The sequence below is a fragment of the Podarcis vaucheri genome (assembly GCF_965113315.1).
Source record: "Podarcis vaucheri genome assembly, chromosome: 3".
Taxonomy (NCBI): Eukaryota; Metazoa; Chordata; class Lepidosauria; order Squamata; family Lacertidae; genus Podarcis; species Podarcis vaucheri.
The window spans coordinates 30785320-30857408 of record NC_138761.1 but is presented as its reverse complement, the minus strand read 5'-3'; the positions used below and the strand labels follow the sequence as shown (position 1 = coordinate 30857408).

Genomic DNA, 72089 nt, shown 5'->3' with positions numbered 1-72089 from the left:
GCAATAGCACTTGAGGAGGGTACAGAACATGGCCAAGTGAGGGCCAAGGCCTGAGAGAGTGACTGTTGCCTTGGAAGAGATAGAGAGGGCTGGAGTGCCACATTTGGCTCATGGGCTGGAGGTTGCCCAAAGCTGACCCAGTGGGAAAGTCCTATCGTTCACATATGGTTCGTGTTGTGGTCTGATTTAGCACCAAGTGAAAAGACTTCTGGACCCTTCTGGACCATGCTCTGGTGAGCTGTCTACTCTAATGCACTGTATGTGGGGCTGCCTTGGAAGATGACCCAGAGGCTGCAGCTAGTGTCGAATGCAGACCTTGCAGAAAAGTTCTGCTTGCTCAGGTGGATCGTAAACAGAAAAGGAAAGGTTAGATCATTTATGCATTAGACTTAATCTAAAAAATAATAGGTAATAAAGTGCTTCATGTTTTCTTTGGTGGCAAAGCAATGAAAGAAAACCTGGCGTGTCTTTTCCTTCTTATCCTCCATCTCTCCTAAATCACCCATGAAATTACCCTTCATTCCGCAATCTTTTCTCTCTCTCTTTTTCTAAATCACAGCACAAAGATCTTTTCTAAGAACAGAAAAGGACAAAGAGGTCTTTCACTGAAGAACAATGTTGGGAGAGATTAAGGAGCTGCTGTTTGCTTGCTACAGAGCCATTGTTTCTTATAGGTGCATTAAAACAACAACAGCAACAACACACCAGCCAATAGGTTGCCATTGTGCAAACCAGAAATTAGGACCAAAGAATAGTAGAAAATGCACCAAGAATGCACCAGAGCTCAGGAAGACCATGCTGCTCAAGCAATGCTTGACTAGAACAGAAAGCCCTATTATATTATTTCCTGTTCAGGAAGATCCATTTGCCAGACTGGTTAGATGGAGTCAGTTCAAGGCCTGAAGGCACTTCTCCAAGAACTGCACACAGACCCAACAGTCCCTAACACTTTTAAATCTTGCATTGATTCGGGAGATAAGAAAGCCATGGGTTGCCTTCCTCTCCCATTTCTGGCACCCCCCCCTTCCCTGATGCGTGGCACAGGTAAGCATGTCTGTTCTTTAGACACTGTAACACTGTTGAACCTTTCCGGTCTCCAGGTGAGATGCATAGGCAAGCATTATATAGGTATCATAACTGCTGCTATAATTCATATTAACTAAGCATGAGGAAGTGAGCTTTGAAGCACAGCCAATAAAATATTTGCTCAACCATTCCTGACTATGTGGTTGAAGTAAATCACCAGAAAGTGCCAAAAAAAGGTTAATAATGGGGGTGGGGGTTTGCTAACATAATGGAAACTGGACTGTTCATCTAATGTTGTATAACAGTTCTGCTAAGTACAAAATCCTCTATGCAACAGACTCACAATTGATTCAGGGTTCCAATACCTCTAAGACCACTTTTCCCCATACCCAGATGCTCAGATCCATCTCTGTGTGGCACAATATGTGACAACAAGAGAACCCGCCATTTCTCTTGTTCCACACTTATGGAACACTCCTTCAGGAATACAGTGGTACCTTGGGTTACATACACTTCAGGTTACATATGCTTCAGGTTACAGACTCCGCTAACCCAGAATTATTACCTCGGGTTAAGAACTTTGCTTCAGGATGAGAACAGAATTCGTGCTCCGGTGGTGCGGCAGCAGCAGGAGGCCCCATTAGCTAAAGTGGTGCTTCAGGTTAAGAACAGTTTCAGGTTAAGAACGGACCTCTGGAACGAATCAAGTACTTAACCCGAGATACCACTGTGTAGGAACCTGCTTTATACTGAGTCTGGCACGTTGGTCAACCTAGCTCAGTATTGTCCACACTGGCTGGCAGTGTCTCTTCAGGCATATTTCTTTACCTGGAGATGCCAGGATTGAACCTGGGATCTCCTGCATGCAAGTCACACGCTATACCATGCGCTAGGCCTTTCCCTTTGGAGACTCACCAGATACCGACATTGCCATCTTTCCTGCACCAGTTGAAAATGTACTCATTTCCCCATCTGAACAGCAATAATAGTCCAGCTTTTAGTGACAATTTTTAGTGTTCATTCTTGTGTTGAGTCAGAGGAGGATATATTTGTTTTAAAGTGGTTGTTGTGGACCTTTTGCACATTGCATTGTTTTAAATGGGTATGTCTGTTATATGTTGTGTTTTGCATTTTATCTTTTGTAAGTCTTCCTTGGTGGGAAATAAACTATAACTAAATAAACTATAACTCAATAAACTACATGAACTATATCTAAATAAACTAGTATTTTGTATTAAAAAAACTTACAGATAAAAGCAGCAACCACAAAATCACACCAGCATGCAGCATACACATAGAAATAAAGCACAGACTCTCCTTTCCTTTTATTTTTTGGCTCTAGATGAGGCAAAGATGACCCAGGCTATGTTAGCTTTTATAGTACCTGTCTCTGGTGTTTCAGCACAGTTTTCCTTTGAAAAGCAAGCTTTTCTTTAAGGGCAGTGAATGATCTCATGCTTTTAGCCTTGTCTCAACTTCATTGAGTACGTATAATGATCAAAGAAACTCAAGAAGACATTTTGCTTGCATTATGGAACTGTGACACCATTACCAGAAAAAGAGAGTGTCCATTTCACAATTCAAAAGAGAAACATGGACCGAAATAAATAAATGTTCTTTTGATTTTCTAATCCAGTAGCGCGGGTTCATCCATTAGGATACCAGTGAGTACACTTAAGTTCCTTCAACAACAGTGATTGTTCAGGCATACAAGCCTACAGTGCAGAAGACCATAGGAAGAACCTGATGGATTGGGATTGGTTGAGATTTTTCTAGGAAAGAGAATATTGGCACAATTGCAGTTCTTTGGGGGAAATTAAGTCAAAATATCTAGGTCCCAGATCATTGGAGGTCTGGGGCTTGGACTTGGCGACCATCAGTAATTCCCAGCAGTTTGAAGTGCTAAGTCTGACTCATAATTGTAGTCCTCTGGCAAATACGATCTACTCTGTATTCCTGGATGTTACAGATGGCTCAGTGTTCCAAGTCTCCCCAAAAGGCTACTTACCATGTTCTAGTTTTGGAAAACAACTTGTAGATCTGCTCTGAGACTTCTCCTGGTGGCTTCCCAATCTGTGGTTAATATCTGGTGGCTGAACCTTTTTGGATGTATTATTATTATTTGTTGAATGTGTATACCACCCTTCATATCAAGATCACAGGGCGGTTCACAAAAATTATAATAATACAAAATGAGAACAGAAAATACATAATAAAAACAAGGACAATGGGATTCAGGGATGTAGACCCTGAATCAGTTATCCTTGTCTTTGTAAATGCCCAGGTAGGGCTACTGTGTTACATTCTATTTACTGAATTCAGGTGATGCTCACTCAACTACTGAAAACGATCTTTTGTACGGAACTCATTTAAAGTCTATATTGACTTCTGAATTGTGTGTCTAATCAACAAATGCCCATAATTGGAAACTAATGCAAAGTCTTCATTACCTTCAAGCTTTGAACTATACATGTACACATGGAACACTTTGGGAGGGAGAATGGAATTTGCATTGCACATTGTATATACTTGTTCTTCTGTAATATTTTTGAAAATACAAAAATAAAGATTAGAAAAAGAACCAACTTTGGTTTCTAGGAATAATTCCCAGAGCTCCAGAGACTTTCTTGATTTGAAGCTGCCATATGTGCCTACATAGGAATTCAGATCAAACCTAGTGCTTTTGGTAATAGCTTTGGAATTTCAATTTGGAAGTCATTGTCTATAGATAGCCTGCTTCTCTGGAATCTTTTATCAGTCACCAAACCCTAGGAATTAATACTGGACACCATCCAGGCACAGCTAAGCGTTTTTAACTCAATAGTTTCAGTGGGAAACACTCACAGTGCAATCCTACTCAAAAGTAAGTCCCATTAAGTTCAGTGGAGCTTACTCATATGGACATGACTGCAACCCCAAGCACATAAATTGAACTAATCTTCTGCACTAATAATTATTTTCAGATTTGTAGGTGCAATGGCAAAAAAATGTCACAGATCAGTAAAGCAATTAATCCCTGCTGCCGCTAGGGGACAGGCAATATTACTTGAACTCCAAGTGTGATTTCCAGGAAAATGTTTTTGTTAGTTACTCTGATAAGATTGCACTACCAACAAGAAATCCAAAAACATTTGAGGTGAGGTGGGAAAATAGACTTTAATTCGCCCAGATGATTTTGGAAACTTTTGCATCATAACATTAAATACAAATTGGATAGAATTGGCAATTGCAGTTATATATCAGGTGGTGACCAGATGCCTAAGAAATATAAAACATATGTGGATCTGAGAGCAGATATTCTGAGGCAGGAAAGAGATATTATATTTCTTTAAGGGCACTCCATTTAATGTGCTGCTTAGTCCTGACAGATCCATGGTCCATTGTTAGTCAAAAGTAATATATTTAATGCATAATCCTCTGAATTACTTAAGATTTTAAATATGTGTCTTTCAAAAATTTCTGGGACAGGTGAGCACAGGTTAATCAGAGGTGCTGTTCTTGGTAGAATCTGGAAAGGGGGCAAAAAGGGGGGGCAAAAAGCCCCCCCCCCCCGTGTTTTTGCCAGAAAAGAATGATTCACAAACCCGTGTTTTATTAGGAACTAATTCACAGGATACATTAAGTTATTGTTCCTGCTGGTTCACTTGGTCACCAGATTATTATTTTTTTACACGTCGCTAAAACACACACCAAACCTCTTGGAAAAGCCAAACCATATTTTATAGGAATGGGAAATTACAGTCCAATGTGGCAAGTTCAGGAAAAGTCCCACCAAATGCAATTTAGATGGAGATCCCCCCCCCTTTAAACAGAAACAAGTTGTTTGAGTGACACATAAACATCTCTGCCGCTGTTTTGTGCCCATGGAATTAGCTTCCCTCTGAGGTGTGTTATACCGCCACACTGTTCTCTTTTCCTCAGCAATGGAAGGTGAGGGAGGGAAACATACAGTGGAGGTGGAGAAGCTTTTGCCTTGTTGCCACTGCCTTTTGGTTCAGCAGTTGTGGTGATTTTTAGAAAACATTGTGTGTGTGTGTGTGTGTGTGTGTGTGTGTGTGTGTGTGTCTTCTGTTTAGTTTTCTATTGTTAATTTGTGGTTTTAGCACAGAGGTGGGGAACCTTTGACCCTCCAGATGTTGTTAAACTACAGCTTCCTTCAGCCTTGACCATTGGCCATGGTGGCTGGGACTGATGGGAGTTGTAGTTCAGCAACACCAGGAGGGCCACAGGTTCTTCACCCCTCATTGTGTATGTGTGTGTATTCTCCATCCTGGGGAACTTGAGCTAAAGGGGGGGGGGTTAAAAAGACACATAAATGATGCTCTCCTCTGCTCAAAAAGGATATGTTTCTTCGCTACTGCTTCTTTTAATCTTAGAAAGAAAGATTATAGGTAGCAGAGATGAAGACTGCATGCACACTTGAAAGCACATCCGAAGCACATTCTTTCCCTCAAAGAATTATGGGTGATGTAATTTGCCCTCCACAGAATTACACTTCCCAGCAACTCATAACAAACTACAGTGCCCAGCATTCTTTGAGGGGGGGATATGTGCTTCAAATGTTATTTAAAGGTGTAGTGTATACGTGGCCCAGCACTTGAGCTGTCCCAGAATCACCACAGTATATTGCACACTGTGGTAAAAGATATATTGTACACAGCAGCATAAGATATATTGTACACAACAGCCTATAGCAAAGGGAACATAGTAGAGTTAGGTTTCTGTCTTCTCTGACTCAAGTGTGGAATGTGCAGAATTCAGCATCCTGAGAATCTCACCTTGGATGAGATTCTCATCCAAATCAGCAGTTTGTTTGGGGAAATGGTTGGCTTGATGGGTTGGGAGGCTGGGCGGGAAGGGTGTCCACATGGTCTCACCCTGAGGATAATGTCTGGTGCCTTCATTCTCAGGCAAGCACCAGCCTGAAAACAGAGAGGGAAGATGGTTCCATTGTTGCTAATTCACAGCCTTCATAAAGCTGTATCTGTGTGAGGTTGGATTGGACTCAGTTGTTCCTAGTCATTATGGAAGTGAGGAGAGGCTAGAAGTGGGGGTTGCAAAGGAGAAAAGAGAGATCATCCCTGGCAAAAGGGATGAATCAGGGTGATTTGTGGAGGATTCTCATGTTTGTAAGCTGCTGAGTGGGTCTGTGGCCTCAGCTGTCTAAAAAAATGAATAGCCTTTGCCCACTCTCCAAAGAAACAAAAACGAACTGACTGGGGATACACCCAGAATTTGAGAGCAGAAGGCATAGAGAGGAGGGAGGGACTTTTGTTCTGACAAACAGGTCTGGATCCCATCCCACCAGTTGAAGGCGAATGTTTTAGATGGAGCTCTTGTTCCCCAGGCTGAAGCCCTCCACTTCTAGGCTACAGTGGTTCCTGCCTTTCCCTAGTTTGTGTGCGAATGGTGTATAAGGTTTGCTTCCTTTAAATATTACACACAACTCCTTCAGTTCAAATATGATACGGCCAGATCAATCTGCTTGCCATGTGGGTTGCAAACATCTGCAGAACATCAGCGTAATTAAATGATTGCCAAAGGCTCAATCAGAATTGTACCTCTAACATTTTTCCGAGTTGAGAACACTCATTCTATATGGTTACAGTGATATAAATTACAAGGGGACATTCTGAAAAGGAAGCAAATGATTAGCTGAAACAGATTTATCCAAAGTCAAGCAAGATTTGCCACTCACCACTGAATCATTTCATCCTTGGGAACTTAAAGGAGCTTGGGTTTATTTATTCATCAAATTTGATTCTAGGGCAATTTACCATCTTTCTCCCTACCCCCACCCCCCAGTGGTGTGAAAGGGAGGCAAATAGGAAAAATTCATGAAAAGGCAGAGAAAAATTTGCCCCACCATCTCCTGCCAGCAGGGCACAGACAGGAAGGCTACCATGGAATTGATTTGTGTCAAGGGTGCTCCCCAGCCAAAGGAATGCACATGACAGATAGTTAACTCTTTACAAAATAAAAAAATTCCTTCCAGTAGCACCTTAAAGACCAACTAAGTTAGTTCTTGGTATGAGCTTTCGTGTGCATGCACACTTCTTCAGATATCTGAAGAAGTGTGCATGCACACGAAAGCTCATACCAAGAACTAACTTAGTTGGTCTTTAAGGTGCTACTGGAAGGATTTTTTTTATTTTGACTATGGCAGACCAACACGGCTACCTATCTGTAACTTAACTCTTTACAGTCATTTCCACAGCTCTGGAGACCTGCACACGCCAATCTAGCATCTAGGCAGCTACTCCCAGGTCTGTGATCTATAGAGCAGTTGCAGCAACAGGGGATCACACCCCATCCACAAGTCTGTGTACCTTCCCCCAACAGGCTGTGCACATGCAGCCAAAGACCACGCCTGTGTGGAAATCTGCTTAGTTCAGCTCTTTTCAAAGAGATGTAGGATGGAGCACATGGTGGGTTGCAAGCCTTCCCTGCCTCTGACTCTCGCCTCCTGGCTGGTACAGTTCCCCACAAATTACTGGGCCACTCTCCTGAGTCAGACTCTAACCACTCAGGCTCAGCGTCCTGCAAGTCCTTCACACTGGCTTTTGAGTACACACCTGTTTATCCTAGCATTCCTGTGATCTCTTGACAGGGGTGTCCTGTTCTAACTACTGTGTTGTTTTAATGGGATTGTTTCATCATGTATCTTACAAACATAAAAACTGATTACACAAGCATTAATATATAAGCATCCACGATTAAGTCACATTATTAAATACTGAAGCCAGTTTTGACATTAGGTGGTCAATAAGTAATTAAATCAGATTGTTATAGGTTTGTAGGTGCTAGAATTTCATTATGGCTTCAGTATTAAAGCTGTGTATCAGACCCCCCACGTGTTAGAATGCAGTCAAGACCCATGTTTGCTGAGATGCATGTTAGATGCTTTTAATCCTCTAGAAGTGGCATGAGTGAAAGGCTGGTTAAGCTACGTAAGCTTCCTAAATTGTGTACTAGGCACCTCGCTAATCCCTTGGAATCAACATGTGTTTGAAACTAATTAATTTCCTTTTGAGGTGTCAGCCTGGGGACGAGTTATTTAGGCAATGAAAGAGGAGAGCGCAAAATATGGTCTGAAGCTCAACAACAAAAAAACGAAGATCATGGCCACTGGGCCCATCACCTCCAGGCAAATAGAAGGGGAAGAAATGGAGGCAGTGAGAGATTTTACTTTCTTGGGCTCCATGATCACTGCAGATGGTGACAGCAGCCAAGACGCCTGCTCCTTGGGAGAAAAGCAATGATAAACCTAGACAGCATCTTAAAAAGCAGAGACATCACCTTGCCAACAAAGGTCCATATAGTTAAAGCTATGGTTTTCCCAGTAGTGATGTATGGAAGTGAGAGCTGGACCATAAAGAAGGCTGATAGCCAAAGAATTGATGCTTTTGAATTATGGTGTTGGAGGAGACTCTTGAGAGTCCCATGGACAGCAAGAAGATCAAACCTATCCATTCTTAAGAAAATCAGCCCTGAGTGCTCACTGGAAGGACAGATCTTGAAGCTGAGGCTCCAATACTCTGGCCATCTCATGAGAAGAGAAGACTCCCTGGAAAAGACCCTGATGTTGGGAAAGATTGAGGGCACAAGGAGAAGGGGACGACAGAGGACGAGATGGTTGGACAGGGTTCTCGAAGCTACCAGCATCAGTTTGACTAAACTGTGGGAGGCAGTGGAAGATAGGAGAGCCTGGCGTGCTCTGGTCCATGGGGTCACGAAGAGTCGGACATGACTAAACGACTAAACAACAACAACAAGGGAACAAAAGTTAATCTCATTTGAAATGAGCGGGTTTCCTACCTCCTTCAACTGAGAGTTTAGTTTAAAAGACAACTTTAGGAGGGAGTTGTAAGGGATTATGGGAGTAATGTAACGGAGTTAGGAAACAGTGGGCTAGAGAGAGACACAGCAATGATGTTGCTGCACCTATGGGAGAAGCCACAACCTCTTGGGATGTGAATGCTGTGTACTTCTCCATTGTAGGCTTAGGTTGTATACATGTGCAAATAAACCATATGTCATAAAGACACCACAGTCTCTGCTGTGCCTCATTTTTCCAAAAGGAAACACAGAACCTGGGTAAGTGCCTTGAATTCTCTGGACTCTTGCACTGCTGTGGAGACTGGGGTTGGCATGTAACCATATACAGACTTACTTGAGAGATGAGTTCCACTGACCTCAGGGAGCCTTATTTGCAAATGGGCATGTATAGAGATTGAACTAAAGAATATTTATTTCTTGTTCCCTTTTATTCTCAAGTATTTCCGTACTGCCTTTTACATGCCATGACTGAGATGATCTAGGCAGTGAAATCACAACAATTAAAAACAATTGTGCAATTTAAAAACAGCAAATGGACTAATAAAATGAAACGTATTTTAACAGGCAGGGTGTGTTTCTCTGGACAGATCTTCATTCTCGTACTTAAATTTTTATTTTATTTTAACCATAACAGGAACAAACAACTATAAACATAAAAACTGAGGATTTGTTTCTCAGCACGATCAAGACATAAAGGTGATGCCTACAGGTGAGGTCAGGTAAGTGCAACAGCATTATTTCAACCAACGATTACTAAGAAAATAAATGACATTTGACTGGATCAAAGAGTCTTTCCAAATGGAAGCATGTGAGCTGGGTGGTCTAATACCCTCTAAATTCAAGTTTGCAGATGAGATAAAGGGGAACCATACTATCTCAAAGGCTCCGCTTTTGAATAAACCCTTTGTTGAGTTAATGCTATGCCTTGACTTTTCAGATGAAGCTGTTGTCCATAAACAGAGATACCAGCAAGAATTCTGAGGGTGTTTTCCAGTCCTTGGAAAGGACTATCCTGGCAACCAGCAAGAATATTATCAGGGCCTTATGTAACAGCGCAGGGCCTATAAACATAGATAAAAGGACTAATACAAGGCTGCATTTTTAAGCAGTCAAACAAACAGAAAGATGAACAATACCAAAGGTCCCAAGTAATTGGGACACTGTGCTGTTGATTCCATATTTCCATGTGAGAAAGGTGTCACCTTCAAAGATCTAGCCTAGTGGCACAAAGTTAGTGAAGGCTAAGCAGCTTTTTATGTACTATTTATTATCGTTCACATTTGTATGTGTATGTGGAAGTATCACAAATGTGAAGGTAGCCAGCTGGAGCCCAATCTGGCATGGCAGGTCCTTTATACGTTTTCCGATTTCCAACAGCATATTGGAAGGGACATTGCTGGCAGCAGCATCCAGAGTCAAATGGGTCTGATTTTGAGTGGATGGGGGAGAAAGAAAGGAAGGAAGGGGGGGAAAGAAGAAGTGTGTGAAAATATCTCAGTAAGAAAAGTCAACATTCAAACCATTTGTCAGTCTCCCAATATTTTCATTTTAACACGTTAAAGAGCAGCGGTATATGTGAAGAGATAAGGTGTAATAGCACCATGCTGAGTCTTTTTATGTGTGTGGTTTCAGTAAGGGCTGAGTCAGTAACTTCTGTATGATGGGAGCACCGAGTATAATTTATGTGTATTGAACTTCAACGGGGTGGTGCAGTTTTGACTATGAATATACCAATGCATATTTAATTTATTCAACCCCCTCTTTTTAGCCACATTTCCCCCCTATTGGATTACAGTGATACCTCGGGTTAAGTACTTAATTCGTTCTGGAGGTCCATTCTTAACCTGAAACTGTTCTTAACCTGAAGCACCACTTTAGCTAATGGGGTCTCCTGCTGCTGCTGCGCCACCGAAGCACGATTTCTGTTCTCATCCTGAAGCAATGTTCTTAACCCGAGATACTATTTCTGGGTTAGTGGAGTCTGTAACCTGAAGCGTCTGTAACCCGAGGTACCACTGGATTTGGTTACAGGCACAGTATATTAAATTGTTTTTAATATTATTTTAATGCTGTAATACATCCTGAGCCCTTAGGGTGAAGGGCGGGTAATAAATCAACAACAACAACAACAACAACAACAACAACAACAACAACAACAACAAATAATGACTGGGATTTAGTATGACTTTGTTTTTTGAAAGCTTTTGTTCTGTTTTCACCTGATTAAGGAATATAAGAGACATCCCAGCCAATGCTCTCAATTTCACTTTGGATGGGTTGTGTGGTGTTTCCTATTTTCTTGTCTTTTAATGCACTTAATGACATAAGAACATGACAGCAACCTGCTGGACCAGCTTAGTCCAACACCCTGTTCTCACAGTGGCCAGCCAGATGTCTTGTGGGAAACCAGCAAGCAGGGCCTCTATCCCACCATACCGGCAGCCCCGGCTTCTAACCCTCTCAATATCTATCACCAAGCACCTCTGCCTGTATCGATTTGGATAGGTTTTAAAAATAAAATTGGTTGGCTTATGGGTTACATATATTTAGCAGAGTAAAAAAAAAAAACTTGGAAACTGCAGCTAACCTACCACTCATAGTCTTAGTCTTATCTCATTCACACTTCACTATCAGGGCTTAAAAATGTAAGATAAAATACCCTTGGTAAAGAAAGAAGGTTCTATATTTGCAGTTATGGGACGTGAGTGGTGCTGTTGTGTAAACCACTGAGCCTAGGGCTTGCTGATTGGAAGGTCGGCAGTTCGAATCCCTGTGATGAGGTGAGCTCCCGTTGTTCGGTCCCAGCTCCTGCCAACCTAGCAGTTTGAAAGCACATCAAAGTGTGAGTAGATCAATAGGTACCGCTCCGGTGGGAAGGTAAATGGTGTTTCCGTGCGCTGCTCTGGTTTTGCCAGAAGCCAGTGGCATAGCGTGGGGGTGCGGGGGGTGCCGGCCGCACCGGGCGCAACATCTGGGGGGGCACTCGCACTCTCAGCTCTCTGCCCCTACCTGGCTCACTCACTCTCTCTCACTGCAGTGCTGGCTGTGCGAATCCGATCCGAGCCGCTGGGTCGCCGCCCACTGTGGAGGGGGTGGGTGCCAGGCGTGCGGTGTGGAGAGAGAGCGAGGGACTATCTGGGGGAGGGACAGTGCAGCGGCCGCCCAGCGCAGCGCTGAGCGTGGGAGAGAACCACACCAGACCAGACCAGGCAGCAGCAAGAAGAAGCTGGCAGTGGCGGCAGGTTAGGGGTCGCAAATTACTTGCCTTGCCCCGGGTGCTGACAACCCACGCTACGCCACTGCCAGAAGTGACTTAGTCGTGCTGGCCACATGACCCAGAAAAACTGTCTGTGGACAAACGTCGTCTCCCTCGGCCCAGAGTCATTCGTGACTGGACTTAACTGTCAGGGGTCCTTTGCCTTTACCTTTACTTGCAGTTACTTCACATTTACAAGTATGGCTTTGGGTTCTAAGTCTATATGGTGAGAGGAGGTTTCATGGGGCAGCGAGAGAGAGAACAGGACAAAGGAGAGAAGCTTAGATGTTTAGTGGAAAACCACAAGGTGTATTTTCCTAGACTATCTATTCATCCCAACCCTGTCCTCTACTGCCTGGGGACATGCAAGGATGCTTCCCCTCAACAGACTTAACCACACGGATGCCAGTCCAGTCCACTGGCTGCCATAAAATCAGAGTTTCTCTGCTTTGCCGCCTTGCCCTCCTCATGTAGAGAAGGATAATTGTGCTTTGCAATGAAGGCTTTATTTTATAGGCCTTTTACATTACTCTACATTTTGAATCCTTTCTTTTTATCCTCCATTCTGAAAGCCCTTTAATTTTTTAAAAATGTGCCCATGGCTGGTTTTTACATCTCACAAGAGCACACTATACAATTGCTTACCGACACTTATATTTATTTAAAAGGAGACAGCCGTTAACACTACGTCATGAATTATTCTGCTCATGACCTTCAAATGTTTAAAACCTGGCAAACGTTTTTAAAGAACACAGCCACCTTTTCTGAAAAAACACAAAACAAGGCACCTGGTACATGTTTCATGCAAGTAATGTAATTTTGCTTCCATGTCCCTTGCTTCCATTATAGGCAGTTTGTGTTGCTTTATGAAGCCGTTCAGTTTCTTATGGGAAGTTCCCAAAATGTTTATTAGTGATGAAAATCTGTTTTATCTTTGTTTTACTGGTTTTTGTGATGTATCTCTGTTTTTATTATCCTGTTTTTTATGGTTTTTATTGGGAGCGGATGGCACGATGGAGCTGCCCCACCCACCTAATCTCTCACATGAGGAAAGGCTTTGGCATTTGGGACTTTTTAGTTTTAGAGAAAAGGTGTGTAAGAGTCAACAGGGTATAGGTTTATAGAATTATGCATGGCATGGAGAAAGGGAATGGAGTAAAGTTTTTCTCCCTCTCTCATGACACTAGAAATCATGAAAGTCCAATGAAACTGAGTGATGGAAGGTTCAGAGCAGATAAAAGGCTTTTCGTGTAGGGCATAGTTAAACTATGAAGCTTGCTCCCAGAGGAGGCAGTGATGGCCAACAATTTAGATGACTTCGGACTAGATAAATTCATGGAGGAGAAGGTTATCAATGGCTATGCTTTGTCTCCACAGTCCGAATCAGGACTTCCTCTGAATACCAGTTCCTGGAAGCCACAGGAAGTGGGAGAGCTCGTGCTTGGGTCCTGCTTGCATACCCTCCAAAATTTCCCCAATGAAAATAGGGACGTCCCATTCCATAATAATAATAATAATAATAATAATAATAATTTATTATTTATACCCCGCCCATCTGGCTGGGCCTCCCCAGCCACTCTGGGCGGCTTCCATAAAAACCAAAAATACAGTAAAATATCACACGTTAAAAACTTCCCTGAACAGGGCTGCCTTAAGATGTCTTCTGAATGTCAGGTAGTTGTTTATCGCTTTGACATCTGCTGGAAGGGCGTTCCACAGGGCGGGCGCCACTACCAAGAAGGCCCTCTGCCTGGTTCCCTGTAGCTTTGCTTCTCGCAATGAGGGAACCGCCAGAAGGCCCTTGGCGCTGGACCTCAGAGTCCAGGCAGAATGATGGGGGTGGAGACGCTCCTTCAGGTATACTGGACCGAGGCCGTTTAGGGCTTTAAAGGTCAGCACCAACACTTTGAATTGTGCTCGGAAACGTACTGGGAGCCAATGTAGGTCTTTCAAGACCGGTGTTATATGGTCTCGGCGGCTGCCCCCAGTCACCAGTCTAGCTGCCGCATTCTGGATTAGTTGTAGTTTCCAAGTCACCTTCAAAGGTAGCCCCACGTAGAGTGCATTGCAGTAGTCCAAGCGGGAGATAACCAGAGCATGCACCACTCTGGCGAGACAGTCCGCAGGCAGATAGGGTCTCAGCCTACGTACCAGATGAAGCTGGTAAACAGCTGCCCTGGACACAGATTTGACCTGTGCCTCCATGGACAGCTGTGAGTCCAAAATGACTCCCAGGCTGCGCACCTGGTCCTTCAGGGGCACAGTTACCGCATTCAGGACCAGGGAATCCTCCACACCTGCCCGCCTCCTGTCCCCCCAAAACAGTACTTCTGTCTTGTCAGGATTCAACCTCAATCTGTTAGCCGCCATCCATCCTCCAACCTCCTCCAGACGGTTGATAACTTTACTTGTTTATACCCCACACATCTTTTGGGGTTGCCCCAGCACCCTGGGGAGCTTCCAATATATATAAAAACATAATAAAAATGAAACATTAAAAAAGTTTCCCCATACAGGATTCAGATAGCTTGGGGGTTGGATAACTCCTTACCCTCTAATGAAAATAGGGACAGGATATTCTGGGATCAAATCAGAAACTGGGATGGCTTCTCTAAATCAGGAACGTCCCTGGAAAATAGGCACACTTGAAGAGTCTGTGCTTGCAGGTTTCCCTCAGGTATCTGGTGGGCCACTGTGAGAACTAGGTGGGTCATTGGCCTGATCCAGCAAACTCTTCTTATGTTCTTTAGTTGCTGCTGTATACCTGGACAGAGAGGGGCAGGGGGAAGGTCGTGGTGAGGTCAGCATATGGAAATGTGCCAGCAGGAGTGGCAGGCTTGTTCCGCCAGCATGTTTGCACCACACTGACCTCATCACTGCCTTACGTCTCCAATCTCCATCTCGGTACGTAGGAGTGACTCAGCCAGAGAGAGGTCAGGTGACATCAGCCTACTAGACAAAGGTCAACGATGATGGGAGTTGTAGTCCAGGTAATGTGAGTAGTAGCTCAGTATTTTTTACACTGACTAGTAGCGGATCTCCGAAATTTCAGGCAGGGAATACTTCCTAGCCTTACCTGGAGATGCCAGGGATTGAAATTAGGATCTTTTGCCTACCATGCTGATGTTCTACCACTGAACTACAGCTCCTTAGCGATGTAACTATCTAACTAGCCATCCAACAAGCTAACGAGCTAACTATTCCCCCCCTTTTCTATATTTTCTCTACTGGGATCCTGTGTCACATTTATGTTCTTTTCTGCTCTATCATCACAGCTGCTGACTTCAATCCTATGGTTGCTCAGGGTCCACATTTGGCCTTATATTTGACCTGTTCTTTGGCCTATTTCATGCTTTTATACTCCACTATTTTAATTTTGTGATTCTAATCTCTGATGTATTTCACTATCCATACTCACTCCAAAATACAGAACGTTTCCCCTGAGATTTGTTTGTGCCCCAATATTATAAGCACAATGTTGTTCAACTGTGAGAGAAAGCGCACGGTTTGTCCTTGCCAAAAGGACACACTTCATGCTTCTACTTCATCCATATCCCAGGAAACAATTCCTGAGTGATCATATGGTTATTTATTTGCATCTGTGAGAGACAATGAATCCTGGGTAAAAGTATGAATTCGGGGAACGTGTTCTCTGTGTACAGTTAATGGATGTGTGTCTTTTAGTGCTGTGGGACTTTGGGGAAAGGAAAGACAATTGAGATGACTTCATCTGAGTAGACAGAGGAGCAGAAGTTCAGAGGATGTAATGGGTTCTTTGGATCCCATTAGCCACACCTCCTTTGTTTAGAAAATAAACTGAAGCTGTGCAAATACTTTGCTGATCACAAAATCTGCTGGCAGAATTTTTGTGTCCTAATTTTGTACAAAAGGGAAAACAAAAGCTGGCAAGAAGTGCAGTTGTGGATATTTTATGTCAAGCTCAATAAAATGAGCAAACATCAAGGCCTTTACTACACAAATAGCCCTATGTCAATTTGGTAGAATCCATAAGTTGTCCCCCTCAAAAACCCCCAATTCTTTAAACCAGACTTGGGCTGGACAGTCCTTCAAACAAAGGTCCTCACTATGTAAAGCAGGATCCATGTCTGTGATCCTTTCTTATATATTTTCAGAGGTCTAAGGCTGTAATCCTATGCCCACTTAGCTGGGTGTAAACACCGTTTATCTCAGTAGGGCTTGCTTCTGAATATAAATTACAATTTATAGTAATACTTAGTTCTGAATACACATGCTTAAGTTTGCATTGCCAGAAAGCTTTGACACTGAGATAAATGTCACTGGATGGGTAAAATAGCTTCTCAGAGAAGAAGCAAAGAAACTATTCACCAAAAGCTCCTTGCTTTTCTGTTAGCACTTCTGATCCAAGCTGAATCCAAAATGTGACTTCATGCAACACAGTGGCCTCTTCAAGAATGTGCTAAGTACAATATAAACTCAGGAGAATAAACAGTGACATAACAAGGGCTCAACAAACATTGAATAAGAGACACAAGCTTTTCTCTAAACATGTTGCATTGTTCTGTGTCCAATTAATTGATGTAAATTACATCATCAATTGAGCACAGATTATTCTGTACTCATGTACATGATACACACCAGTGGCATGCGGTGAAATTTTTCGTAGGGGAACATTTAGGGCCAGAGGCATCAGGTTGCAAGGGTGATTTTGGGTGTGTGTGATGTCATGCCCATGAGAAGAAGAAGAAGAAGAAGAAGAAGAAGAAGAAGAAGAAGAAGAAGAAGAGTAGTAGTAGTAGTAGTAGTAGTAGTAGTTTGGATTTGATATCCCGCTTTATCATTACCCTAAGGAGTCTCAAAGTGGCTAACAATCTCCTTTCCCTTCCTCCCCCACAACAAACACTCTGTGAGGTGAGTGGGGCTGAGAGACTTCAGAGAAGTGTGACTAGCCCAAGGTCACCCAGCAGCTGCATGTGGAAGAGTGGGGACACGAACCCAGTTCACCAGATTATGAGTCCACTGCTCTTAACCACTACACCACACTGGCTCTCTCCTCCTTCTCTAAGCTGGGCAGAAGCTTCTGACACGATGCTGGAGCTCTGCTGCCCCCTTCCTAAAGCTAGGCAGGCTTTGGGAAGGTGGCGGGAAGGAAACATTTAGGGGACTGGCCTAGTCCCCCTAGTCCAATGACCGCACACCTCTCTCTCTCTCTCTCTCTCTCTCTCTCTCTCTCTCTCACACACACACACACACGATTTGCATTTTTTAAAAACACATGTGGCAACTAAGGTCATATCTGCTCCACTGATTTTTTCATGAAACAAGCTTCTAGAAAGTGTGTGCGTGTTACTAAAACTTAGTGCTAGTTTTAAGATGGAGACAGATTGTCCCCTGCGCACCCTGAGCTAAGGGTAGTGTTATCATAACAGTGTCAGCGCCATCACTTTTTTTTTGGGGGGGGAGATGTCAGCAGCTTCAAGAAGAGGTCCTCTGTGGTCCTCTTTCCCTGGGTAGGTTCACCTCCTTGCCACCACAACCAGTCACTGTCATTTGACTAGTCTCAGCAGTGCTGAACCACTGTTATCAGGATCAAAATAGTTTTCCTTTTTTTGTAAGTGAAAAGGGCCTGAAGCCCTGCTTCTCCACCCCAGTGTTGAATGAAATGTTTGAAGGGTCCAAAGAAAAGGTAGAAAACGCTTTCTAATGAGAGGGATGAACAAGCAGGGAAGTGGTTAGTGTTGACTAACTTGCTCTTCCATAAATGCACAGTGCTGTGAATCCAGAACCAGATAGTGCTGTTCTTCTATGTTCTGAGAAATAAAGGTGGCCCTACCATTAGGCAGAGAGATGTGATTTTCTCAAGGAACAGATGCTGGGGGCAGGAAGCAGCAGTGAAGTACTAAAGGCCTGACCACTGCCCTGTGTCCAACACAGCAAGCCTGCTGCCCTCAGGTTCACAGTCCCATTGAAGCATGAGTCAACTGCCAACCAGCCAGCTTCCATATACATGGAATGTGTGTGGGTGCCATCTTGGCCTTCACCAGGCACAGGCAGAAAAATAATGTATCAGGCATCCTGCACCTCCTCCACCTCTTCCCCTTCCCCCAGCCAGGGATCCTGCCTCATAGGAGGCAGAAAACCTCATAAATCACTAAACCCTTCCATTGGATCAGCCTCAGGCCTCTGCCTCTGCCACACACTCCTCAGAGCCCTGTCAGTTCCTGCCAGCCCTGTATACAGCATCCATGTTTGCTGGTGCTTCCTCCGGAACCACCTGTCTCTGTTCTTCTGCTACCTGCTGTATATAATGCCTTAGGACCTTCCCTCACAACTATTTGGGTAGATGGTGGCAGTACATGATCTTCTTTTCCTGAATGGTATTTTGCTCCATGGCGAGCTTCATGGATTCAGGTGGATAGGGAACTCATTCAGGAACCCATAGGGGGAGAAAAGCTTTCTACTCTTTCATTCAGTTCAGGGAATCCCTGTACATTTGGGATCATCATATTTGACTTTCAGAGACTTGTTCCGTTCATCTTATGTCAGATATGCACATGCACTGCAGACTTGTGAACGGTCCAAGTCATGCTCAGTTCCCAGACCAACCTGAGAAGGGCAGACTTTGTTTTTCAGACCTGTGGTGTGTGGCAGGGGGCTATTCCCAGAGCAAATACCCATCTGTTATAAGGTTGCTGCTCAGAGGCCACTGGAAATAGAAGAGGCTGGTGATGATGCAATTGGCTGTATTAAACAGAAGAGCTCAATTTCCTGCTTTGTTTATCTGGAATGATGCATGCAGACTGACCTCACCTTTGAGAACGAGAGAACGAGAGAGAGAGTTATTGGAAAGAACCTAATGCTGGAGCTGTTGTTTTATGGGTTTCTCCACTGGAACAGATCTAGGTCAGCTGAGCTCATTAACAAGAATTGGTCTGGACTCCGGAGCAGGTTCGTTAGAGCAAATGCAAGCTCTTGTTTATAATAAAACATGTGGGCCAAATTAGAATGTAAATAAACGGGTGACTCTCCAGAATCCCAGATAACACTTGCTGAGCAAGGGGGTCAGGGCAGATGTAATCTAAAAATCTTTCTGCTGTGTGTAAATGATTATGTCATAGCATTTGTCTTTAATTACTAAACTCTTTCCAAAGGATTGACTCATAGCACGTTTCCTGGTTAACCACAAAAACTTGTACTACAAGATTTGTCATATAGATTCTTTCGTTCCCCCTACAGCATTGTTAAGTCTTGGCTCCTGTGAAAGAAAATCCTTGCTCCCTAGAAATACATTTGCAGTCATCTTTAATATTAGGGGTGGCAGAGGGGATGGGGAGTGGGGATTTCAGCAAAAGACCTGTTTATTTTTGACTCAGGGGGAAGAGTCTTATATTTAATGATGACAGTGTTTCACTAAAGTACAGCTCATTAAACTCAATGTTCCCTATAAAACAAAGCAGAGAGCACCTTACTATATCTGCAGGAATGCTACATAAATATTAAGGGTGCTGACTATTTGGGAAGACTTCTGGGATGTTGAGCTTTTAAAATTACTTTTCTCGTTGGCGGGGTTGAAAGAGGGAGAATGCTACTAAAAATTTTGAGTTATTTATTTGTTAATAATAATGTTATATGTGTGTTGCGATAATGTTATATACTGCTGTTGCAAGAATGAAGGTTGTGATGGCAGAGGGTTAATGGATCCACGTATACAAAGTATGTCATTGGTTGGGGAAATTACAGGTAAATGATCCGCCACCTTTCTCTCCTCCCACCCAAAAAAGTTTCAACAGCATTGTTATATAATCTAGGTGACTGGGAAGGGGGGAAAGAACAAGCTGCAGTTGGATAAACAGAGGATTCATTTATTGCATTGACATCCACTTTTTTCTCCACAGAGTTCAAGGTGGCATACATGGTTCTTCCGCTCCTCAGTTAATCCCCACAACACCCCTGTGACATAGGTTAGGCTGAGAGGCAGCGACTGGCCCAAGGTCACGCAGTGAGCTTCATGACCGAGTGGGGATTTGAACCCTGGTCTCCCTGATCCTAGTCCAACCCTCTGATTTAGAACTGAGTTTGGGGTCTAAGGCAGGGAAAGCCTTTTATGGTTTGCCACCCAAGGCCAAAAGGGAATGTGCCATCCCCACCCCACTTCTGCCACTGGAATACCCTCATCTCACCAAAAATGGGTGAGAGGGTGTTCCACAAAGCTTTGCCGCTCATCTTTTTTGCCCCAGGGGCCTGAATCTCAGCGAGAGGGGGGCATTCTGGTACTGTCAGTAATGGTGGGGTGGGCAGGGCACTGCCTCCTGCACTTCTGCTACCTGATGCAGCTGCTTCACTCCACCTCATGAGTGGGCTGGCTCTGATCTAGGAGTGTTGCTGGCTGTATCTCTAGGGACTGAGGGAGGGGCAGGAAATAGGGCTGTTGGTCAGAGTGTTTAAGGGGTTCCTCTGATGATGCTTAACCTGTACATTAGTAAATAAATGCAATGACTACAAAATGCCAACAACCGCACAATCCTATATGTGTCTAGTCTAGTTAAAAATAAACCACATTGATTTCACTGGGACTTACTCCATGAATATGGGACACGGGTGGCGCTGTGGTCTAAACCACTGGGTCTCTTGGGCTTGCTGATCAGAAGGTTGGAGGTTCGAATCCCAGGGTGAGCTCCTGTTGCTCTGTCCCAGCTCCTGCAAACCTAGCAGTTCGAAAGCACGTCAGTGAAAGTAGATAAATAGGTACCGCTGTGGCGGGAAGGTAAGTGGCGTTTCTGTGCGCTCTGGTTTCCGTCACAGTGTTCTGTTGCACCAGAAGTGGTTTAGTCATGCTGGCCACACGACCCAGAAAGCTGTCTGTGGATTCACTTGGTCTGAAAGCGAGATGAGCGCCACAACCCCATAGTCGCCTTTGACTGGACTTAACCATCCAGAGGTCCTTTACCTTTACCTTACTCCATGAAACTTGGTACAGGCTTGCAGCCACATCATCCAGTGACCTACTTCTCAAAGAAACCACGCCTAGGTTATCTTTGCATCTCTAGAATGTCTTGCTGCTTAAACAGGTGGCAATGTCCTGATATGTATTGGGTTAGGACAAAACTGATGGAAATGAAGCTTCTGAAAATTGGTGTGCGATACCATAGACTGTACCTGGTCTAGCTGGGCTATGTTTTTTAAAAAATATTTTGAGACACTTTTAGAACCGTGGAGGGAAAAGGAAGCTACAAAGATGCGAAAAGAATGAATGGGATAAAAGTCCACTATACTGTAGCCACACCTGTGCACTCACAGGAAGCTGCTTTATACCAGCTCAGATTATTTGTCTAAGTCTCTAATCTGCCAGCTGCTTGCCTTTGAGCAGTGGCGTAGCGTGGGGGGTGCAGGGGGGGCCCAGCCGCACCGGGCGCAACATCTGGGGGTTAGGGTTAGGGGGCGCAAATCCACGGGTTAGGGGGTGCAAATCCACGGGTTAGGGGGCGCAAATTACTTGCCTTGCCCCGGGTGCTGACAACCCACGCTACGCCACTGCCTTTGAGCACCTGGGTACATTCCGAATCCTCCTCCTTCCTCAATCAGTCTCTGCTCATTGGCTCACGGATGAGTGGGCGAAGCATTGAAGGAGTCCTGCTTGAGGTCAGGGCCGTCTTTACCTAGGGGTGCAAGAGGTGCGGGGCACCCGGGCGCCGAATTCTGGGAGGCGCCAAATGTATACCTACTGTATACCGGTCCTTCTCAATTGGCGGCAGTGAAAAGCAATGGAGCGAAAGTCCCCGTCCCCTTCCTCTGTTGTTCTGTTACTCCCTATTGCCAAATATTCCTTTTTTAAAAAAAATAAAAATCATTGTTATTGTTTTTCCAATAAAAACAGCCAGTCAACATATCCACATCATAATCTAATTAAAAACAATAAACTAAAATTTAAAAACAACACAACCAGTTAATTTGAGGGCGGCTAAACTAAATTTGAGGGCACTGGGTGGATCTTTGGCCCTGCTTGAGGTAAATTGTCTGGCTGCAATGACACATGTGGAAGGATGCCATATCTGACAAGGAACGTGAAAATTTTGCTTGGCTCCAATAGGAATGGAGACAGTATATGCTTTCCTGGGAACCACATGTGTTGAGAGGACACTTAGGTCCTGCTTGGACCTGGCTGACCTCTGGGAGAACACAGTGCTGGACTAGATGGGTCTGTGGCTTGCCCCAGCAAGACTCTCCTTGTCTTCTGTGCGCAAACATGCGACGGGAACCAGAATTCACCTATTACCTACAGCACTTGCAAGGGGGGGGGGGATGAGCGAATCATACCTCTTCTGGCTTTAGCTCTGGAAACAATTCCAGTGCAGCCTCTCTGTAATTGGCCAAATCCTTCCACCTGCATCACTGGGATTCCCAGGGTAGTCTGAACTGCGCATAAGGCAGTTGGGATTTTCCTGCAGACAACAAGGAGCATCCAGAACCAGGGAATGTAAAAAACACAAGAAATCCATTCTTTCGTTCAGGAGAGATGGGCATTAGCAGAGCTTAAGGTTGCATCAACCAAACTCTTCATTTTCAACATGTATCGGCTTCAGGGTAGCTGAAGTCTGAATCAAAAGATACCATTGGCCATTAGTAATTGTTTGGCACTAATGTGTAATGCAGTGCAGATCTCTTCTATCTGTGGCAGCTTTCACCTTTTCCATAAGCCTGTCGGGTCCAAGATTTACAAGCTAATTAGCTGGAGATGACGATATGTAGATGATGCCCGCTGCCCCATGCTTTGCCTTTTTGGTGTATGTAATAGCTCAACCCTCTTAGGGATTATGCTCTTAAGCTGTCTGAAGGCAGGTTATCTGTTGAAATACTTATCCTTTTATGAGGGTGAATCCAGAGTGCATTGTGTAATGTATAATAAAATTGAGGGGGGCGGGGGGAGAGAAGAAAGAAAGGAAAAGATAACACAGTAAAATCAGCTCCAATGACTTCACCATTCAGTAATGGCTCCTACCAAATAACAGCCCCGTAGTTTTATCTTTCAAAAACCAAGATTGTGTTAATGCTCTAAAATTAAATCTCTTGTGAAGTTATCTGGAATTTCTCAACAAGTTTAAAAGGGGGATTATTTTTTCATCCGAGGTCATGCCTCAAGAATTTGTAGGAATTCCGCCTGGAAAGAAATAATCAGTGGAAACTGGCAGTCAAAGCTAATTTATACTACTCTTCCAGATAAAAATTCCTTCCGTCTTAGACCTGCATTTAAAAAAGAAAGAAAGGGAAAGAAAAGAAAGAAAAGATTATTATCACTCATGAGAGAATACATCAGTGAAAAAATATATAGAAAGGAATGACTTAAGGGGAGTCTTCGCTACATCTGTAGCATTGTTAAAAAAAATCATTTTGAAATGCTTGAGTAATGAACGAATGGTAAGAAATGTGGGTGTGAGGGAATGAGCATTCAGTGCTGCGATATACTGTAAAATAAGACTCACCAACAGATTTAGGGCCATAAAGTACAGTGATTATTTGGGTGCTGAAAGTGTGTTTGTCTTGCTACCTATGTTTTAAAATTTCCCACAGCTCAGAGCACGCATAATTTACTTTTTCACATGGGGCTGGTTCATACATCAACTGATGTGTGCATGTAACAGTGCTGCTCTAACACCTGAAAGTCTTGCATCGTGTGTGTGGTTCAGCACTTTTTTTTCTGGGGGTACTCAAGGCCACACAGTACCGGCACCTTTTCTTCCTAGAAGAAAAACAGTGTGTGTCTGATTGCAAACTGCTCTGCTGGCCAATTTTGTCATAGGATGAGGATATAAATTAGTTTAATGAATGAAAATGACACAAAGATGGACTCTGTGGAAATACATCTTGTTTGAAATGCAACATATTATGGAATTCAAGTCGCTGCTTACTTGGGCTAGAAGACAATTATATTGCAGCTGCCTGAGACCCAAACTACAAGCAATTTGTGCATTTTTTGAAAAACCCGGTAAAGCACTTCAGAGGCGGGGCAGGGGAAAGCAGCGGCTTCTAGCTGTTTTCCCAGTCAAAATTCTTCCCCTGGTAGGATTGCATTTGTGCATTTATTTTATAAATGAATTGCTTCCCATGGAACATCCAAAAGCAATTTAACAATAAAAACATCAACAATAAAATTCATATACACACACTTGCTAGGCTGATGCAGATGAATGCTGCAACTGCAGGGATAAAAAAATATCCACATAAAGACTTGTGGGACAAGAAAGGTCTTTCATACATTCCAAAAGACAACGGAGATGGTACATTTCTGACATGTGATGAGGAGTTCCAAAGGGCAGGTGCCATCACACTAAAGACCAAATTCCTGCATCATACTGAATGGACTTCCTGGTGAGATGGTATCTGTGGAAAGTCTTCAGCACTAGCCCCCTGAACTTAGCCAGGCAGGTAATTGGTGGCCAGAGAAAGCAGTGGTTTTCATCAGTACCCATATCTTTTCCGCGCACTGGGTGAAAACTGGGGTGTTTGAGGAATTCATTATTTTTGAATCCTGATATGAACTGGCCCCCTCTTGGAAGTCTATATTTATCTGGAGAGCACTGCTACCCTCCAAATGTCACACCGAATTTTGTGATACAGTTCTCGGCTCTCCTCCCAATCCCTAAAAAGGTTTAAAAATGAATATATAAAAATGTGTGTTTTCGGATCTATTTAAGAAATGTGTATTGTTTAAAAATACATTTAAAATTCTGTATTTATCATTAAAATACAACTCATTGTATGGTTTTTTAAATTAAAAAACCCCCACCATAGGATAATTAAGGCAGAAATGGGGTGCGGCGGGCTTCATTATGAATGAATGTTAGTCATGCAAAACCTGACAGGGATCAGAAACACATCTATCCATCACCAGTAAAAACACAGGCTGGAGAGACAATTGAGCATTGCAAGATTGTTTGGGCCTAAAAAAGCTCCCTTCTATTTGCTACTGTCTCTCCCACACGCCTGGTTGCTGGAATTTGTGATATATCTGTCCTCTCCCTCACTCCTGCCAGGATTCCATATTGTATTTTTGATACAAGTACACTTCTAATACTAGGAGCTTAGAGAGTAGGTAATTCTTTAGGAGTGAAAACAGAAGACAGATTTGCTTCCAAATGTGAGCTCATTCCTAGGTCACCACTGAGAGCGGAGAGGAGCAGGCTCCAAAATAAACAACTCAAACATACCCCCCCCCCTTTTTGTTATAGTGTTCCCCACTTCGGATGAAGGAAGCCTTGCCTGCTCAGGTCAGCAATTTGCAAACTTCAACTGGCGAGTCTTTTCAGAGGGTGCATTTAGATGGCACACCCGTTGTGTGGTGCTTATCCCTAAGAAGGAGACTCACGCCAGCTCCCTCTATAAGTTCACATCCTGTAACTATCTGGGAAAGAAAACAACTGCTACGAACAATCCATTCTAGCAAAGTTGTTAACTCGAGTGGGCCAGATAAGGCTTTCTCGATGCCAAGATCTTTAATTTGGTTGTAATTTAGGATTCTGTGACATGGTTATTTACTAATGGATGAACTATGCACACATTCCCTGCCCCTAGGCTTCTCTTTAAACAATTAAGTAAAAGAAAACAGAGTAATTATATGCTCCCCCCCGCCCCAGTCAAATGTATTTTTGCTGCTTTCTACCATCGTCTTTGGCGCTGTGGGGGGATGTGGGTGGCACTGTGGGTTAAACCACAGAGCCTAGGACTTGCTGATCAGAAGGTTGGTGGTTCGAATCCCCGCGACGAGGTGAGCTCTCATTGCTTGGTCCCTGCTCCTGCCAACCTAGCAGTTCGAAAGGACGTCAAAGTGCAAGTAGATAAACAGGTACCGCTCCAGCAGGAAGGTAAACGGTGTTTTTGTGTGCTGCTCTGGTTTGCCAGAAGCGGCTTAGTCATGCTGGCCACGTGACCCGGAAGCTGTACGCCGGCTCCCTCGGCCAATAAAGTGAGATGAGCGCTGCAACCCCTGAGTCGGTCACGACTGGACCTAATGGTCAGGGGTCCCTTTACCCTTTACCTTACCATCGTCTTTATAAAATTTTGCTGGGTTTCCTTTACACCATTATTGGCTATAGACCTGCCCAGTGATATCCCTGACACTGTTTAGTGGAAGGGGACAAACCTAGACTTGATGAACGTTGGGCAGGTCTTTCTTTTAAATGCATTTATCTATTGCATTTCTATCCCATCTTTCTTCTCTGAAACATAGGGTGGCATACATGGTCTTTCCCATATTATCCTTACAACCACCCTGGGAAGTAGGTTCAGGTAAGAGAGACTGATTAGTCAGTGGAGCTTTCAACAAGGGTTCTCACCAGTCCTACTCTAACATGCTGATAACCTGCACCATGCACTCTCTTTTGAAATTGAGGCCATGGTGAGTGCCAAACCTCTGAAGAAGCAAGAATAATTCAAAGAGAGCTTTTCTGATATTTTGCTTTTCTTTTCTTCACCTGCTTTTGCATCATTTCTCCAAATATTATCCACCATATCTGGGGTTTTCTTCTCCTTTGGGGACAAAAAATGGATGGGGAATATGTGAATCTCCAGATTTTGCTGGACTCTAATGGTTAGGGATGATGGGAGTTGTTCAACAACATTTGGAGGACCACGGAGTCCCCATCCTTGACACAGGTCTATCTATGAAGGCAGACAGTTTATTTAAACATGTTTTTAGGGGATCAGTGGGTGGGTTTAAGAATTTGTGTAAACTCATTTGCAAGGCTGCTTTTTAAGGAACAAACAGTGCACAGTTCAAACACGAGTTAATTCTGTTTTTACTGCATCTTCTGGCAAATGGGAAAGTTTCAAATGAAGACAGCTCTGGGCCAATGAATCAAGACATAACTTTTTTCCCCTTTCAAACCAGACTGGCAATTGGGAAATAACTAACATGTCATGTGGATGTGAACAAAAGCTGACACAGAGAGAGAGAGAGACAGAGAGAGACAGAGAGAGAGAGAGATAGAAATGTTGGCAAAGAGCATTCTTTTGAAGCATCTCTTTCATATGTACTTTACTAGAACCTTTTTTAAAAAAATACACGCACACACACAAAATAGAAATGACCCTCTTGTCATTTATTCATTCATGGCCACGGAACTCCAACTCTCCATAAAACTCCACTCATGCAAGTAGGAATTTGTCCACGTATTTATTTAGGGGCTGATGTTTTATGAATCCTACTCTCTCTGAGTAGCTTTTCCTAAGAATAAAAATGGGCAATATGAGTAGTTTGTCTTGGTCACTTCATACCCTCAGGAAACATATCTCCAGGAAAGGACAGGTAGGTGCCAAGGCAAATAGAGAGAGTGGCAACTCTAAAAGGGAGCTGGAGAGAGAAATTTGTTTTATTACCACAATTTTCAACCCTTTTCTGTTTTCACATCTTGTATGAGCATTTGGATGCTTTACAATATGCAACATTTAAGTGGATTGGTGTGTTTTTTTTAGTGGAACATTTAAGTACAGCCCATCAACAGGAGGATTTTGGAATTAAGTCACTGCCAAACCTGTCACAGCTGCATGAAGAGTCCTCCCTCCCTGCCTCAACTTTTTGTCACAACTGCTTCAGCACGTGTGTGTGTGAGGAACAGGTTTGTTGTGCGGCCAGCCAGCTTGCCAAATGCAAACACAGCCAAGCTTGAGGGTAGCACTGTTCTGTCAGAGAAGCTGACAGGGTAACAAACTTCCTGATTTCCTGGCATGGAAGAAAAATGACTATATATTATTTCCAAGAAGAATTTAGTGATGCTGACGGGGGGCGGCAGCAAGTTATTTAGGCACAGGTGCTGATCATTTTAGTAACACGATGCTTTCCTTTACACCTTTTTATTTTTTTAATCTTTATTTTTGTTGTGTTTCATTACATATTGAAAGGAGAGAAAAGACAAGCTAAACACTCCCCCACAAAATCTGAAGAGATAGTTCAAGATGTCAATATGGAGGAAGACATTAACACGGCGATATACATGAATTATGGAATGCACTGTTTCTCCTGTACATTCTTTGTGTGCTGGATAAATGGCCACGAGTCCACCGTTGAAGTTTCTCTCTCTCTCTCTCTCTCTCTCTCTCTCTCTCTCTCTCTCTCTCCATTTTGCTTTCTAGTCATGCAAAGTTTCTGTGTCAGTTTGTGTTTTACACCCTTATGTGCTTGCTCAGTCCCCTTGTCGTGTGAAACAGGAACAAAAAATGCCACGTAAGGCCATGTTGAAGGCAAAAATATAAATAAATAAAAGAGTAACAATAGGAATAATAATTACATACTGATTATATCAGTTGAAGGCCATATTTAAAGCACTCATATCAGTTTAACAGGCATAGCTTCTGCAACGAATAATGGAAACTAGTGTGTAACGGCTGCTAACCTCACAGAACTACAACTCCCAGTGTCCTCAACAAACTACAGATCCGAAGGATTCTCCACAACTGCTAAAGTGGTATAAGAATGTTTTTTAATGCTGGCCCAGGGAAGAAGACTTGAGCTCTTCCTCCTCCTTCCAGCTTGTGTCTGCAACTCACACCGTCCAGCTAAACTTTGCTGCTATTTGGTGGCGGCAACCTGGGGTTCCCAGATCTGATGCTGAACATCTAATTCCATCCACTCTGTATGGTTTTAGCTATTATTCTGAATCAATTTTTACCAAATAACGTATTTTTAACAGTGCCGGGTAGATGGTTCTAAAGCAACCAGTAAACAGGCAAGCCGAATCCTCTTCAGAAGAATTTACAACGAAGCCATACTTTTCTCCAAGTTGTGCCCAACAGCATTTTAACTCTTAAACCTAAACCTACTAGAAAACACACATAAATCAAACAGGCACCACCACCCTATTATAGACTTCCCTTTGCTATAAAGGGGAAAAAGTGATATCATGATGAGGTTCCTGCGCATGAATGAAGAGCATTGAAACAGCCCCATGTGAAAGCGCAGGGGCTGGTGGTTCCACATGACATCACAGCAAAGATACAAGACAGATTTCTTGTTGATACAACCACTATTTAGTTTCAGTTGTGTGAGGTATCAGGCAACTTTTTAGGCTTGCCTCATGGATGTTAAAAAAATGTTTACCTTTTTCCAGGCAATTACTTCATGACTTCATGTAAGAAAAATGACTTCATATATAAGGAGTGAACACGCATTAAGCTGATTGACACCTTGGTTACAAAAACGCCGATTCAAAATAAGACATTACTGAAAGACGTGACCTTTGGGGAGTGATGTGAAATATTAATAATAAGCATTTCTGTACTGTGTGTCTCTTAGGAACAAAGGAAGCGGCCTTATACCGAGACAGACCATCTAGGTTACTATTATCTTATCCAGGAGTGAGCAGACTTCAGGCCTGTGTTGTGCTAGAACCCCAAGATTCACTAATAGGCCCCAGGAGCAAGAAATATATGCTAAGAATTAAAGATGGTGCATCTGTGCAAGGAGCAACAGGAATGAGCTGAGTTCACAGTTGCAGGTCAAGGGCCATAGCTCAGTGGCAGAGAGTCTGCCTTGCAATCAGAAGATCCCAGGTTCATTCCCGGGCAACTCCAGGTAGGGTTGGCAGAGCCTCCTGCCTGGAATCCTGGACAGCTGCTGCCAGTCAATGTAAATAGCAAAGAACATCTATACCCTGCCTTTCTCTGATCACAAAACTCAAGGTTGCATGTGCAGGTTCCACAGGGGGGTCCTGTCCAGGCACTGACCCCACCTAGACCTGTTTGGCTTCAGCAAAGTGGCTGCTTAATGTGGCCGCCCAGGTGAAGCTCTAAAAAGGTCTGCCAAGACCCTCAGCAATTTTCAAGAGGTCTGCTGGGAAAAAGTTTGGGAGCCACTGTACTAGACCATAGCTAGAAGTTTCTCTAATGAACATTTATTTTACCTGAAGCCACTAGTGTATAGGTTGGTTTCCCTTTAGATTTCCAACTGATACATAAGATTCCAGGTAGAGATGAGATAGCCATGTAATTCTGAGTAATTTAGCATTGCCTGCAAAAATGTTTCATGCTCTGCATGATTGGAAATTTGAGGAACATGAAGTAATGCCCACCTGAATTTGGAAAGTTGCACTCTAACTTTGAAACTTGAGATACCTTATTAAGGAAGGCTCAGGAGGCATTTTTGCTCTTCCATGAGCACAACACCGTACAGTTACATTCTCAGGCATACGGACATTGAAAGGGGATTTTACAGTGGTTCCCCGAAAAGCAAAATATTTGCCATGTTTGCTTTTCTGTATCTCTCTACCAGGTCAGTAAGTCCCACCATAATCTATATGGATAACTCTCAAGTAAATATTCCAATTTGGGTAGAATGAAACCCACTGAACTGAGCGGGATTTGCTCCTAAGAAAACCTGCATAGTTGAATACAGCCATGGCTCAACTACACAAAGCTTGTGTATGTTATTTTGAGGGCAAGCTAAGTAAAAATATAAGATAATTACTTTACTGAATTTTTAAATATTTACTTTCAGATTTCTAAAGTTCTGTATAGGTGTTCTAAGTGCGGATTGCCTCAGTGAGATCATGGTGACAACCATTTACCAAGTGATAATTTGCCTTCTGGGCATACAAGCGCACAGGAAACCATTAGTGTGGAGACACTGAGGAGCTAGAATGCTCCTCAGCGGTGGCAGAACCACCATCATGTGTAGGCGATGTGGTTAAATAACCACACCACTTGGTAAACTCTCATCTGAATTCACCCAGAGCCTTGTGGAAACCTGCTGATTGAATCGAATTGTCATCTCAAGAGGAAGAAAAATATTCTAGTGGCTGCATTTGAGGAAACTCCAGACAGATCCAGCAACGCCTACTGGCGGGCCACATAGGAGCCTGTAAGGAAAGTATTGCGACTAAGTTTTATTTTAGGTTCAGAAGTGGGGGGAAACTTAAAGCTTCATAACATACAGCAGCGCCATTCAGGATCTGCCAAGGTTTCCATTATGAACAGCAACTTTCAGGAGCTTATAACCTAGTTGTAAAAAATTTGTTTTGGGATCAAATATGAAATAATACTGTCTCCACGTCGTATTTGTTCCATCTCGATTTTCTTATTCTTTCTATTCGGAAGGGAGGGGAGCGAGGGAAAGTTGAATTAAGGGTAATAAAAAGAGACAAAATAAATTAGGATCAGATGCCGTCTGATTGGTCTACTGCTTTCAGTCCTATGAACAGGGCACACGCTGAAGATTTGCTTTTGAAGCACATATAGCAGGCCTTATCTTCAGGTCTGAGACAGTAAAAGGTAAAGCTAAAGGGACCCCTGACCATTAGGTCCAGTCGCGGATGACTCTGGGGTCGCACACTCATCTTACTCTATAGGCTGAGGGATCCAGTGGTTGTCCGCAGACAGCTTCCGGGTCATGTGGCCAGCATGACTAAGCTGCTTCTGGCAAACCAGAGCAGCACACAGAAATGCTGTTTACCTTACCGACGGAGCTTATCTACTTGCACTTGACGTGCTTTTGAACTGCTAGGTGGGCAGGAGCTGGGACTGAGCAACGGGAGCTCACCTCATTGCGGGGATTTGAACTGCCAACCTTCTGATTGGCAATAGACCTTTGAAAATGAAATAGGAGTGGAGGAAAAAAATATGGAGGATAAGGGATAGGGAACAAATTCATTCAGCTTTCATTTTAATGCAAGCGTACCAAATTTAAACCAATACACTGTAAAAGCAGCAGCAGCAGCAACAACAACAGTCCAAAACATAGCTCTGCTCCAAGCAAAGAATGCATACAAAAAGGCATATATTAATAAAAGGATGCTCAATAACGTGTATGTTAAGGAAAACAACGTACTGAAACATATTCAATTAGTGGAAAATTGTTTGCAAAAATCCATATTTGAAGCAAAATTGCATGCAAAAATGGGTATATCGGGAGAAGCATGCACGTACAGTTGCAAATATATTGCAGAAGTGGGGGAAACCAAGCTTAAGATTGAAAATTGAGAAATTGAGAAAAACCAAAAACTACAGATTCATCCATCTTTAGTCTGGATAGAATATATGGTTGTGTTTCTCACTCCCATTGTATCCTCTCAGCAAACCAATGCAGCAGGCTACGCTGTGAGGTATTGACTCATCCAAGGTTTCCCAGGAAATTTCATGAATGAGTGGAGATTTGAAACTTAAGTCTTCCCATTTCTTAGCCAACATTTTAAACCTTTGCTTTCAGGTTGAACTTTCCTAGGGTGCCCCTACGATACCCTAATTGTCCAAGCAGGGATAAGAATCCTAGAATCTCGCTCTCCTACGGATTGAATGTGCTCATTGCTGGGAGAGGCTAGTGGACAAACAGACCTTTTTTAGTTGGGAAGTGCCTACTTCTATGTACTACATCAGCCACTGTACACTTGTTCCGTCCATTTTTATTATGAGATGGCAGTTCAGCAGCAAGTTCCTGCAGCAGCAACAGAGTCTTTCTGTAGATTTTCTGTAATCAGAGCCACCCATTTTACACAAGCAGGCCATCAGGGGCTTCTCTGAAACACTGGTTCCCATTTGAAATTTAACTCAATATACCTCACTTTTAAAATACAACACTATCGTGAGTGAAAGAGGTGCTTTAATATTCTTCCTATTGTGGCGCTGGCCAAGAAGAAGATCCTCCCTTCTATCTGTTCTGCTGGGGATGAGAAATATCACAATTAGATAGGTGAAGAACATAGAATGCAACAATTTACCCAATTTTTGTGATGGAGTGGTTGAGACTGTGTGCATGCATGAATGTGCCCATTTGCATCTACTTATCCTGCAAGCGCAAACTGTGAAAAGGGATTTGGAAATGTGCATTTTTGCAAAATCCATAAAGTGATGTCAGAGGTTCTGAGATGCTCTCTGGTTTCCAGAGTGGACAGGCAATGGAAAATATGCTTGAAATCAGCAGTGAAAGATGCAATTTCAGTTAAGCCTGTCTTCTGCCCTGCATCTTCCTGTGTAATGGTTTGATTAGGCTGACTTATTACTTCATAATTTGAACGAACAACCTGAAAAATGAGTTTTCAATATGAAAAGCAAGAGCCATTTATGAATTACCTACAGCGATCATAACAAATGCGGTAATGTAGCCCTGACGACAAGATCACAAGTTCTTCCCTACCATATGAAGAAGATTAGAGATGGCAATTGTCTGGCATTAATCAAAGACACTTTCAGAACATTTGTTTTCACAGCAAGGAAAAGCTTGCCATTCTCAAGGCAGCCCAGCCAGCCCTGTAGAAGCTTTCATATTTTGCTTACAGAAGCATCCTCTTTCTTCTTTCTTTAAAAAAAGAAAAAAATGAACTGAGAAAGAGCCAAGGATGATTTCATGAGGCATTTACAGAAGGTTTGCCTATCATCTTTTCTTTTTCACTTTTTGTCAGCACAAATGTGTTTTGGCCTTTGGAATAATTCTGATATCATCGTTGTATCATCAACACGGCTCCGACTTCTGGAGGTAAGTCAACACTCAGTTATGTAACACAAACAGAGTGAGTACCTTGTTAAAAAAAAATCCCTACGTGGTGAACCCATCGTACCATCCTGCTTTGGTTGAAATAAGTTCAAAAACTAGACCAAGACAAACAACATTTGGCTAGCTAATGGGGCACAAGAGGGGTCTGCTCAGTATTTTGAGCTGCAAGCCATGCTCTGTTCCAGGATACTCCATTCCAACCCCAATCCCAGTGGGGTGTAGGGCTGAGGAGTGAGTTAAGAGAGACAGTGGGATGCTGGGATGCTGGACTAAGACCTGGGAGACCAGGGGTGAAATCCCCACGTGGCCATGAAGCTCTCTGGTGACCTTGGGCCAGTCATTGCCTCTCAGCCTTACCAAGAATGACATGGAGAAGCAGGAGAACTGTGCATGCCACCTTAAGCTCCTTCAAGGAAAAGGTGAGATATATATGTAAAAATAAGTAACAAAAAAGCCTGTCCTCTACTTTCCTTCAGCCAATGAGTGTTCCAGGCCCACAGAGCTATTTTGTAGGGTTTTAACCAGTGCTATTTTTTTAGAAACTCACCAGGAACACCTTCCTCGTTCTCTTAGAATGGCAATGGTGCCTACCTGAGAGGTGCCAGAACTGAGTTCTTCTGAGTTCCAGCTGAAAAAAAGCCCTGGTTTTAACTCCATAGGTCCCCCCTCCCCCCAAAAACCTCCAGATGTTTTGCCCTGCAAGTCCTGGAGCTTAGCCTGCCAGTTCCTCTCTATTGTACAATTCAGGGTTGCCATACGTAAGGATTTTCATTGATATTTCAGGGTGGAAATTGCAGAAATGTCTGGGAAAATCCGGACGTATAATAGCCCATGTTGGAAGAGGTCAAAGAAAATAAAAATAGCTCAAAAACTTATTTTATTTTATTGAGATTTTGCCAGAAAAGCTCAACAAGTTTGCCAAAAAAAGTGCTCAACAACTATCTGGATTTTCAATTTTTGAAATATGGCAACCCTATTGTCCGTGGAGAGTGCCATATTGGTTACAGAAGGACAGAAACGCAGATATACCCCGTCCCCTCTTCTGCCTCCCTTTTCCTCACATCTCTTCTTCCACATCTCTTTCTCTACATATTAATGCATAGAATTCACTGCTACAAGATATGATGGTAACCATTAGCTTAAAAGGGGATTAGAGAAATTCACGGAGGATAATGACTAACAGTCATGGTGGCTAGGCTTTATGGGACCCGTGGATTCACAGACTGCATGCTAACACCAGTTGCTGGCAAGGATAGGGGAGTGGGCTGTTGCCTTAGTGCCTGGCCTGTTGGCTTCCAAGAGGGTGGCCTCCTTAGCTGGTGCTTGGTAAATTAATAAATACGAGGTAAATCAATAAATACAAGAGAATAAGTCACCCACGTAGTCAGTTCACAGGGTCTTCATGAATTTTGTAATGTTAAAGTTTACACTCTTCTTTTGATCTGTTCTTTTTGTAAATCGGTTTATGGCTGATTCATTGTACAGTGGTACCTCAGGTTAAGTACTTAATTCATTCTGGAGGTCTGTTCTTAACCTGAAGCACCACTTTAGCTAATGGGGCCTCCTGCTGCTGCTGCACCACTGGAGCACGATTTCTGTTCTCATCCTGAAGCAAAGTTCTTAACCCGAGGTACTATTTCTGGGTTAGCGGAGTCTGTAACCTGAAGCATATATAACCTGAAGCGTATGTAACCTGAGGTACCACTGTAGTGTCTAAACACCTTTGCAGCTGTAATTTGCATCATAGCCTACCCTGTAATCTTAACCATGAAGGACAAGTTAGAAATATACTAAATAAATACTGACTTGATGTTGTTTGTTTTAACTGCATCTCTTGCAGGGTGGTTCAAACTGATAGAAACACCCCACCCCACCCCACTTTAATAAATTAATTAGCTGAAGCACATCCAGTCTTTTTCATACATCTCTCGCTTCAATCCACAAATCCAGCTCTCCCCCCATCCTTTTCCTTCCCTGAATGAAGTTATTAAAGGATCCAAGGTCTATTTCCGTTCTTTCTTTTAAAACCACTTGACTGTCAGATGGTTTAATAGGGGAGACTAATTTAACTCCACAACCTCTTGGGCATTCCAGTTTTGTTACCAATAATTTTAGGCTTGATCAGCTGGTTTCAGTCTTGCCTGTAATTGTTCTCTGGCTCCAGCTGTCTGCAGCCACAAGTCAATTAGTTAGGAAGCATTGCTGTTCAAAGCACTAATCTATTCATGAATTGCAGCCCTCTTTTAAAAACAATCTATAATGGTGGAAGATTTTTTTTTTAAAGAAAAAAAAAAACCAACTACCACCAAACTTTGTTTCCAAGCAGAACAGAAAACCTTTACAGAACCCAGGAGAATTCAAGCCTAATTTGAAGCTGTTTTCATTTGCTTGCTGAATTATGTACCTTGCCAACGTAAGTGGCAGCTCCAGAAGGTATCATGAAACGGACGGCTTAAGCCCACTCATTTGTTTCATTTAGATTTGCCAAACGGCCTTCAACTCTTAAAGACCGAAATGAGAGGCTACATGATATATTGGTTTAAAAAAGGCCCCTAGAAAAAAAGAAGTTACTTTTAAACAGTAAAGGACATTGACTAATTATTTATTGTGCTTCTGAATGAACTTTTGCTGGGTTCTGAAGTGATCACTGAAAAGCTGTATGAAAGTGGCTCCCTCTCTTTCAGCTTCAGTTCATGGAGAAAAAGCATAGAACATATTTAGAAAACAATTTCAGCAAGCTTCAGGATCAATGGCTTTCATAAGTCCATTTTGGCAGAATGCAATCCTCTGCAAATCTATGCACAGAACAAAGCCCAACTGCTTTGCATAGGATTGCAACCTGGGAGATTTAGGTCATGATCAAAACTATTTTAATACTCCAAAAAGCTTGTTCAATACCTGCCCCATGCTCCATGGCAAACTGCTTTTAAAGTGAGCTTGAAGATCTGTTTGCATTGTGTTTGTGTGTTCTGTTAAATAATTATTTACCTGAGACATAATCGTCTATTACCATTAGTAATAAAATCAATTCATAGATACAGTAAGATAAAGGTAAGGTAAAGGACCCCTGGACAGTTAAGTCCAGTCACAGGCGACTATAGGGTGCAGCGCTCATCTCGCTTTCAGGCCGAGGGAGCCGGCATTTGTCCACAGACAGTTTTCCAGGTCATGTGGTCATCATGACTAATCCTCTTCTGGCACAACGGAACCACAACGTGCACATGGAAATGCCGTTCACCTTCCTGCTGCAGTGGTACCTATTTATCTACTTCCACTAGTGTGCTTTCGAACTGCTAGATTGGCAGGAACTGGGACAGAGCAACAGGAGCTCACCCCGTCACAGGGATTCAAACTGCCAACCTTCTGATTGGCAAGCCCAAGAAGCTTAGTGGTTTAGACCACAGAGCCACCAAGTCAAGTTTCTGGACTTTGCAGGCTACCCATCATATTGAGATGAGATCCTGCTAGTGCTTGTAATTCTATTTCATCCTTTTTAATAAATATACAAATCGTAGGCACAACCAAGACCTGGGAAATTAAACAGATAAAACTCAAGAAATTTATGGCAACTTACTTTTCTGTGAGTTTTTAATATTTTCATTTGAATATCTGTGAAAAAAATGAATTATGTCTATTAATAGGAAATAATCATATTACATGGTTGAAAGCCACAGAGCACAGAAAATTCCATGGCATTTCTTTTCTATATATACTTTCATTTATTGTTCATGGTTACTCTGGCAATTTCTTCAAAATCCAAGCTTGCAGTTTGTCCAGCTCACTTTTGTTTAGTTCATGATAAAGGTTTGGCAAGCTCAGAAACGTAGTCGCTACTCCCAGGGATTTCAACATCTTGTTGGTTTCTTCACCCCACGAATACAGAACCAGTTCATCAGCAGTTCCATGGCACTGAAATAACTCTGGTGGTTCCCTTTCAATTTTCTTCAGCGCCTGTTAGCAAAACAGACATCTGTGTTGTTACCACAATAGAGAAGAGAAGGGAGATATTTTACAGTGGATACCCAGTGATCCACCTAGATTAGTGAGTGCATGGAATATCCAGCAAGTGTAAGGAACTGCAGAAAGATCAATAAGCAATTGCCCACTGCTTTCTACTTTCAGACCATTGGTCCATCTAAGCCCGTCATTGTTTACTGTGATTAGTAAAGTGTATCAGAGATCTTAGCTTTAAAGCTGGGACCAATGAGTAATCATTATCTTTGCTAAACTAAAAGATATTGAAAAGGGAGTGTACAGGTTCCCTGCCACGTAATTGGGGGGGTGGGGGTGGGGTGGGGTTTACACTCTGGCACAACCTTCTGAGATTTTAAATGGCCACAATGGGACAGTTAGCAAAGAGTTCGGTACCCACCTGGTAAACAGCAGAGGTCTTGCTGAGGAAGCTTGAAAGAGCAAACACTCCAGCTACATCTTGGTGGTACCTATAGGCTAACTGCATTGCCATGCCTCCTCCCATTGAAAAACCACCTATGGATTTTTAAGGGGAAAAACAATGTTAAAGCAAACATTCAAAGCTCTGAGAAACTATCAGAAATGCTTTCAGTGATGACTTTCTGCTTTCCAGTACCCTGTAGGAAACACGTTTGAGCAAGCTAAAACTTAATCAAGTTGTACAGACTGTACCTTTGTTCACAAAGGAAAAAGGCCTGCCAAATGTCTGTGCAGCCCAGTCCATATTGACTGCGATGAACACTTTTTATTTTTAACCAATCTCTACCCCACAATATATTTCACTGTATATAAGGACTGTATAGTTCCAGTTGAACAGGGATTCCAAGGGACTATTCATACTTTTAGACAAATCAATTAGACTTCTGGTTTACTTGGTGCCCCCTCTTTTTTGTGGCTTCTCAAAGCATGAGAAGGGGAAAATGTGATCTTTTAGATGTCGCTAAACTCCAATTCCCATCAGCCCCAGCCAGCATGGTCAATGGTCAGGGATGATGGGAGCTTGAGTCAACCTCTGGATGGCCACAAATTCCCTTCCATGTCATGGTGAATTATGAAGACCAAACCGGAATCTAGCAGTGCAATTCTATGGAGGCTTACTGAGGGTTCATCCACACTTTTGTGTGGTCAATGTTTTATATTGCTTGTCCCATGGGTTCTAGGCACAAATCTGAGAGGTTCTTCATTTGCCCTGCTAATTTCCCCGGGAAAGCCAACAGTTTACTGCTGGATCAGAACGGACATCAATCTGCAGAAAACCTAAAGAGGTAAACAGCAGGTTTCCCCGGGGAAAAGCAGCAGGACGAAAAAACCAACCCTTTCAAACCCATGTCTTGAAATTATGGGAGCCCAAAGAAGTGGCACCCACTATGTTAACCAAGGCAAATATACAAAGATCTGCAGCGTAAAAGTGCAATCTTGTGCACTTATATGTGGAAATAAATCCCACAGAGTTCAACAGGACTTAACACTCAGGTAAACATACAGGGATTGCAACAAAAAATCCCCCCCAAACTGCTTCCCATTTGTCTCATGAATGCTGTAGTAGAAAATCTCCAGGTATCTTCTGAAAGAACAAGTCTGCTATGAAAATGTAGGTATGAACGACTATTACACACTTTGTTCTTTTTTCAAAAAGAAATAACTGCTCACGAGTCCTCTACTTATTTCCTTATGCCCTCCAGCAAATGATGCCATCACCGCAACACTTGTAAAAATACAGTGGACAAGTTTCGCTCTGTATTAATAGATGCATATTTATGGTCAGACGCTGGTGCATAGGGTGCATACATAAAACTAAATACATTTGGATGCTTCAGAATTCAGAGGCAACATGGAGCACACTGAGAGCTCATTCTGAATTTGGAAATGATTTGCAGCAGAATCCTTTGCATGTGTATTCAGAATTAAGTCCCCCCTGATATCAATTGGCCTGGCTCTAAGCTAAGTGTATACAGGATCACAATTTCTCTCTCTCCATTTCTTCTTTTCTTTTCAAAATTCACTTACACTGGAGCTCACAAAGCAACCTGCAATTACTCACTGGCAGCGCCTGATAATGCAGTCACCTTCTGTGAGGACAGAAAAGCTTACAGCTTTCATGTGGTTCCTGCTATTCAGGAAAAAACCTGAATGCCAGAAGTTGGTTTGTTGAAATTTGGTTTTGTAGTGGGAAGCCTGCAGTTTATTACTCAGAAAAACATGGTACCCAGGAGAATTACAGAGAGGGAAAGCTTTGCAGGCCCCTGGTCTGGAAACAGTGGGTTTCATTGAAGGGAAAATGCTGTGATTTCAAAGCACCATTCTTACCATGAAAACCTACGCTAGTCCTGCATAAGCTTGTGTTGAGCATAATACGGATGGCACAGTCATAACAAGGGAGTTTTGGGGCCAATTTTCAATGTCTAAAGTGAAATCTAAAAATAAAATGTATATTTCAATAACTAGGGATGTATGAAATGGACTTGTCAGTGCCAATTTTGTATGTTTCATTTTAAAGTCCATTTCATACAGTTTCTGCAGAAATCAATAGGGTTTTTAAAAGTAATTCTTAAAGTTGCTTTTAAATACATATGTTATCACATGTTATCTCAATGCTCATTGATAATGTTTTCCCAATAAACTCACATTTGTTATGTATTTTGCCAAGGGTTTTTGTTTGTTTGTTTTGAGCCATGAGCTCTATTGCAAAATTTGGAGATGTATGTATTTGCTACTTAATGCCCAAGTGGCTTCTGGTCATTACGTGGTATATTAAGGATAATTACATTCTGATCAGAGTATATATTAGTCCAGGAACTGCATATTAGATCAGTTTTCTTCTTATTATTAAACAAATTTACAGCCTACTTTACAGCATAAAGCCATCAATGCAGTGTACAATCAAAAAACACAATAAAACAGAAAAACACAAGCTCTGAAAACAATAAAAACAATTCAACACATCCTGAAACACAAGAAAACCATCCATACAAGTTCCAATATCAGCAAAACAATTTCATCATAAATAAAATTGATATTCCTTATATGATTGCATTACACATCAGGAGAAGCCTTCTTTTAAAAAAATGCCTTGTGGATCAAACAAAATTCTCTTCCCTCTCTAACAGTAACACTTCAGTGGATGGACAAAATATGTCTGTCCAATGACGTCACTGTAATACCATACAGACTGAGACATACAAGGTTTGTTTAATCATCTCAGTTATATGTGGTAAGTTGCCTGTGGCAAAAAACAACAGAGCATGGTGCCTCGAAACTTGGCTGTGACTACAATCCTGGCACAGTGATGCTGCTTAAATCTTACTGAAGTGAGCAAGTTTACTGTGCGTACACTTGCAGCAGAAATACAGTGGTTGCCATTTAAGTCTGAAATTGGCCACACATAACATAATGGGGGCATTGGCACAGAACAGCTAAGCAGAGCAGTTGCCCCAGTCAAGTTATTTCAACGAGTTCAATGCAGGGTGTTATTCAGTAACTGACAGTACCCTTTCTCATTCTTCTTCATCATCCTGTCCAGACCCAGAAGCCAATGAATATGCCAATATTTATAGGAAACACGGCAACTTTCATATTCCTTCTCCTGTGGCTCAGTAGCTACGGAAGAAGCCTAGCAATCAACAAGAAAGTAGTTGTGTGTCCTGTGTTATTGTAATGAAACAAGGGGTCAAAAACCATGCATGTATTCCTTGGCGTTCTGTCGAGTCTACGGCTCTGTCACAGAAGGTTTATTTTCATTGGCTGCTTATGAAAGTGACTACAGGTGGCAGGAACCCATTGGCTTGGATCAGCATTTCTGTGGCATACCAAACTCGTAGAAGGAAGAAATAAGGGAGAAGGAAAAAAATGGTCCTGAGAAAACTACAAGAGAGGAAGCAAAGACTTTGAGAGAGAAAGCTAAAAATCATATATGGTTTTACTCCACTGCCAGTACAGCAGAGGTAAAAAGTACAGCTTGCACCCGATCCTACAATATATGTGACACAAATGGAGATAGGGAATTTGTGGCCTTTCAAATGTTGTTGGACTCCAACTCCCATCAGCCCCATCTAGCATGGTCAATGGTCAGGGATGATGGGCGTTCAGTAACATCTGGTGAGCCACGATGGAATATTTTCCCGGAATGGGGAACAAAGTACTAAAGATGAACCGAGAAAATGCAATATACAAAAGTAACAAAATCATAGCAGCAGATCCAAGAAACAACACATTTAACAATTCTTACATGACTGAAACAAGCAAAACTACAGTGAGGCCAAACTTAAAATCTCTAAATACCTAGGTAAACAAAAAGAAAAGAAACCAAGAAACACTAGGGAACATTCTAACCGATTAACCAACCAATAGTCATAGTCAGGGCCATCAGTTATTAAGAGTGACTAGTTGCCCATGACGTGACTTGGTTGGCACAAAGATGAGACTATCTGCTCATCTATTGTCCAGTGTATTTTTATACAGTGGTGCCTCGCAAGACGAAATTAATTCGTTCCGCAAGTTTTTTCTTCTTGCGAGTTTTTCGTCTTGCGAAACACGGTTTCCCATAGGAATGCATTGAAAATCAATTAATGCGTTCCTAGGGAAACCGCCTTCAGACCAGGTCCGGGGACAGTCTGTCCCCCGACCTCTTCTGAAGGCTGGGGGGGGGGGGACAAGGGCTTTTCTTCCCACTGCCAGCCTTCAGAAGGCTGTTCTGAAGGCTGGCGGTGGGAAGAAAAGCCCTTCTTCCCACCTCCCGCCCTGCAAGCTCCGGGGACAGGAGGGCTTTGCTGCTGACCGCCAGCATTTTAAAAGCCCCTGCTGTCCCGGGGCGATTTTAAAATGCTGGCGGGCGGGAGCGAAGTCTCTGCTGTCCTGGGGAGATTTTAAAATGCTGCGGGTCGGCAGCGAACGCTTCGCTCCCGACCCCCAGCATTTTAAAATCTCCCCGGGACAGTGGAGAAGTCTCCGCTGTCCCGGGAAGGCAGGCGGGGGGGGGGGAGCAAAGACTTTTGCCCCCCGCCGGCCTTCAGAAGAGGTCCAGGACCTCTTCTGAAGGCCGGCTGTGGGCGAAAGTCTTTGCTCCCGACCGCCAGCAATTTAAAACAGGTCCCCAGAGATTTCCCTATGGGCTTTCGTCTTGCGAAGCAAGCCCATAGGGAAATTCGTCTTGCGAAGCACCTCCAAAACAGAAAACCCTTTCGTCTTGCGGGTTTTCCGTCTTGCGAGGCATTCGTCTTGCGGGGTACCACTGTATTCTTCTCTGACTAGGAGCAGATCTCTGGGGTCTCAGAGGTCTTTCGTGACAAATGCTTTGTGATCCTTTGAAAATGCAAACAAACCTTGGATGTCAGGGGTTGAACCTGAGGCCTTCTGCACTCAAAGCATGCGCTTTGCATTGAGCTGTGGTCTGTTCACCGTATGCACAGAGAATGAACTTAATGTGCATTAGCGTAACGTATTTAAATAGACAAAAAAGAAATGATGCTTAAAAACTGGCAGGTGGTTGAAAATGGAAAAAGTGACAATTATTAAACCAAGAGAAAGCTTGGCTCTAGTCGAGTTATTGAAATGATGCTTACCAGTTGAATTACAGTTATTATTTTGTCACTTATGTAAAAAAAAAAAAAAGAAATCTTAAGATACAAGATGTACTCACTGCATTACTTTATTCTTATTTTTAAAAATGGTGTGGTAATTCACCTGCTCTTTTTAAATAGCTCAAAAGGAAGTTTTCCTTGGGCAGCCACCAGTCAGCTCAGCCATCTCTGTGAAGCGGAGCGGTTCCACGCAAAAACATATTCTCCCAAAAGTGAATTTCCAGACAGAAAATGTCTCTCCAGAAGAGTCCCCTCCAAGACCTTGTTTTTCTGGGCCTCGGTGCAATGTGCTGTGTGTAGCTGCCCTCCCAGCCGGCCCTATGGAAGACACCTGCTCCTCTTCATATGCTTCAGTGTCAGCAGGTAAAATGGCGAAACCAGATCAAACAGACTCTGTGGACCATTTTCCACAAGCCAGGGCAAGGAGCCACCAAGGCAAGGCAAACAAGGACCTTCAAAGAGCAGGGACTGGCCAGATCCAGAAAGAAAACAGGCAAGGAGTATTTTGGCTCCATCGTTCAGGATCTTGGTGGCATCTGGATGGGATTTTAGACATTCCCACATTAAAAGCAAATTTTCTCAATATTGGATTATTCATTGGTGTGCTCTCAACACCAATTTCACTCAAATGTGAAGAGAACTTTTTCCTCATGTGAGCAATCACACACGAAGAGAGGGCATAGTATGTTGTCAAGCTATGGGCTGTATTCTATCCATAGGTCCCATCAGTGCCCAGATTTACTTTCCCCATCTTTCCTCTGCGTGCCCCACACCCTCCCCAAATCTGCTCCCCTAAAGTGTTAGGGGGCTCCCTTCAAACCAATTTAGGGGGCATGGATGGGGAGAACGTTCTTTGGCTCAAGCAGAAATCCTTGCACTGGTGGAACATTCACTTTGCTTCACCATCCCTTCCCCAAAGCACTGGGATAGCCCTGGTAAAGTCCTGGATAGCCCCTTAATAGTATTCTGATGTACTGATTGTATTGTGTTGTAACCATTTTATTAGAAATTGCTCTGGGATTGCAATGCAATGGAGGGCAGTTCATAAATGAAATAAGGTAGAATGCAGTGTAATGTTAAAGAATCACTTGTCTGTCCTTTGCTTGGTCTGCTAGTGGCCTTTGCTTGGAAAAAGCTGGACATTAACTTCCTTCTGCCTCTATACAACATACCCTCACATTTATAACACTGATGATGTTAATTTTTTACATCTTTATTTTGGATCTTATGATTTATGTGGAAATTTTCCAGTTTGTATTTTTTGATGTTTTGTTTACTGTTTATGACTAGTTTTGTTATTTTAGTGGTTATGTAATTTTTTTATATGTTGTAAGCTGCTTTGCACATGGTTTGAACTTTGGAAAAATTAAATGATTGCTTTACTCCTGTCAAATCAGCTTTGCACTTAGTTTTTGTGACACTAGCGTAGGGGATTCAAAATAGTTTTTATATTTGCATTTTTGTTATTGTTATTGTATTGTGACATTGCTTCAAGATGCTTCATAAGAAGTGATTCATAAATGAAGTAAGGAAAAAAGTTATCTTTTTGTTTTTAAAAAAGTCCCTACAATAGTGAATTGAAGCCTGGTTTAGGCTGCAGGGTCGAAATCAGAGTTTCCCAAACTTGGGTCTCCAGCTGTTTTTGGACTACAATTCCCATCATCCCTAGCTAGCAGGACCAGTGGTCACGGATGATGGGAACTGTAGTCCAAAAACAGCTGGAGACCCAAGTTTGGGAAACCTTGGTCTAAATGAATACTTCACAAGCAGCTTCCTCTCAAAGCGTAACCCCTAGGATTGAGCTCCCTGCTCTCAGTTCATGGGGGAAGAAGACACAGTCTTTAATTAAACCCTAGCTAAAACAACAACAACAACAAAATATTAGTCCTGCCCACCCCCTCCCCAAATTGATTTGGTGCTGGATCCAGTTCGGGGGGTGGGATCCAGGATACTTTAACAATAATTAAAGAGCAACAATAGTTTCCAAGTAACACGTATATCCACAAAAATAGGTTCTTGTGCAAATTTCTCACGTGTTTTCTGAGCCTCGTCTAGAGGGCATTTGAGCAGGCACAGAGTTTGTGTAAGAGATAGACGACATTGGCCTCCATCCACAAGGATGGTGCCCTGCTCAAGTCTCGTCAAAACTGACTGGGAGCTGTGGAAGGGGATGACCATGATGGCGGCAGGAATGGGTGAAGGCAGCTAGCACTGCCCTCTCCACCTGCTGTGTGGGGGGAAACGGCCATTTAGCTCCTCTTTTCCCAGAAGTAATTTGCTCAGTGGCCATTCCATCACACAATTAAACTTTGGTAGCCACAAAAAGTCAGCGTGTTTACTTAGGCCTTTCCACTTATTTCTGGCTTGCATTGCCACAATTCCTCTGAAACAGAAGCAGTGCTTCTAGCGCCTCCCAGGCACAGCATCTCATTCCTCCCACAAGGGTGGTGTTGCATGCAGGAAAGAAAACCCAACACATGGGCACCAGCTTGCAGTTGGGCCATCCAGTTGAATCTCATTCCTCCCCATCCCTTTTTTTTATTAGGTTAAGCCTGCAGTCAGGGGCGGCATTGTTTTCTTAATCTTAACTTATGTACTGTGCCTGGAAAACCTGGCGTGCTTTCCAAATAAATTAGCATTATTCTTGTGCAGTTGCTAGCTCTTTCAACAGAGTTCTGCACAGCAGAACTTCCCATTTTCAGATAATAAGATGGAATCTGTTCCAACTACCGCTCTGCTTCTTATCCCAACTGGGATGCAAAGAAAACCTATGTCAGGTGGTGTCAAGAGAGAGAGAGAGAGAGCATATGCCTGCCCCGTTTTCTTCAAAAGACCCATCTCAAATGAAGCAGATGATGGGTCTCCTCTTTGCAACAGAACCTCCGTGTTACGAACTCTGGTGAAACAGAACTTGCTTCCAACTATAATGGCTGAAGATAGCACCGAAAAGACATTAGCACAACCCCTACCTAAGCATTCAGGGATTCCTTGGCTGCTCAAAGCCTCTATAACCACTCACCACATTCCCCGGTTTGGCTCCACTCACAGGATGAGCTCTCTTACAAATGTCAAATATTTTCTTCTTTCTAAATCTTACCCAAGAGTATCCTGTTCTTTCCAATGCCGTTTTTAACTTCATCATCAATCAAACTCGTAAGTGCTTGACACATTGAGTCAATGGTTTCAATATGTTCCGGGCAATCATTAGAGATCTTATATCTGTCATGCCACACGTTGGAGAAGGACCCTCTCATCGGTGTATATGGTCTGGAAGAAAAGTCGATGAAAAAGGTGTAAGAAGAAAACTGTAATATATAGCCATGGAAATCAGGAAGCCATGCTACGTCCTAGGGCCTCTCCATGTGCGCCAGGGTGGGGGTGGTGATGGATGGCTGTCACTCAGCCACCCAGGTAAGGCTCAAATTGCGGGTGGCTGTCTTAGTAATTTCGAGGGAATGTATGTCAAGAAGGGATGCCTGCGTAAGAGAAGAAGTCCATTGCCCCAAGCAATTGTACCTAGATTGGTTTGTTGTTATAACTCATCTGATCTTACAGAGTGAAAAAGGCAGTCAAGGGGAAAGCCTGAGATTTAGGGTAGAATAGTAAGCTTTACTTAACACCAAGAACTTGGACCAATGGATGGAGCCACAGACCAGATTTGGCTTCAGGTTCTCTTTACAGCTATATTCATACAGCAGGTGGATTTAGTTTGTTGTTTGTATCACATTCCTAATGGAGATTTCCACAAGGTGAACAAGACCATATTTACTTTGAATGTAAAACATACGACAGAAATTCTTTATTTGGCTTTTTAAACCCTTCCAGTAATCTGGACCACAGACAGCCCTGGTATTAAGATATACGATATGTGGAGCTGTGTATGTCTGTGTGTGATACCATTAACACCTGTGTACAGTGGTGCCTCGCAAGACGAAAAGAATTCGTTCCAACGAGTCTTTTCGTCTTGCGGTGTTTTTCGTCTTGCGAAGCACGGTCCGTCGCAACTGCGCCTCTTTAAGCGACTTTTTTAAAAAATCGCAAGACGTTTTCGTCTTGCAAAGCAAGCCCATAGGGAAATTTGTCTAGCGAAGCAACGCAAAAACGGAAAACCCTTTCGTCTAGCGAGTTTTTCGTCTTGCGAGGCACCACTGTATAAAATCAACCAACCAGCAGCACCACCATACTGAATTGTTGGGTGGCTTTGGAGATTAGGTGTCAGAGTTGCTCCCCGATCCTAGCTCACAGAGGATCACGCTAGCCAGCGATCATTTAGTAAAAGTCTTTATTGAGTTACAGTTCCCATTCTCAAGCTGCTGCGTGCAACTCTACGTCTTATGGTTAGATCGGCGAAGCTCTGTCTGGGTCCCCGCCTCCTGTACACCAACTTAATATCCTAGCCTTACTCCACCTTTTCCGCCTGACTGTTCTTCTCTGGGTCCCTCTGCCCCCCGGGGTCTCTTCCTTCCGGGACTCTTCTGACGCTGACCCCCCGGACCCTTCTGTCTCCTTGCGCCGGGCTTTAGGACCTGGCTCCCTTTCCGGGCTGCTTACTGCGCCACCTTCCTGTGCATTTGAACTTGGCGCGCGCGCCCAACCTTCCACTTTCCGTCTGACCGTTTCTTCGCTCCCTGATGGAGGTGTGGCCACTCCTGACTCGTGCCCTCCCTCCTGTTGTGAGCTGCCAGCGCTTGATACCTGACTCCCTTCCTCTCCCCTGCTCTCTGTTGGTGACGCTGGTCCCGATTTCCAACTGCTCCCCTCTGAGCTCCCTCTGGCCCTTTCCTCCTGGGGTGTCCCCCTAGGCTCCCCCCTTGCCCTGGCCACTGGTGCTCCTTTCTGTGAATCTTCCGATTCACTGGAAAGACTCGGAGATCTCGGGTCGTCGTCATCACTCATCCTTTCTTCTGCCTCCTCCCCCTCGCTCTCTGTTTCCTCCCTTGCCCTTGCCTCTGCTCCTGAACCCCTGACATCCATCCCCCCTCGAAGCCCCCTCTTCCCCCCTCCCCTCCTTCCGGTGCGGGAGCTGGGTGCTGCCGTGTCATGGGGACGAATGTCGGATACAGTTCGCTTCCCGTGGCGGGCCTGCATCTGAAATCTTCCGGTTCTTCCTCCCTGCTCTCGTCGACGACGGTCACTTCCGCTTCCATCTCTGTGCCACCGTGCTCGAAACCCGGGTCGTCCCCGAATACGTCCATGTCCGTCTCTCCCTCGCTTCCTCCTGGGGGCGTTGCTCGGCCTGGACCCTCCAGCCACTTCCTGCGCCACTGCTCCTCTGGTCTATCGTCCCACCAATACGAAGGTTCTGAGGCAGATCCCGAGGGTGACCCCTCCGGGGAACGTGCGTCGCGTGTCGGTTCCTCGTCCGAGTTGAACCCCCGGAACGTGCTGGCTGAAAGCGTGGGCGTGAAAAGCCAGTCGTCGAAAAAGTCTGCTGGCATGGGCCTGTGGGGGAAGAGGGCATGAAACTCTTCTTTGAGCAGAGGTTCGTCTAGAGCGTAGCCTGGCACCCAGCTGTTGGCACTGGCCGGGGTGCCCTCCTTGGCGAGAAAATATTCTACCCCCTCTTCCCCCCATCTAGAGTCCAAAATCTCTTTGACTTCGTTGATGCGCTCCTCCTGTGCCACTCCCCCTTGCTCGGTTCTCGCTCGGAGTGGACTTGGTGCCGTGCCTGGTTCCTGAAATCTGTGAGGTGCCTTGTAGGGAGTGAGCACCGATCTGTGGAACACCGGATGCATCCTGGAACCCTCCGGAAGCGCCAGCCTGAAAGCCACCGGGTTGACCTGCTCTTCGACTTGGTAGGGCCCCAGTTGCTTATGCCCTAGTTTCTTCTTCGCCAACGACCTGGCCGGCACTGCGTGGGCTGCTAACCAGACCCAGTCTCCCACATGGATCTCTTCGCCAACCCTTCTGTGTTTGTCCGCTTGTACCTTGTATGCGTGTTTGGCCAGCTCCAGGTGCCGCCGCAGCTGATCGTGGACCTCCTGCAACTCTGACGCGAACGCATCTGCTGTCTGCGGCTCCCCCTCCCCCATTCTTTCCAGTCCCGGGAAGTTTCTGGGGTGCCTCCCGTTGTTGGCGAAGAACGGCGTGACCCCCGTGGACACGTGCTTCGTGTTGTTGTAGGCGAACTCGGCGAGAGGCAGGTAATCCACCCACGTCGCAGGCTGTTGATTCGCATAACATCTCAGGTACTGCTGCATGATGGCATTGACCCGCTCCGCTTGCCCGTTGGTCTGCGGGTGTCTAGCCGACGCCAGGTTGATCTTGACGTTCAGGAAGCCCATCAGCCTCTGCCAGAAATTCGAGATGAACTGTCGCCCTCGGTCGGACAGAATAGACCGCGGCAGACCGTGAACCTTGAACACGTGATCTATGAACAGTTTGGCGGTTTGTTCCGCCGTGGCCACCTTAGCACACGGAATGAAATGTGCCATCTTGGAGAACAAGTCCACCACCACCAGCACGGCCGTCTTGCCCCTCGAGCTGGGCAGATCCGTGACAAAGTCCAGGGCCACTCTCTCCCATGGTTCGAACGGAGTTTGCAGCGGTTCCAACAGTCCGGCCGGCGGTCTGTGCACTGGTTTGGCCCTCTGGCAGGTGTCACACCTCGCCACATAGTCCGCGACTTCCCCTCTCATTCCGGGCCACCAGAAGTCTCTGGCGACTAATTCCATCGTCTTCTCCTTGCCAAAGTGCCCGGCAGTGGGCGCGTCGTGCAGCTGCTGCAGTACCTTGGCGCGAAGTTCGTCTCCCGGCACGTAGATGGCCCCTTTACGGATGAGCAATCCATCTCGCAGCTGGAACTCGTCGGTCGCTGCCGTGCCCCTGTGCACCTCTGCCATCTTTGCTTGCGCGAAGGAGTCATCCTGCAACGCTCGTCGCACCGCCTCCAGGTCAACTGTTGCCGCAGCGCACGCCCACACTGTAGGTGCGAAGATGTGCATGGCGGCCGCTGGCGTTGCCTCCTCCAGATACTGCGGCTTACGGGAGAGAGCATCCGCCATGATGTTGGTGTCCCCTGGGACATACTCTATTCGGAAGTCGAAGTTCGCAAAGAACTCAGCCCAACGTATCTGCCTCTTGTTCAGGAACTGTGCCGTGCGCCAGTGCTCCAGATTCTTGTGGTCCGTGCAGACCTGCACCGTGTGCTTGGCGCCGATCAGGAAGTGCCTCCACGCTTTGAACGCTGCATGAATGGCCAGCAACTCCCTGTCCCAGATGGTGTAGTTCTGTTCGGACTTGCTGAGCTTCCTGGAGTAAAACGCTCCCGGCCTCCAAACCCCCTGCGGGTCTTTCTGCATCAGGACTGCTCCCACGGCTCTGTCCGAGGCGTCTGTCTCCACCCTCATCGGCCTGCTGGGGTTGACATGAAGCAGCTGCTCTTCCGACGCGAAGAGCCGCTTGAGTGCCTGAAAGGACTGCTCCGCCTGCTCTGTCCAGATGAACTTCTTTTTCTTGGAGCTGAGCGTGTCCGTGATGGCCGCCGTCTGCATAGCAAAGCCTTTGATAAACTTGCGATAGAAGTTCGCGAAGCCAACAAACCGTTGGACCTCCTTCCGGTTGCGTGGGCTTTTCCAATCCAACACTGCTCGAACCTTGGCGCTGTCCATGGCGAGCCCCTTGTCAGACAACTTGTAGCCCAGGAAATCCACCTCCGTCACGTCGAACTGGCACTTCTCCAGCTTGGCGTAAAGCCTATGCTGCTGTAGCCTGCTCAGCACTTCCTTGACGTGTCTGTCATGCTCCTGCTGCGATTCCGAAAAGATCATAGAATCATAGAATCATAGAGTTGGAAGAGACCACAAGGGCCATCGAGTCCAACCCCCTGCCAAGCAGGAAACACCATCAGAGCACTCCTGACATATGGTTGTCAAGCCTCTGCTTAAAGACCTCCAAAGTAGGAGACTCCACCACACTCCTTGGCAGCAAATTCCACCGTCGAACAGCTCTTACTGTCAGGAAGTTCTTCCTAATGTTTAGGTGGAATCTTCTTTCTTGTAGTTTGGCTCCATTGCTCCGTGTCCGCTTCCCTGGAGCAGCAGAAAACAACCTTTCTCCCTCCTCTATGTGACATCCTTTTATATATTTGAACATGGCTATCATATCACCCCTTAACCTCCTCTTCTCCAGGCTAAACATGCCCAGCTCCCTTAGCCGTTCCTCATAAGGCATCGTTTCCAGGCCTTTGACCATTTTGGTTGCCCTCCTCTGGACACGTTCCAGTTTGTCAGTGTCCTTCTTGAAATTGTGGTGCCCAGAACTGGACACAGTACTCCAGGTGTGGTCTGACCAGAGCAGAATACAGTGGCACTATTACTTCCCTTGATCTAGACGCTACACTCCTATTGATGCAGCCCAGAATTGCATTGGCTTTTTTAGCTGCCGCGTCACACTGTTGGCTCATGTCAAGTTTGTGGTCAACCAAGACTCCTAGATCCTTTTCACATGTACTGCTCTCAAGCCAGGTGTCACCCATCTTGTATTTGTGCCTTTCATTTTTTTTGCCCAAGTGCAATACTTTACATTTCTCCCTGTTAAAATTCATCTTGTTTATTTTTGCCCAGTTCTCTAATCTGTCAAGGTCATTTTGAAGTGTGATCCTGTCCTCTGGGGTGTTAGCCACCCCTCCCAGTTTGGTGTCATCTGCAAATTTGATCAGGATGCCCTTGAGTCCATCATCCAAGTCGTTGATAAAGATGTTGAATAAGACCGGGCCCAAGACAGAACCCTGTGGCACCCCACTAGTCACTCTTCTCCAGGATGTCATCCAAGAAACAGACGCACGTCTTGTAGAGGAGCCCCGCCAACACGTGATGCATGAACGCTTGAAACACGTGGGAGCCATTTTGCAATCCAAAAGGCATAACTCTATATTCGTAGGTACCCAGGGGCGTGAACATGGCTGTCTTCCACTCATCTCCTTCCCGCATGCGAATGAGGTTGTACGCCCCTCACAGGTCCAACTTGGTGAACACGCTGCCCTTCCATACCTTTGCGAGGAGGTCGTCGATTCGGGGCATGGGGAAGTCCGATGGCTTGGTCACACTGTTTAAGATGCGATAGTCCACGACCAGCCTTTTTGGGGGCGTGTCCCGCTTCTTAACAAAGAATACAGGACTGCCCCCCGCTGCCTTGGACTCTCGGATGAAACCGCGCTCCAAATTATGATCTATGAACTCTTTGAGTTCCTGCAGTTCGTCCTCAGACATGGAATACAGCTTCCCTTTGGGCAGCGCCGCCCCCGGCAGCAGGTCAATTGTGCAGTCATATGGTCTGTGGGGGGGTAGCCTGTCTGCCTCCTTCTCGCAGAAAACCTCCAAAAATTCTGCGTACTTGTGGGGAACCGCTTGCAGCGTGCCTAGCTGCAGCTGTGACTCCTCTTCCTCTCCTTCCTGCCGGGGCACTATGCAGTGTTCAGCACAAAAGGAAGAGCCGAAGGTCAGCTGCCTCTGGTACCAAGCCAGCGTCGGGCTGTGCTTGTCCAGCCAACTCATGCCCAATACAATGGGCGTGTCCGATAGTTGAGTGACGTTGAAGCTGATGATTTCCCTGTGATTCCCAAGTCGCATCACCATTGGTGGCGTCTGCTTCACCACTTGCCCCCCGAGCAGCTCCCTGCCATCCACCGTGACAACCTGCAGGGGCAGCGTGGCAGGCAGCAACTGTATGGCGTGCCGGTCGACAAATTCCTGCCCTATAAAGTCTGCATTGCTGCCTGAGTCGATGGTAATTGGCACGTCCATGGTGATTCCATTGGGCAGCTGGAGCGATGCGGTGAGCCTCACTACTGGCTTGGGCGGGAGGGGGTCCATGGGCTGTAAAATCTCTGGGGACTGCTTCACTGACACGTCTGGCTGGGCCCCAGTGCCTCTTCCTCCAGCCAGACTGCGTCGTTTCCCTGCTGTGGTTCTCCTTGGTGCGTTGCTGCAGTTACCATTGCTGAGGCTGCAGTGTGCTTGTGGAGCCTCCGGGGACACTCTTTCGCCATATGCTGTGGATCATCGCAGATATAACACTTCCTGTTCCCTCTAGGAGGCTTCGCTTTCACTGCTCCCGGTGCTAGGGCTCTGGCTGCTGACTGAGCCCTTGCACCTCCAACCTCCATAGGTTCCGCTCCTCCTCCTGGCGGAGGCGTGGATTGCGCACGCGCTGCTTCTCTGGGAAGGAAGGAGGAGCCCCTGGCTGGTTCGCGCCCTCCACGCCCTTCGTCCCTGCTCCACGGACGTTCTTCCAGCCGCACCCCCACCGCCAGCGCCCTCTGAACGATCTCCTGCGTGGTCCGGGGTCTCTCCCCCCTCGCAATTTCATCTTTAACCGAGCCGTGCAATCCCTCCCAAAACAGGTCTCTTACAGGAGCCGAATCTCTGTCCCATTCCAGGGCACTGACCAAAGCGAAAAAGCGGGCATGGTACTGCCTTACGCTGGCCCTCCCTTGCTTCAGTCCATGTATCTGCTGCCGAGCAAGATCCACGTCAATGCTTGATAAAAAACACCCATCCATCGCTTTAATAAAGGCATCCGCATTTTGGAGCGCCGGATCCTTATCCCTCCACAAATTGCGCAGCCATGCTTTAGCATCTCCATGCAAATGGGACATGATGAACCCCACTTTCTCTTGCTCATCTCTAAAGTCTTTGTTCAGCAGTTGCAGTGCACACATTACATCTGCTCTAAAGTTGGGGTACTGTTGCAGATTCCCATCGAAGTGAGAGACCAGACTGCCTGTTCTTCTTCCCAATCCAATCCCCTCCCGTCTGGCTGTCAATTCCCCTTGCTTCGTAAGCACTTCCAACCTGACCTGGAGATCCCTGTAGGCGGCAGCTGCGTCCTCCTCTCTCTTCCTGGATGCAAGTGCCTCGGCATTCAGTCGTGTCACTGCTTCTCTGAGTTCCGCTATCTGCTGTTCAGCCGTCATGTTGTCTGCCGTTCGTGAGCTCGCTAGTAGGCACCCGCTTTCTCTCCTCTCCGTGAGGCCGTAGATGCCCACAATTTAGGAGACAGAGCTTACTGTCAAGAGTTGCTCCCCGATCCTAGCTCACAGAGGATCACGCTAGCCAGCGATCATTTAGTAAAAGTCTTTATTGAGTTACAGTTCCCATTCTCAAGCTGCTGCGTGCAACTCTACGTCTTATGGTTAGATCGGCGAAGCTCTGTCTGGGTCCCCGCCTCCTGTACACCAACTTAATATCCTAGCCTTACTCCACCTTTTCCGCCTGACTGTTCTTCTCTGGGTCCCTCTGCCCCCCGGGGTCTCTTCCTTCCGGGACTCTTCTGACGCTGACCCCCCGGACCCTTCTGTCTCCTTGCGCCGGGCTTTAGGACCTGGCTCCCTTTCCGGGCTGCTTACTGCACCACCTTCCTGTGCATTTGAACTTGGCGCGCGCGCCCAACCTTCCACTTTCCGTCTGACCGTTTCTTCGCTCCCTGATGGAGGTGTGGCCACTCCTGACTCGTGCCCTCCCTCCTGTTGTGAGCTGCCAGCGCTTGATACCTGACTCCCTTCCTCTCCCCTGCTCTCTGTTGGTGACGCTGGTCCCGATTTCCAACTGCTCCCCTCTGAGCTCCCTCTGGCCCTTTCCTCCTGGGGTGTCCCCCTAGGCTCCCCCCATGCCCTGGCCACTGGTGCTCCTTTCTGTGAATCTTCCGATTCACTGGAAAGACTCGGAGATCTCGGGTCGTCGTCATCACTCATCCTTTCTTCTGCCTCCTCCCCCTCGCTCTCTGTTTCCTCCCTTGCCCTTGCCTCTGCTCCTGAACCCCTGACACTAGGTATCTGAGATTCTCTCAGTTTAGAACTAGGAGATTAAAAAGAGCCCCAAGTGTACCACGTCTTTCTGCTTATAGCAAAACTTCAATGTGTTTTCATAGATTATATCAAATTGCCATGTTGTATCCTTGGGGGTCCAAGGATTATACCAGCACATGAAGGTGGTGAATGGATGGAAGGATCCTGAGTAAGAGACAGGGAAGGGAAGACCTCCCAGGTTGAGAGACTTGGGAGAAGAAAAGAAAGCTCCCAGGTGAGAGCTAGGAGGGTCTACCACTTTCTGTGTGAGACGGGAGTCAAGAGATCCCTTTGAGAGAGGACTCTGTGTTTTCTTTTCTCTTTCTCTGTTTTTATTTAGATAAGTTTATTTTATCTTATTATATCATGAAAAAGCCTCCAAGAAAAAGAAAAAGAAAACCCTCAAATTGCTCTGTTGTATGCTCCCTTGGCAACATCTGCTTTAAAGGTAGCATATAAAAGATTCTAATGAATAATAAATACAACTTTTCAGTGCATGTTCATTATTTCCTTGGTTGCTCCTTACATGGTGCATATTGGCCCATTCCTATATGGGATTGCATCCCTTTGGATTAACATTTTCAATAGATGACTTCTTTTTTTTTAGAAAAATAAAATAAAATAAACTTTATTCAGGGGCCATGCTAATCTTCTCTGTATCGTTCCAATTTTAGTATATGTGCTGCCGAAGCGAGCACAACATTTTCAATAGATGACTTGAACGGCATCTGTAAATGTGGTTCCTCCTTAATGACAACTGGTGGCCTGATTTAGGAACTGCAGATGTACCAGAATTTATACTTGTTGACTTGTAACAGCTTGCAGGTACGGCTTTGGTTTGAAATTGCAGTGCAACTTCCCACTAAAGGAGACAGTTTACAAACTTTCCATCCCCATATTTTTATGCGACTGAAACTATTCCATGTTAGATGTATGGAACCTGTGTTAAAGGTGGCTTATAAATACTTTAACCCCAAGAGCTGTCACCACTGTGTGTGATTTGATCTTCATTAACCCAACGCAACTGGCTCATAGTTACCACAATGCACATATGGAACTCCCCTTTTCATATAGAGCTCCCCTGTTCTTTTCAACATGTGCAGGCAGCCATACCTCCAAAAGTCTGTATCCTTTGCCTCCATTAACTCTAACGGTACCCTGCCTGACCCTTTTGCACATGATCTGCTCTTCTAAATCAGAATGCAAGAGAAGGTTTACTTCAAAATGCATGTGCTTAAACAGGGGGTGCTGTCCCCTTCTCATCTTTTTTTTTTAAGTGTAACAGAAAGAAGAATTTGTAGCTCACTTCTTCCAAGAAGCTCTGGAACTCAGCCTAGTTCCAGGACCATCAATCCAGTTTAGCAGCGAAATAAAACATTTGTCAGGTAAGGGACGATACAGTGTGGATCTGAAGCCTAATTTTAATGGGCAATTAGGCTGTCAGATGGTACAGAGAAGCAAACACTGCACCTTTTTATTATTATTTTTTAAAAGAAGCAGCCAGCAGAGCCTTTTCTTGCAAACTGTGTGTGCTAAATCTGGGTAGACGTGGCTATAGTAAAGATGCCATTCCTTCAACAACAGAACAAAGAGGTTTCTTTTCTTTTCTTGACGTCCCTCTTTGTGTGGATTAATCCGCTGGTACTAGCTCCTGAAGTCTCTTGGCTCTCATCCCATTGGCAAAAGAAGCGTTCGCCATCAGCACCGATGCCAACGTTTTCCACTACCACTCTGAAGAGCAGATTAATGTATGTGCACAAGCAAAAATAACAATCTAAAAATGTCAGCTCTGCTTCTTCATTGTAATAAATGCCGTCTGCTGAAATTTCTCCTGCTTCCATCAGCCCTGGGCAGAACCCAACCAAAGTTACACAATGTTTAAAGTGTCCCCGATTTCAACGCGAGTTGATTTAACCACTTGGCCCGAGATCTCATCCATTTTAGTTCTTCACCCATCAAAGATGGATGCATATGCTTAATTACTTTCCTGAATCTGCGCCTAAGGCTTTGCAGTAAGGTTTTCCAGTTTCCATGTCCATATGCTATAAAGCCAAGCCGACTTCAAAACCTCAAAGCATCATTAAAAAGGATTACAATAATTTCTAACACAAAAAAGAAGTCTTCCTCTACTAGAAACAGCCATATACTTTAAACCTGCCCCTGTATCACTTCTTTGGCTCCAAACTTTCAGAAAATTTAGGATGCAAGACTTAACGGATTGGTTTTAAAGTATAAGCTAGAATGCATTTCAGGTTTATATTTATGCAGGGATAAAGCTGGCAATCCAAAATTCCTCAGGGACTATCTAGGCATCCAAACTTTTCAATAAACATATCTATAATATTAAAAGCTAGCAATCCACCGAATATTACACTGTGAATGCCTGAACCAAGGGCAACTAAAAGACTCCAGGAGAGGAGGGAGGACTCAGTACTTGCACTAGGGGAATCTCGGTGCAACTACAATCATTTTAATCTTTTTACTGCATATCCTCCAGAAGCAAAAACTACAATGTCTAAGACAAAGAGAAAGAATTCAGGTACACCTGGCGCTAGTTTTACTAGCTTCCTCCTGGAAGAACTGATTTACACATCAGTGTAAACACGGCTCTTTTTTCACTCTACTTGATTTCCATATACCTGGATGATCGGCTGTTGGGTTTTTCTCTCTGTATGGTCCATTCACACATGTAAGTCATCACTTGCAATTATAAACGTACTGAATAAAATCATAAACGAATGGAGCCTCCAAAAGAGACACCAAGGAAAATAGTTCTTGCTTCTTGGGGTTACCTGGATGTTGTGACGAGAAATAACACAATTCTGAATAAGAAGACAAATTGTAAGGTCCCCACAATATAGAGTTCTAAAATCTCTAGTGAAATCTTGCACAACTGGGCCCAACAGGGCTTAGGTTTTGCCTCCATTGACTGAGAACCCAAGGCCCTCCAAGTGTTTGACTACAACTCCTATAAGTGAACTCTCTAACACTGCCTACCTAAAAAAACATCCATTTGCCAAAAGCAAATAGATCCAGTAGAAAAGAAATGCAAAGAGACTTGAACTTCTCCTGTGATTCATTGATGGCACCACAAAACAGAACCAAAGTACAGGAACCCCTGGCTCCCTTGTAGACATCTATAAAGATCTCAATCCAGACCAGACCAGACTGTGTTGGTTGAGGTTGGTGAACAGAGATGGGAATTAATGAAATATTTGCTTGAGAATCTGAGTGGGTATTATGCACTGGAATGTTGCCGACACAATTTTACTGATTCAGCCCAGTTATGATTTTTAAAAAGCTACTGTGGATCAAGTAGCTGCCAATATACTTGAAACAGGGCCAAACTGACTAGTGTTGGTGCTGACCTTTAAAGCCCTAAATGGCCTCGGCCCAGTATACCTGAAGGACTGTCTCCAAGCCCATTGTTCAGTCCGGACACTGAGGGTCTTTTTCTGGTTCCCTCAATGTGAGAAGTGGTTACAGGGTACCAGGCAGAGGGCCTTCTCGGTGGTGGCACCCGCCCTGTGGAATGCCCTCCCACAACTATCTGACTTTTAGAAAACATCTGAAGGCAGCCCTGTTTAGGGAAGTTTTTAATCTTTGAAGTTTTATTCTGTTTTTAGTCTTCTGTTGGGAGCTGCCCAGAGTGGCTGGGGAAACCCAGACAGATGGGTGGGGCATAAATAATAAAATTATTATTATTATTATTATTAATTCTATACCGTGGCCAGAGAAGGAGCGAGGGACCTCTTATGAAAAGCTCAAAGTGGGGTGGGTGGGAGTCCGCATTGCTTTGTAATCTCGGGGGGGGGGGAGTCCACACTACTCTGCAATGCCATTTTCCAGGGCTCCACAAATATTTACTCAAATGAAAAGAGATCAAAATTCTTTGCAAAATGTATCCTAAAAAGCACATAAGTTATCTGTTGGTTATTGAAAACAGCACATGCAGGGTGTCTCTGTATACTGATAGGTTAACTCTGGATTTGCAGCAGGAAGAATTTCAAGAAGGAAATGCTACATAACGCAAAGATTCTTTGACCTAGATTTGCCGAAGGGAAACATAAAAAGGTATGGAATAGTTATTTCAAAAAAGTGGAGACGACATAATTTTAACTTGACCACGTTAGCTGCTACAATGCCAATTTAAACTATCACTTTCTATTGAACAGAAAGGCAACAGCAAAAAAAGGAGCAGTATTCTGTTCAAATTTAGACATTCAAAAGAAAACAAAATGCTTAAGTCACACTTCCAGCAGCTGAAACATAAATTTGCAGCTATGTCTGCCCTGTTTGCTTTTAAAAACCACTTGGACAGACGTGGCAGCGCATGGTGTTTTTTAAAGCCCCGACTTCAGTTACAGCACATTTACTCACAATGACTGAAAAGACAAAAAAGATTAAGATTGCAATCTTACGCAGTTTTACCTGCAAAAAAGCCTCACTAAACATAGTGGCTTGCTTCTGAGTAAGCATGTCTTTGATTACGCTAGAAGTTATATTTAACCACTGAAAGTTGATGCAGTTGTTATTTCTACATGTCCCTTAATTCAATGACTCATGCAAATGCAAACCGTAATTCCCAGCCGGTAAGTTTGCCAGCGTTTGCAAAAGTATCGTTTGGCCACAACTATGAACCTTCTAGAACTCTGCTTTCGAAAAACACATCCCTTAAATTTACCTCCTGCATGCAAACCAGAGGGAGGAAAGGCTCCCCTTTAAGTTGTTATCGACTATCAATTCCCATCAGCCGCAGCCAGCAATCCCAGGGGTGGGTCAGGGATAATTGGGGGGGGGGCACACGTCCTCATGTCAGATGTAAACACTGGTTAACACACTACGTCCTTGGAGGCTTTTGGACCCAGCAACAGCAGAACCCTGAGAACAGTACACGGGCGGGGAGAAGTTGTTCCGACTGGATTGCTTGCATGGAAGGAAGGAATGGAAAAGTGTGATTCTCCACCCCATGAGTCTTGCGGCTCCTTCAATGCTATCACTTGTGGCCTGAATCAGCGCAATGGACACAATACGTGTGTTAATTGGCTTACCCATGCTAGAATCCCTGTGTTACCAAGTGCCGGCTTTTTGTGAATGAGACCATATAACACCGGTCTTGAAAGACCTACATTGGCTCCCCAGTATGTTTCCGAGCACAATTCAAAGTGTTGGTGCTGACCTTTAAAGCCCTAAACGGCCTCGGTCCAGTATGTCTCCACCTCCGTTGTTCAGCCCGGACACTGAGGTCCAGCTCTGAGGGCCTTCTGGCAGTTCGCTTGCTGCGAGAAGCCAAGTTACAGGGAACCAGGCAGAGGGCCTTCTCAGTAGTGGCACCCGCCCTGTGGAACGCCCTCCAACCCGATGTCAAAGAGAAAAACAACTACTGGACTTTTAGAAGACATCTGAAGGCAGCCCTGTTTAGGGAAGTTTTCAATGTTTGAAGTTTATTCTGTTTTTAGTCTTCTGTTGGGAGCCGCCCAGAGTGGCTGGGGAAACCCAGACAGATGGGTGGGGCATAAATATTATTATTATTATTATTATTATTATTAACAGCTGGACTTCTCTTCCTTTCCTTCTGATGACAATATTTACACTCCCATTTACACTATGGTTTGTGTGTGTATGTGGCTTGGTGGTCTCTGTGAGATCTGATTGGCCATTGTGAGAACTAGACGGGCTGCTGGCCGAGTTCAGCAGGCTCTTATGTGTGTATAACATCTCTCTCTCTCTCTCACACACACACGAGCGTAACATGTCATGCATCTGATGAAGCAGACTGTAGTCCGTAAAAGCATATGCAATTTTCAATCTGTTAGTCCTTAAGGGGCCTCAAGACTCTCCGTTAATGTTTCAAGGCACCTTATAGTTCCTGTTGCAGCACAAAAGTATGCCTGTCATAGCACAGTTTGGGAATCACAGATTTACACCAAATTCTGACTGTGGGAAGACAGCCTATACTTAAAGTATTCCCCACAGATGTTTATCACATTGGTTGATGAGTTTTCCAGGCAAACTCTGCCATGCTGGCCTTGTCGCTGAAAGTGAGCTGTGGTTGCATTGCTTAAAAAAAGAAGAAAAAAGAAGGCACTGCCTACTTTTCACACAGACCTGGCAACATGGCATCACAAAACCTAAAATATTCCCACCCACAAATTGATGCCTGTGCTGCAATTGGCATGCTCTAAATGCTAATCATTGACTTAGTGGCACAGCAAATCTTAGGGTTGCACAGCTGGCCTGCTGGCACCAGGGAGATGGAATCAGGTTAATTCTAGTAATTCAGATTAATTAATTAGTGAGTCAAAGAAACAGATTTCGAGAGCCAACTAAACACCGCACAGAGTGTTATGCTGCATTAGCTATTTCTGCCATTCACCCTGATTGGACTTGCCTTCCTCAGCATCATTAATAAAGGTCTCAACAGCAGCAGTACATTAGAGCCCAAAAATAAAGAGAGAGAGAGAGATGAAGGAAGGAAGGAAGGAAGGAAGGAAGGAAGGAAGGAAGGAAGGACAATGGCTTTAGAAAGGCTTCCTCTGATCTCTGGGAAACAGTGACATCAGACTCACTGCAGGTAACTCAGGAAATGTGAATGGGGTTGACAATTTACGAGAGTGCTAAAGCCAAAGATCCTAACAAGAGCCATTTATTTAAAAACAAATATAGAAAGTATTATTTTTTATTATTTTCTAGGGGGTAGTATACACATGTGAACATGGGGGGGGAGTCACAATTACATGTACTGCAAAATCCTGAAATAATTGTTCTAATTTTATTTTATTTTAAGAATAAAAAGCTTTATTGTTCCACTTCAAAAAGCACTTGCATATATGCTCGCTGGAGGCTTTGGCACTATGGTGTTTTTTTCAGATGGAGGATGCTGGATTTATCAATCAACTAGGGAACCTGTATTGCTATTCATACCGAGGGATAATTCATTGAGAACCCCAGTACATATTGAAGAGCAGAGGTGGAGTGTTCTGCTCTCCTCCTTTAAGTGGTTAAATATCAGAAGTCAAAGCCTACCTCTGTCATCAAATAAACACATTATACATCTTACTTACAACTTGCCATCACACTGGGGGTAAATGCGAATGTCACAACATATATGGAGAAAAGCAGTTTTGCAAATTCAACTTAGGACATATCTGCAAACCTTTATGTCAATTAGTTACAACTTTAATAACAAACTGTTTTTAAAGAAGGCAATAAAGGAAGGCTAGTATGAAAATGCATTAAAGAAATACCTGGCAGGAGCTGTTGGATAAATGACTTTTATATGCTGGAAAGACAAATCGTGACTCAAAACCCCTTTGATCCAGTCTCTTAATCCTTGGCCGGTATCACCTAAGTAATACAGAAAGATAAAGGCTACTTTAGATATCTACACAATGCCAAAGGCCAGGCCTTGTTCTTCGTAATACACAAATAAAGAATTGCATTATCCAAGAGAAAAACAGAACGTCATCTGGACAAAGGTGCTCAGCCTTATTGGATTTCAGGATAACTAACCACTCAGCGACCAAGTTCAGGTGATCATTCCAGGCTCCGTACGCTATGGAGCCGAGACTCCTCCCCCAGGGCCCTTCCCATTCTCCTGTTATAGATCAGTTTTTGTGCGAAGATCCTGGCTTGTATTAAGCCAGATAACTGAAGCAGGGAACGCTGCCTTAACGTCAGTTAACAAACCACAGAAATAAGCCAGGGTCACATCATCTAAAGATTACCCCAAACAGATTCCCAGGTGAGCACGTGTGGTTTTGTGATAGCTGGATGACTTTTGTCTCCTAGTTTTGCCAAGTGGTGAAACCAAAACTCCTCTTTTATGAATAACAATTATAAACTATGAGTATATTGAAGAAAAATATTGTAAGGGAAAGGACGGCAAGCCAGAAAGCTTAACAAGTTTGTGTATTTGAACTTCTTGTCGGAACGTTTCATAACAAGAGGAGCCTGCCAGGTTAGGCCAATGGACCATCTACTCCCATTGAATCCTTCTCTCACAGGGGCAAGCCAGATAATGATATTTTTTTTATTAGATGCTTGTGGGAAACGAGCAAGTGGGACCCAGGCACAAGAGCAGTCTCCCCTCCAAAAGATTCCAGCAACTGGTAATCAGCATGACTGCTTCTGTCTATGGAAGCAGAGCACAGCCATCATGGATAGTACCCATTGACAGCTCTCTCCTCCTCCATGAATCTGTCCAATCTTCTTCTGAAGCCATCCAATAATAATAATAATAATAATAATAAATTATTTATACCCCGCCCATCTGGCTGGGTTTCCCCAGCCACTCTGGGCAGCTCCCAAGCGAATATTAAAAACACAATACAGCACATTAAAGGCTTCCCTAAACAGGACTGCCTTCAGAGGTCTTCTAAAAGTAAGATAGTTGCTTATTGACATCTGATGGGAGAGTATTCCACATGGCGGGTGCCACCACCAAGAAGGCCCTCTGCCTGGTTCCCTGTAACCTCACTTCTCGCAGTAAGGGAACAGCCAGAAGGCACTCAGAGCTGGACCTCAGTGTCTGGGCTGAATGATGGGGTGGAGACGCTCCTTCAGGTATACAGGACCGAGGCCGTTTAGGGCTTTAAAGGTCAGCAGCAACACTCTGAATTGTGCTTGGAAACGTACTGGGAGTCAATGTAGGTGTTTCAGGACCAGTGTTATATGGTATTGGCGGCCACTCCCAGTCACCAGTCTAGCTGCCGCATTCTGGATTAATTGCAGTTTCCGAGTCACCTTCAAAAGTAGCCCCACGCAGGGCGCATTGCAGTAGTCCAAGCAGGAGATAACTAGAGCATGCACCACTCTGGCGAGACAGTCCGCAGGCAGGTAGGGTCTCAGCCTGTGTACCAGATGGAGCTGGTAGACAGCCGCCCTGGACACAGAATTGACCTTCACCTCCATGGACAGCTGTGAGTCCAAAATGATTCCCAGGCTGCGCACCTGGTCCTTCAGGGGCAGTTACCCAATTCAGGACCAGGGAGTCCTCCACACCAGCCTGCCCCCTGTCCCCCAAGAACAGTAGTTCTGTCTTGTCAGGATTCAACCTCAGTCTGTTAGATGCCATCCATCCTGCAACCGCCTCCAGACACTCACACAGGACCTTCACTGTCCTCACTGGTTCTGATTTAAAAGAGAGGTAGAGCTGGGCATCATCCACATATTGTTGAACACCCAGCCCAAACCCCCTGATGATCTCTCCCAGTGGATGCATGTAGATGTTGAAAAGCATGGGGGAGAGGACGGAACCCTGAGGCACCCCACAAGTGAGAGCCCAGGGGTCTGAACACTCATCCCCCACCACCACTTTCTGAACACGGCCCAGGAGGAAGGAGCAGAACCACTGTATGACAGTGCCCCCAGCTCCCAACCCCTGTAGACAGTCCAGAAGGATGTTATGGTTGATGGTATCAAAGGCCACTGAGAGATCCAGCAGAACTAGGATACAGCTTTCACCTTTGTTCCTAGCCCACTGCAGATCATTGACCATCCAAGTGGTTGGCCATCACTGCCTCCTTTGGTATAGAGTCCATAGTTTCTGAGTCATCCAGTGTGCAGCTTCATTTCCCAACCTATCATTTAACAACAGATTATGAAATTCCCCCAGGCCAGGCCAGTCTTCAATGTATATTAATGAGAGCTTCCAAGATGCACACCAAATCTTTATGGTTGATGCACGTTCAGGGAGAGAGGCTTGCCTACCCTTCACGGCCCTCCAAATATTGTTGGGTTTTCTGCTTGCACAGCGGCCAACCTGATACCAATGCAAAGCGAACAGGCAGGACCTGAACACAACACTGTCTTCCTTACTTGGGATTCTCAGAAATTGGCATTCAGAGATATAATGCTTCTGGCAGTGACTCATGGCCTGATACTGTGCCATGCCATCCTTTGGTCCTCTTTCCCCCTCAGCTGCAACATCCTGAAATCTACACAGCAAGGGGGTATGAGACAAGGGACATAGCAAGGGGGTATGAGACAAGGGACATAGCAAGGGGGTATGAGACAAGGGACATAGCAAAGGGGGTATGAGACAATTCATACTCTGAATAAATTTCCACTTGAGGAACAGATGTTGTCTCTGGGCCTCGTACTTGCAACTACAGCCCCCCCCCCCAATTTCCAATGAAAAACGATCCCTTATAAACACAAGTTTACACTCAGGTAGTAAAAACATTTTAAACAACTTTAGAGTGCTATAACCCCTTTCACACTTTTTTTTGTAAAAAAAAAAAAGTTTATTTAAAACCACATCTAAAAGCCTTTGATCTAGTCCACCTACGCAAACACTACAAATGAAAGGGCTGGAAGAGGATAGCACCTGCCGAGGAATAACAATCTCAGCATGCCTGTGGTCAGGTAAACAAGGTAGCCCTAAGGTGATGAAAGTTTCACAGGCGCTAAAGTACTCTGAGGTGGAGCACGTGCTGTCCACACATACCGTCCGTCCCCAAAATCAGCTTAAAAATCAGTGCAAACTGAAAGGCAATGGAAATGCAGAAGGCACGCAACTTCTAAGGTGCAACTGCTTTTGGTTCTGTTGTAGCTAGGAAGTGGATATCAACATGGAGCGAGATGCCAGTCCACAGGAAGAATGTCAATCGGACCTGTCCCCCTAAGTGCACTTCCAGATTATCACTAATTTCAGGTGGGATTCAATTATATACTGTCAAATTCCAGTTGTGCAATTAAAGGCGATTTGTAGCTCTTGAGCAACAAACCTGCTTCCCCAATGGAATATTGTTTTTAGCTTTAGTTTTGCAATAAGGAAGTCACAGGAAAATGTTGTCCAATCTCTCTGTAAACAAACAAGCCAATACACAAAGAATGGGGAACCTGGTGCCCTGCAGCTCTTGCTGGGATTACAGCTCCTGTCATTCCTGGCTACTGGCTATGCTGGCTGGGACTGATGGGTGACTGATTCCGGTAACACTAGAATGGCCAATTTCCCAAGCCCTAGTTTAAAAGATCACCACCCAGATGTAAAATGACATGTAATGCTCTACACCATGCACTTGAAGCACATCCAATGCTCATTTAAAGCATGCGATTTCCCCCAAAGAACCATGGGAACCATAGCTTGCTTAGGGTGCTGGGAGTTTTAGCTGTGAGGGGGAAATGGCCATCCCCAGGATCCCCTGGGGGAACTCACGTGCTTTAAATGTGCACCGGATGTGCTTTGAATTCATGCTGCAACGTTGACCATAGGCACAACTTTCATCCAGCAATGTGCCACCCGAGGGCATCCCCATCTCTGCCAATTCATCCAGGATTGAGACCACCTTTCAGGCTGGATTGAACTTCTGAAACCTTTCTTTCCAAGGAAGAGCTCTGGACACTCCCTTGGAACCTGGCAGGAGGTTTTTAAGCAAAGATTGGACGGCCATCTGGCATGGATGCTTTTTGAGATTCCTTTTTGAGGGTTGGACTAGATGACTCTCGGGGGGACCCCTCCAAACTCTACAACTCCATGATTCCTTGCACAAAGGAGCAAAAGACAGTATATAGAAAACACCCAACTCTCTTCTCCCTACGCCCCTTCCTGTGCGCCTTTGCTGTGAAATGGCACCGCAACCAGCCCACTCCCTTATTGGCGAAGCTTGGGGAGGCTTCCGCGGTGGCGCCCCCTGCTTTCCGCTCTGCGGTCGGACTCATCCACCTGAGCCGTGGAGGAAGATGACGGAAGCCGTGTGTCTCCCCGCGGGGGCCACCACGCTCCTCTGCAGCGCCGCTGGAGCCGCCATGGCTGTCCCAACCCTCCGGAGAAAAGGGGCGGCCAGGGTGCACAGCGCCGGCGCGTCGCACGGAAAGCCCGCGCCCTTCCATTGGAGGAGGAAGCCCTTTGCGTAAAAGCGCAGGCGCGGCTGCCGCTCTGGGTGAGGCGGCTGGTAAGAAAAGCGAAGGTGGGTAGGCTGCGCAGCTCCGTCCAGCGCTGGGTTAGCGGTCCTCAACCTGTGGGGCCCTAGATGTTGTTGGACTACAACTCCCATCATCCCTGAGCTCTGGCCTTGCTAGCTAGGGGTGATGGGAGTTGTAGTTCATCTGGGGACCCACTGCAAGCCGTGGATTGAAATGCGCCTAACTCCGCGTGGTTTTTCAACGTTAGAAGGAGACGAGGGGAACTGCAGGGAAGAGTTGCTTTTTCCTTTTTTTAAACAGTGCAGTCTTAACATCAATAATTCCCACTGACATCAACGGGGCGTATCCCAAGGGAGTCATTATAGGATTGCAACCTGATTGATAAGCAATACCTGGAAACGCTTCACTGATCTGTAAGCTGTTTCTGCTAGTCAGCGATGCGATACTCTGTAGGTAGCACGGGGAGGAGGGGGATGCGCTCTCCCCAGGGCCTTGTTTTGTTTTGTTTCGTTTTCTTATCAACATACAATTCAGGGTTGAGCCCTCATACTTAAAGCAATTGCCAGGGTTGAGCACAGCGTGTGCATTAACGGTAACACAAATAAAGATGGCGATCGTGTGCACACTTTCTTGGGCATAAGCCCCGCTGGATTCAGTGGAACTTCTTTCTGAATAGAGAAGCAGAGAATAGGGCTGTAAAGGCCTTGCAAAGGAAGAAAAGGGTTTTTTTTTTCTTTTTTTGGGGGGGGGGGGAGGCGGTCTGAAAAGGTGGCAGAGGGGAGGTGTGTGTTGGAAAGGGTGGGAATGCCAGCAGTAGACCAGCCCCTATTTGCTTAATTTAGCCCTACCATCCTTTCTGTCTCCAGAACTCTCTTAATTCCTCCTTTGTGTGGGTCATGCTCCTTTAAAGTCCCAGTGCTTTAACTTGAGGGGGGTTGGGGGGGAGGCTTGTATTTTTCTGTGAAAGTCTTCCCAGTAAGCAGCATGCCACCTGCAGCTTTTCTGTGGGAAAAAGTAGAAGGAACTTCTGGAGATGTTTGCTTACATTAGCAAAAAGGCAGTTGCAATGTGGATTGATAATAGGCAGTAAGGGATGTGGGTGGCTCTGTGGGTTAAACTGCAGAGCCTAGGACTTGCCGATCAGAAGGTCGGCGGTTCGAATCCCCGCGATGGGGTGAGCTCCCATTGCTCGGTCCCTGCTGCTGCCAACTTAGCAGTTTGAAAGCATGTCAAAGTGTAAGTAGATAAATAGGTACCGCTCCGGCGGGAAGGTAAATGGCGCTTCCTTGCGCTGCTCTGGTTCGCCAGAAGCGGCTTAGTCATGCTGGCCACATGACCCGGAAGCTGTACGCCGGCTCCCTCGGCCAATAAAGTGAGATGAGTGACGCAACCCCAGAGTTGGTCACCACTGGACCTAATGGTCAGGGGTCCCTTTACCTTTACCTTAATAGGCAGTAAGAAAGTATTTTGTTTAATTTCACTTAATCATAAGGGGCACAGCACTGGAAGGTGCCTTGTAGGACCAGTCCAGTAGTCTTCAACCTTTTCCAACCTGGAACCTGCCTGGCATTTGGGAATTCATTAATTCCTTACCATCTATTTCTGTTGTGCTGCTGCAAACCACCTTAGATCAGGCTATGACCCAGTAGCTGAATACCAATGAGCTAGTAGTCTAACCCTCTAGAAGGGAAGGGTCATAGCTCAGTGACAGGGCAACCGCTTTGTGTGCAGAAGATCCCAGATCCAATCCTTGATGTCTGCAGGTAGGCCTGCAAGAGACCCTGTTGCTGCCTGTCTGTGTAGACAGTACTGAGCTAGATGGTCTGATTCAGAGTAAGACAGCTTCCTGTGTTCCCTTCTCACAGTAGGGAACCCATCAAACAGCTGTCTAGGCTCAGTTTGAAGACCTGAGTTTGAAGTGATGGAGAGTCCATTAACATACTAAGAAATTGGTTCTCTTGCTAGGCTTCTCTTAACATCAGATATGTCGAAACCAGAGGCCTTTCTCCTGGGCATGGTCGGCCAATTGGTGACAAAGAAGGATAGAACTTTCTTTATGTATGCTACAACAGCAGCAAGAATACTTATCGCAAAGTATTGGAAGACACAAGATTTACCCACCCGGGAAGAATGGCAAATGAAGCTGATGGACTACATGGAACTGGCGGAAATGACTGGCAGAATCCGAGACCAGGGAGAAGAGTCGGTGGAAGAAGATTGGAAAAAATTTAAAGACTATTTACAGAAACACTGTAAAATTAATGAATGTTAGAAGGATGCTGGAATGAAGTTATATGGGGCAGAAATGTTATAAAGAATTAAGTAAAAATAGACTGTTAATGGGCTAAAGGGGAAAAAAACAAGGTTAGATTGTGTTAAGATAAATTATAGGACAAAAACTGAGAAAGATGGAAAGGATTTGCTGAAATAGCTAACTGAATTAGAATACAAAAAAGGGAGGTGTGAGGAGGTCGTCGAAACAAGTAAATGAAAGACAAGATATGGAAATATTGGATGTGTTTTTAATTGTTTCTGTTTTTGTTCTTGTTTTTGTTTTGTTAAGATAAGCAGTGTTTTTTGTTTTTTATGTATTGTATTGTTTTGCTTTGTTTAACTCTTTTTTTTTCTTTTTGTAACTTTTAAACTCTTAATAAACATTTTTTTAAAAAAATCAGATATGTCATCTACTGTTCAGCTGAAATATACAGTGGTGCCCCGCAAGACGAATGCCTCGCAATACAAAAAACTCGCTAGACGAAAGTTTTTTCCGTTCGCGATTTGCCTCGCAAGACGAATTTCCCCTATGGGCTTGCTTCGCAAGACGAAAACGTCTCGCGACTTTTTTTCTTTGACTAAAAACAAAGACATGTTTTGTTTATAAAGTTAATTTATTTTCCCTTAAATTTTTGAACTGCTCTTTACAGTATGTGTGACTTTAAAGAGCAGTTAATAAACTGTTGTTGTACCAAATTTGGCTTTGTTTGGACTTTTTTTGACCATAGGAACGCATTAATTGATTTTCAATGCATTCCTATGGGATTTCGTGCTTCGCAAGACGAAAAATTCGCTAGACGACAAAAATTGCGGAACGAATTAATTTCATCTTGCGGGGCACCACTGTACGTACCTTTCTGAAGATGGTGGCAGCTGCAACAGCCATTTTGCCCACTGTTGGTCTACTCGGTGCTGGGCTGCTCACCCCCTGTCCCCATAGTCTCTCTCCCCCCACGGCTGTTCTCTAGTAAGAGAGACCCACAATGGTGGGGCAAGGAGAGGCCCAGAGGCCATTTTGACTTCAGCACTGCATTGAACTCACTAGGACTCAAATGCTTATGGGCTTGCAATCTTGCTGTGCGGGTGTTTTTGCATGTCATGCAGGCTGATCCTGTCCACATTTCTCCCTCCTGCTTTCTGCCTGTATTCTCTACGTTTTGCTCACACCTTCCTTGGCAACTAACCATACGTCCTTCGGGAGGCCCGGTGCTCACTTTGAGAATCACTGCAATTTGTTGAAGGCATTTTAATCGCCTTCATATGTGGATTAGTTCAGAAAACACATGTGAGGTAAGCACTTGTCCAGCCCCTCCCTGCTCCCATTTTTATACTTCTGGGAGCTCATGTTTATGACTTCCACATTTTGCCATTTATTTGTCTAAAGTGGGGCGGGGATGTATTCCCCTCCCCCAGTTTATGTGCTGCCATAATAGCCTCTCTCCCCCCCCTTTCTTGTTTTGTTTTTCATCACTTATTAGCTCAGCTCCCCAGCTGTGCAGCACCACTCCCTGGTGTGAACTACAGAGGCGTAATTCTGACAAGTTTACTTTGGCCCAAAATTTACGGCATTTCATATGGGCAAAGCAGTATCTTGTTCACATTTCCATTGCAATACACTTACTTTGTGTGGCAGCATCTGTCCTCACCGTGCGAGGAACCCTGAAAAGGTGGCGTTTTTGGAAGGTAAAAAATGACGTGTGCGGCAACTTGCTCATTACAGGAACAAAAGGATTGTCGAAAGGGGGAGAGAAGATACATTAGCTGTGTGTGAGGAATGACGTTCCTTCTGCCGAGGAATACTCCACATGCCCTTTTTAGTGGTGAAGCGCAACTGAGTTACGTGCACCAAATCACTTTTATATACACCTCTCAGGATATGCAGTGCACCATACACAAGGTTACCTGTCAGGTACAGTAGGCTGAAAGATGGTGGTTTGCCCAAAGCCAGGAGTTGATAGGTGGCTTTTTAGAGGCCTCTGCAATAAGAACATAGCAGAGCCTTTCTGCACCCGGCCAATGGCCTGTCTAGGCCAGAATCCTGTTCTTACAGTGGCCAACCAGAGGCCCATGGGGACTTCAGCACAAAAACCCTCTCCTGAGGTTAACAGCAACTGCTATTCAGAAGCAAAGTATCTGTGTATCTGAAGAAGTGTGCATGCACACGAAAGCTCATACCAAGAACTAACTTAGTTGGTCTTTAAGGTGCTACTGGAAGGAATTTTTTTATTTTGACTATGGCAGACCAACACGGCTACCTATCTACTACTGCTATTCAGAAGCATTACTGCCAATATTGGGTTACTGCCACCTTACTTACTCACACTAGACTAATGTGGTGTACCTAGAAAGGCTTGTTAAAAATGTGCTGTTCATTTAAAGCAGAGATGAAAAGCCTGTCCTCGTTTCACATGTTATTGACTGGGTCATTATAAAGAGAATTAGTGGTTCTTAATTGATAGGGGATTCGGTAGTGCTGTATTGTATTATTTATGCAAATTGATTTTCTCCGGAGTTAAAGATCTGACCAGGACAAACCTTGATATGTTCGTATTTTGCAAAATTTGTATACAGTGTCTGTTTGATAATGTGTGGTTTGCTATGCCTAATAAAGGAATATATATCTATATGTGTGTGTGTGTGTGTGTGTGTGTGTGTGTGTGTGTATGTATGTATGTTATTGACTGGATTCCAACTTCCATCACATCCAGTGAGACTTAACTCAAATGCTGGTGTTTGTAGGATTCCATGTAAATATGCGCAGAGCTGCATGGATGGCGAGTTGCAGTCTGAAGGTCTTTCACACAAGACACGGCAGCAACCCCAAAGGGGGAAATTGGGCTTGAGCAAAGCAAGTCCTGCTGAGTCAATTCCACCTTCCTTTTTCAGTCCTGTAAGATGGTGAAGGGTCAATCTCAAGGTGAGCTAGAGCCAGGAGCTATAATGTGCAACTGGCTGCCCGCAGAACTGGGTTGGAGCCACTGTGGAGGGATGTGTATGAGAGTGTGATTTCCTGTGAGTCATAGTATATGGGAAAGGGAATATAAA

At 44.7% G+C, this 72089-nt stretch overlaps 1 protein-coding gene across 1 annotated transcript; it reads right to left on the bottom strand.

Moving 5' to 3' along the window:
- Window positions 1-37139: 37139 nt before the first annotated feature.
- Window positions 37140-66719, bottom strand: LYPLAL1 (lysophospholipase like 1). Its single transcript, XM_082217971.1, has 5 exons — window positions 66571-66719; window positions 62150-62249; window positions 46215-46384; window positions 37942-38057; window positions 37140-37520 (listed from the first exon to the last, which is right to left on the bottom strand). Exons 1-5 carry the CDS (start codon window positions 66653-66655, stop codon window positions 37302-37304), a joined length of 690 nt encoding a protein of 229 aa, XP_082074097.1. The 5' UTR covers window positions 66656-66719; the 3' UTR covers window positions 37140-37301.
- Between the last annotated feature and the right edge of the window lie 5370 nt (window positions 66720-72089).

What these genes read in the sequence shown, in the direction of transcription:
- LYPLAL1 (XM_082217971.1), bottom strand. Translation starts at nt 66,655, where the DNA reads ATGGCGGCTCCAGCGGCGCTGCAGAGGAGCGTGGTGGCCCCCGCGGGG. An exon ending in TATCCAACAGCTCCTGCCAG is followed by an intron (nt 46,385 to 62,149) that starts GTATTTCTTTAA and finishes CTTTTCTTCCAG; the next exon opens with ACCATATACACCGATGAGAG. An exon ending in AAAGAACAGGATACTCTTGG is followed by an intron (nt 38,058 to 46,214) that starts GTAAGATTTAGA and finishes AAAAATCCATAG; the next exon opens with GTGGTTTTTCAATGGGAGGA.